The sequence below is a fragment of the Lutra lutra genome, chromosome 4, assembly GCF_902655055.1.
Source record: "Lutra lutra chromosome 4, mLutLut1.2, whole genome shotgun sequence".
Classification (NCBI taxonomy): Eukaryota; Metazoa; Chordata; class Mammalia; order Carnivora; family Mustelidae; genus Lutra; species Lutra lutra.
In genome coordinates this window covers 102,608,534-102,669,481 of record NC_062281.1, presented here as the reverse complement: position 1 = coordinate 102,669,481, position 60,948 = coordinate 102,608,534, and the positions used below count along the sequence as shown (strand labels likewise).

At 43.9% G+C, this 60,948-nt stretch overlaps 2 protein-coding genes and 1 long non-coding RNA gene across 6 annotated transcripts; 1 reads left to right on the top strand and 2 right to left on the bottom strand.

Annotated features, from left to right (window-relative positions):
• Nucleotides 1–722: 722 nt before the first annotated feature.
• SLC16A4 (solute carrier family 16 member 4) lies at nt 723–28,359 on the bottom strand. 4 transcript variants are annotated; one of them, XR_007126653.1, is made up of 10 exons: nt 28,045–28,356; nt 26,744–26,842; nt 19,834–19,966; nt 18,849–18,992; nt 18,520–18,681; nt 16,746–17,231; nt 14,315–14,526; nt 13,233–13,326; nt 1,091–1,276; nt 723–891 (listed from the first exon to the last, which is right to left on the bottom strand). XR_007126653.1 is itself a non-coding variant. In XM_047726156.1 (10 exons), the coding sequence occupies exons 2-10, from the start codon at nt 26,828–26,830 to the stop codon at nt 1,264–1,266; spliced, it is 1,380 nt and encodes a 459-aa protein (XP_047582112.1). In that variant the 5' UTR covers nt 26,831–26,842; nt 28,045–28,359; the 3' UTR covers nt 1,149–1,263. The 4 variants fall into 4 exon arrangements, 1 of the variants encoding a protein (XP_047582112.1); XM_047726156.1 differs by lacking the exon at nt 723–891 and adding an exon at nt 9,499–9,547 and having other exon boundaries at nt 1,149–1,276; nt 28,045–28,359; XR_007126655.1 differs by lacking the exon at nt 18,849–18,992 and having other exon boundaries at nt 28,045–28,357.
• A 7,103-nt stretch (nt 28,360–35,462) lies between these two features.
• On the bottom strand, nt 35,463–41,181 carry LAMTOR5 (late endosomal/lysosomal adaptor, MAPK and MTOR activator 5). Its single transcript, XM_047727872.1, has 4 exons — nt 40,994–41,181; nt 40,083–40,144; nt 37,394–37,511; nt 35,463–36,753 (listed from the first exon to the last, which is right to left on the bottom strand). Exons 1-4 carry the CDS (start codon nt 41,026–41,028, stop codon nt 36,693–36,695), a joined length of 276 nt encoding a protein of 91 aa, XP_047583828.1. The 5' UTR covers nt 41,029–41,181; the 3' UTR covers nt 35,463–36,692.
• Nucleotides 41,182–43,533: 2,352 nt separating this feature from the next.
• LOC125098770 (uncharacterized) lies at nt 43,534–45,841 on the top strand. The gene is made up of 3 exons (XR_007126945.1): nt 43,534–43,580; nt 43,872–43,947; nt 45,733–45,841. It is a non-coding gene; the product is annotated as an uncharacterized LOC125098770 (long non-coding RNA).
• Nucleotides 45,842–60,948: the final 15,107 nt, after the last annotated feature.

Here is a 60,948-nt window from a genome sequence, read left to right as displayed (position 1 = left end):
TGTAGGTCTAAGGACATATCTAGATCATTAAGCTTGAATATTTTAGATTATTAGATATAATTTAGATATATTTAGATTATTAGATATAATGAAAAGTAATATTGTTTGGATGGGCAGGAATACTATTCAAATGATCTTGAAATAAAGGATTTTTTTTTTAAAGATCTCATTTATTTGTCAGAGAGAGAGAATGAGAGTGCACAAGTAGGGGGAGCCGCAGGCAGAGGGAGAAGCAGGCTCCCCACTGAGCAGGGAGCCGGTGCAGTCTCACAACCCTGAGATCATGACTTGAGCTGAAACCAAGAGTCAGGCACTTAACCTACCATACCACCCAGTTGCCCCCCCCTCCTTTTTTGGCAATTCTTACTTTTTATTACATAGCAATATACATTTTTCATAGAAAATTTAGTAAACAAAATAATGAAAACAGAGGTTACTTCTAATACTTCTAATAAGGAAAGATAACTTTCTGGAGGATGTATACCATACTAGTCACTCAAAAAGGCTTTGATACTCATTCAGATTTCAGAGTTCTAGTCAGCCAGTGGCTACGTTTAATACTTCTTTAAGCTAATGAGAATGGTTTTTCATCTCCACATATTTTAGTGGCTGAATTATCAAGGCACCATTGAGAGTTTGGTCAATTTTTTATTAAGTACATTCAGATTTTTACTTAATACCTAAGGTAGTTATTTTGACTGATAAATATTTTAGTCTTTTTGATTAAATACTAACAAAGGCTTAGTTCAAGTGGCTATTATTCTTTTCTCACTATTAATTAGATATTCCTCAGAATGCAAAAGCAAAAAAGAACCTTAAAAATGATCTTGTTTGCCTTCTCATTTTACAAATGAGGAAACTGGCTTCTTTCAAGCTTTTGTTTCCAGTGACTTCTTAGTTTAAAGATTTTTATTTATTTATTTGACAGATAGAGATCACAGGTAGGCAGCGAGACAGGCAGAGAGAGAGGAGGAAGCAGGCTCCTCGCTGAGCAGAGAGCCCGATGCGGGGCTCGATCCCAGGACCCCGGGACCATGGCCCGAGCCGAAGGCAGAGGCTTTAACCCACTGAGCCACCCAGGCGCCCCGACTTCTTAGTTTAGATTGTGTTTTGTTAAGCACTTGCTTGATTGCAGTCCTTTTCCTTTCTGGTCAGGCTCTGTTTTTCCATCTCTCGGCCAGCGGTACAAAGAACAGGGAAACTGAAGAGAGGAGAAAGCATATGCCAGAGAAGTAGAAGGATCCGGTGTATGTCTGGGTGTGATCATATAACCAGCCTGGAAGGAAGGAGTGATCTCTGTTAGTGAAGCAGACATTTCAGGTAGTAATTCTCAGCCATCTACTGTGTTGAGGGAAGGAGCCTTTTGTCTTTGCTAGTATGTATTGTGACCCATTAGGAAGTTAGTCTAGCTGCTTGCCTTATTTTCTATTGATGAAGGTAAATCTGTTCCACCTTGTTAAGGACTTAACTCTGTGGGGGAGAAAGTCATCGTGGACTCAGAACTCATCTGCCGTCTTACAGTGGAAACTGGGGAAAATTAGGGACGTATACCATCTGATTTTATGATATGATATATATATATATATTTTTTTAAATCTTATTTATTTATTTGACAGAGAGACACAACGAGAGAGGGAACACAGGCAGGGGGAGTAGGAGAGGGAGAAGCAAGCTTCCCACCAAGCAGGGAACCCGATGCAGGGCTCGATCCCAGGACCCTAGGATCATGACCTGAGCCAAAGGCAGATGCTTAACGACTGAGCCATGCAGGCCCCCCTATGATGCTTTTTGTTTTGTTTTGTTTTGTTTAAGATTTTGTTTATTTGAGAGAGAGCATAGAGAGAGGAGGAGAAGCAGACTCCCTGCTGAGCAGAGAACCTGACGTGGGTCTCAATCCCAGGACCCCAAGATTATGACCTGGGCCAAAGTTAGACGCTTACCAAACTGAGCCACCCAGGCACCCCTGATTTTACGATCAATCTTATTAGAAGGCCACTGTTCTTACAAAGAAAATAATAGCGAATTACTACTACTTTCCAAAGAAAAAAGTGATAGTAGTATCTTTTTTCCCCTCACTGAAACTACATTCCCAACAGTGTGCTAGTTGTTGGAGGAGAGAGTGGTAATGAGCCAAAACAGACGTTCTCACTGCCCTCACAGACTGTACAGTTTCATGTGAGTTGGGTATTAACTACAAGACTTACGTATGTCATAAGGACTGTGAAGGGAAGGTTCAGGAGGCTTTGAGAGCATGTGAAAAGGAAGTGACTACTTGAGATGCCTGGGTGGCTCAGTTGGTTAAGTGTCCACCTTTGGCTCAGGTCATGATCCTGGGGTCCCAGGATTGATCCCCGTGTTGGGCTCTCTGCTCAGCAGGAAACCTGCTTCTCCCTCTCCCTGCCACTCCCCATGCTTGCATTCTCTCCCTCTCTCTCTCTGACAAATGAATAAATGAAATCTTTAAAAAAAAAAGGGAAGTGACTACTTAGGTGGGTTAAATGATGACTATAAGTCCCCTTGAAATCAAATGTTCTTTTAAAGGAAGAATGAATGGGTACCATTGGCTAATGGCACATACCAGAACTTTTTTTTTTTTTTTTTTTTTTAAGATTTTATTTAGTTATTTGTCAGAGTGAGCACAGGCAGAGGCTGATGGAGAAGCAGGCTCCCGCTGAGCAAGGAGCCCTATGTGGGACTCGATCCCAGGACGCCGGGATCACAACCCGAGCCGAAGGCAGGGGCTCAACCAGCTGAGCCACCCAGGCGTCCCACATACCAGAACTTTTTAAATGAAACACTTTTCTTAAAAAACTGAGTGTATGGTGGCAAAGAATATTTGTGCAAGGAACTGGCTTTTAAACATTGTTGTACAAGTCAGCCCTGTGAAATGGCAAATAACGTCCTAGTATCATTATTATGATAGTTTTGACCTCCAAGTCTTTGTTAAAAAGGTCTTAGAACTTCCAGGTGTTCACTGACCACACTCAGAACCTCTTTTCTAAAGTAGTATATGCATATTATGCTTGTAGATACAAATTGGCTTTTAATCCCAAAATACCCTAAGAAGTTAAAGCTGTTATTTGATTATTTATTCAAAGAAGTTTTGGTGCTGTGTGCCAAACAGTTCTAGGTACTGGGGTGTATCTGTGAATGAAACAGATGGAAATATCTGGCCTCATGGAGTTTATGTTGTATCTTTTCATTTATATTTTGGAACATGATTTCTCACTGAATGTGTAGCAAGTGAGTATGTATACCCTCTTCTCTTTTTGGTCTGATTGTGTATGTCTTTATCTCCTATACTTTTTTTTTCTTTTTTAATTTGGTTCTGATATAAACATTTAACTTTTTGTTTGCTTCATTAGCTTTATGTTTCCTGTTCTTTTTTTTTTTTTTTTTTTTTAAGATTTTATCTATTTGTCAGAGAGAGAGAGAGAGAGGGAGGGAGGGGGCGCAAGCCAGGGGAGTGGGAGAGGGAGAAGCAGGCTTCCTGCAGAGCAGGGAGCCCAACATGGGGTTGGATCCCAGGACCTTGGAATCATGACCTGAACCAAAGGCAGACGCTTAACCACTGAACCACCCAGGTGCCCCTAAGTTTCCTGTTCTTGACGTAATGCATAAATGGAATGCTTTATAGCCTCTTAAATTCAGCTACCTTTAACTTGCTTTTTACCTGTTAACTCCTTGTTGGATCAGTGACCTCTAACTAGTTAAATGTTTCTCAGTGTTAAGCAAAAAAGTGGAGAGAAACTGACTAGGACAAGTTTTTGTATTAATGTTGATTGTGATTAGCCTTGAGATATCAAAGAGATGGGTAAGTTACAGTATCAAATTTCTAGAAAGTAGGAAGTATAGAAAGCACCAGCATCCCTTCCTATATCCCTTCTCATCTTGCTTTACTCCCACCAGTATAGCAGATGTATCGAATTGTAAGGTAAGCATTAGAAGTAATGCTCTGGAAAAGACTAGTAATTCTTAGTTAAGGAAGTAAATTGTCTGCTAAAAAGTCAGGAGGGTGTAGGTAAAAATAGTGGAAAATGGGGGGTGGTAATGGTGGTTGTCTTTATAAATCCTAGAAAACTGGTGATACACTTTTCATAAACACATTTAAAGTCAAAATGTTTCTGAAAGATTAAAATATATTTAATATATTTTCTTACCAGGGCAGGGAATTATTTAGCGTAATTTAGAACTTTCCCTGTATTTCCATACGAAATTTAATGAAATAATTAGTTTTAAATCTGTTTCTCTTGGGGCAGCTAGGTGGCTCAGTTGCTTGGGCATCTGCCTTTGGCTCATGATCTCCACGTCCTGGAATTGAGCCCTGTGTTAGGCTCCCTGCTCATGATCTCTCTCTCTTAAGTAAATAATAATTAAAATAATAATAATAATAATAATAAAATCTGTTCCCTCTTACTCTTACTTGATAACTGAGATAGTAGTAAACTTTAAAGATTCTATTTCTAAGATCCAGTTGCCATTCAGTAGGTTAATCCTATGCTGCTGAGTCTTTAGTTTTATATTTATATTTATAAAATTTGCAAAATATGAAATGTAGAATGTAGGGTTATTTCATATTATTGACTGTTTTGTGAATGTATTAGCTGTTATAAGCTTAGATTTACATGGCTACTAAGTAAGTTAAATTCAGAGCTTCGTTGGTATTGAAATACCTATTTGGTTAGAAAAATCAGCCTTTTCCCACCACCAAAAGTAAAAGAAGACTCTATATTTGGTCTTATTTTATTATATCTCTGTGCTTTTTTGGTAACAGTATGGAAAAGCTGTGTACAAATGCACTTTGAACCCTAAACAGTTCAAGGCTCCTGTGGGTATATATATATATATATATATATATATATATTTTTTTTTTTTTTTTTTTTTTTTTAAATTTTACCTTCTCTAATTTGGTGTGTGTCCAGGTTCTTCTTTTTTTTTTTTTTTTTTTTTTTTAAATTTTATTTATTTATTCGACAGAGAGAGAGAGAGAGATCACAAGTAGGGAGAGAGAGGAGGAAGCAGGCTTACTGCTGAGCAGAGAGCCCGATGCGGGGCTCGATCCCAGGACCCTGAGATCATGACCTGAGCCGAAGGCAGAGGCTTAACCCACTGAGCCACCCAGGTGCCCCGGGTATATATTTTTTTAATTAACATATAATGTATTATTAGCCCCAGGGGTACAGGTCTGTGAATTGTCAGGCTTACACACTTCACAGCACTCACCATAGCACATAACCCTCCCCAATGTCCATAACCCCTCTACCTTCTCCCTACCCCCCTCCCCCCAACAACCCTCAGTTTGTTTTGTGAGATTAAGAGTCTTCTATGGTTTGTCTCCCTCCTGATCCCGTCTTGTTTCATTTTTCCTTCCCTACCCCCCAAGTCCCCCACTCTGCCTCTCAAATTCCTCATATCAGGGAGATCATATGATAATTGTCTTTCTCTGATTGACTTATTTCGCTCAGCCTAATACCCTCTAGTTCTATCCATGTCGTTGCAAATGGCAAGCTTTCATTTCTTTTGATGGCTGCATAGTATTCCATTGTATATATATACACACCACGTCTTCTTTATCCATTCATCTGTTGATGGACATTTAGGTTCTTTCCATAGTTTGGCTCTTGTGGGCATTGCTGCTATAAACATGCGGGTATGTTTTTAAAAGAAAGGATTGTTGGTAGTTAAGAACCTATCATAATCTAACTACTTTAAATGTAAACACCTACGTTGACATTTAAAAGACAGGATTCCATTGTGGTCATAGCAAAAGCATTGTGAATGACAGAGAAAGACAAGATAATATACCAGCCATGATCCAAAGGAGTGTTGCATCCATCTAAGTGTCTACTGCATGGAGCCAGCAGTCTGAGGAGTAGTGCACCAGCAGCTGGTTCAGACTGCCTAAGCTACAGTGCCGTGTAAGCACTTCCTCAGTGTTTACAGACTACCTGCCTTAGACTCATCTGAGATGCGAGTTCATCGTGCAGAGTCCTTGGCTTCCCTTAAGCATAATTCACCATGGGGTGATCCATTCGATTCTTACGCACAAGAAAATTGTAGTCCAAATTATTTTCCTATGCCTCTGGCTCTAACCCTTATTTTAAGCAGGGATGTCTAATAATGTTTCCTTTTGATAAAACAATTAAGGACGTAGGGCTCAGCTTCCATAAACAGTTTTGCAAATGAGTTTTTTTAATCGTCTATCAAACTTGATATTAAAATAGGGTTCTAAATTTTTTTAGACATCAACACTTTTAAACTATTCTGCATCATTTTATGGGCAAAGCTATACATATTTAAAAATAAGGGTAACATCCTGTCTAAAAAGTACCTCTGGGGCACTGGGTGGTGTGGTTGGTTAAGTATTTGTCATCGGCTCAGGTCATGACCCCAGGGTCCTGGGATCAAGCCCCACATCAAGCTCTTTTCTTATTGGGGAGCCTGCTCCTCCCTCTCCATGCACCTGCCGCTCCCCCTGCTTGTGCTCTCTGTCTCTCTCTCTCTGTGTCAAAATAAAGAAAAATCCTTAATAAAAAAAATAGTACCCCTGATATCTCACAACTAGATTGTTGAGCTGAGTTATGAATCCTTTTTTTTAATTAATTAATTTTAAGAGAGAGAGGGCACTGGAGCAGGGGGAGGGCCAGAGTGAGAGAAACTCAAGCAGACACAGTGCTGAGCATGAAGTCTGACACAGGGTTTGATCCCATGACCCTGAGATAATGACCTGATCCAAAATTAAGAGTCGGATGCTTAACAGACTGAGCCACCCAGGTGCCCCATGAATCCTTTTTATTAGGATTGCTACTGTAGGTATATTATTGGTTATCTTGTTAAAACTTGAAATATACCCATAGGGCCCTTAATTCCCAAGTTCCTGGATGCTAGTTCAAATTAGTGGTTGAGAATTCCGTAAGTGACTAGCGGGTGTTGAACCAGAACTTCCAGCTGTTGGGCAGACTTTCAAGGTGTAGAGAGACAATGATCTTGTCGTCACTGGAGCCACCGGCTGGCTATTACTACGACCTGAGCCAAAACCAGAAATCTCAGCTGCTCAACCAACTGAGCCACCCAGACCCCCCAAACCTCACTGCCTCTTAAGACAGGAGCTCTCTAAAATCCCTATGTAAGGAAGATTTATCGGGAGTGCTTTATGTATTTGCTTTATGCAAGGAATTTCATTAAAAGGATTGTGCCTCTGTGTTAGGATTTTGAAGCTTGATTTTTTTGGCTTTGTGAAGAAAAGACTACTCCACCCTGGCCCTCTTTTTAACCATAGTAGAGAACTATTTGTAATTTATTTTTGAGATTTTTGTAGGGATTCATGAATCTTAGGAATACTGAATCAAATTACAATTCTTTGGGGCCTTATTGTTTATGGGAAAAATAATCACAGAGAATTAATGATCTACATTATTTTCTTTTGGTTCTTCAGGGTATAATATATTCCTCAGGATTTAGAGTATAGAGAACTCTGCTCTGCCTTCTTAATTATCTCTATCCCAGCCTCCAAAGTGGATTTATAGCAAATCAAAAGGTTGAGTTGTTTTATTTGTTTTCCAAATAAAATTTCAGGTCATAGAGAAGTTTTCAACTGATTGGCCAAGGTGATAAAACTGTAGAGGGCAGGGTTGATAAAAGGTGGGGTGAGGAGCCAGAGGGAGTTATTTGTTTCACATTACATCTGAAATGAGGCTCCAGTAGAGAGAGAGAGTGACCATTTCATGAGGAGATGACCTTATCTGGATTAATGGGACAGAGACAAGCTTAGATGGATGAATTTCCATTTTAGCCATTGTCTGCTCTTATAAAACACAGATGAAAAATTAGTGTAAAATTACCAGTTTCCCTCCATGGTATTTCTGATGAAGAAGTGTGAGGTTGACAAATAATAGCAAGATTCTCTTTTTCTTTTTAGGAACTATGTAACTTACTCTGGATTAGAACTAGCTTATACTTGTTCAGCTTTAGAAATAGCTCTCCTTGAATTTGTCAAAAAAATAATTTTTGTGAAATACCTACTTGATAGAAGCTTCAATATTTTTTTTTTTAAAGATTTTATTTATTTATTTCACAGACAGAAATCACAAGTAGGCAGAGAGGCAGGTACAGAGAGAGGGTGAGGCAGGCTCCCTGCCGAGCAGAGAACCCGATGCGGGGCTCGATCCCAGGACCCTGGGATCATGACCTGAGCCGAAGGCAGAGGCTTTAACCTACTGAGCCATCCAGGCGCCCCAGAAGCTTCAATATTTTTTAAGGTCATTTTTATTATACCACAGCTCGGTATGCCTTTATTTAAAGGTAAAACTGTGTGTGTGTGTGTGTGTGTGTGTGTGTGTGTGTGTGTGTGTGTGTGTAAAACACGGAATGTTACTCAGCCTTCAAAAAAATGACCCGTTTGCCACGATGTAGATGGAACTAGTGGGTATTAATGCTAAGCGAAATAAGTCAGTCAGAGAAAGACAGTCATCATAGGATTTCACTCATATGTGAGATTTAAGAAACAAAACAGAGGAGCCTAGGAGAAGGGAGGGAAAAATAAAATAAGATGAAATCAGAGAAAGAGACAAACCACAAGAGACTCTTAACCATAGGGGAAAAACTGAAGGTTGCTAGAGGGGAAGTGGGGTTTGGGAAGGGGTAAATGGGTAATGGGCATTAAGGAGGCCACTTGATGTAATGAGCATTGGGTGTTACATACAACTGATGAATCACTGAACTCTACCTCTGAAACTGATAATATACTATATGTTAATTAATTGAATTCAAATTAAAAAAAATAAAGGTAAAACAGAGTCAACCAGTTTTCACAATAACCAGGTTACAGTGACTTAACCAAATTTTCAATTAATGAAGTAGAGAAAAAATGTACATTCTAATAATTCTAAATTTAAAGGTTCTAGACTATTTTCCTCTGTATTAATTTCTGGTAGTGTTTGTGACAGTGCTATGCCATGATCCAAGGTGCTGTGGAAGAATTACAAGTATAACTTTTGTCTTTATGTTCCCCATAGCAGCTAGGAGAGTGCTGTGCTAGTAAGTTGTTTGATAACTATTGAATGAATTCCAAGTTATAATCAAATAATTATTGATGATGGTTTAAGGGAGTTTTCAGATTATATTTGTGATTGGTTTAAATATATTAAAATATATATTAGCATAATAAAAGGATTCATCAGTTGGCAGTGGGTGGGGTGTGTGGAAGAGAGGGGAACTGCATTTAGTTTTATTTTATAGGCAGCTAATATGGGCCCTTCGTGGTTTTATTTTTAAGTGAAACTGAGCCTTTAGCATTTTTGAGTTTACATATCAAATGCCTTGGATACACGATTAGAAAATTTCACATTCCTGTTTATATGTTGGGGAATATGATTATATGCTTTGTTTACTTAAGGCATGACTTTTGTATTTATATTGTTTTTTTGCAAGTTCATTTTTGTTAACAGGGATTAACTAGAAATATAATAAGGTTTTAAAATATCATTAATTTTCTACAACCTTCCAAGGCCTCCACCCGGGCCAATTTGTAGCTCTGGATGCCATCCACCTGCAAAAAATAGTACTTGGGTTTGAATGATCAGTGACATTTGGCTTACACTTAGGTCTGTTGACCACCTTTGGTCAGGAAACCTAGAACAATCCTAAAAAACTCTCCTAATCTAAATCAGATCCTGGTATTAACTAACACTGAATTTGCCATGGTGTGTTAGGAATGGCAGGGACTGTGGGATGGAAGAAGCAGTGTGTGTATGAGGAGTCATTTTTCACTTTTTTCCATTTCAGTCCCTGTCTGTTATTTTCATTCAAGAACTGATACATGTGTTGCTACTGTGTTTTTTATCATATTCAGAGTTAATGAAGGTCTATAAATAATTTTCTTGCCCATATACTCTATTTACATTTTTTAAAAGATAAGTGTTTTTTTATTTTATTTATTTATTTATTTGACAGAGAAAGAGAGATCACAAGTAGGCAGAGAGGCAGGCAGAGAAAGAGGGGGAAGCAGGCTCCCCGCTGAGAAGAGAGCCTGATGCGGGGCTCGATCCCAGGACCCTGAGATCATGACCTGAGCCGAAGGCAGAGGCTTAACCCACTGAGCCACCCAGGTGCCCCGATAAGTGTTTTTTAAAAACTCAGTCATATGATTCCAATGGGTTTCTTATACTTTTTTCTTCTTGCTTCAAATTATTAAAACATGCTGTGTAGGACTAACTTGGCTTTTCTTTTTCATGTTCATACAAGAAGGAGAAAAATACTGTTAATGTAATTGCTAATACAGTTTTAAACTAGTGTTTTAACTGAGGGTTATTGTGAAAAATTTTACTGTTTGCTAGATTCCTAATTTAAAAATGCCTGTAATCTCTTATAGGAATTTCAGCTTTTGCAATTTGGTAATAACAGAACTAGGTAAGTACAAAATGAGCATCTCCTACATTGGGAAAATCTCAGTTTGGTGAGAATGTAATATTTTATAGCCAGTAAGCCTTTTGAATTAGTTAAAGCTGAAGATGATAAAGTGACTGCCCATAACTGCCCAGAGCCAAGTGAATCTGGAAATCAACATCTTTGATGTTTCTTTGGTCCTTGCTGCTGGAGTCAAAAGTTAGGAGTAAGTCTAATGGCCTTTGTAAAATTCTCTTTGTTGTTTTTGTTTCACAGAGGAATGGTTTCCTTGAGTAAGGACTTTACTGAAGTTTCTCCCTTTAACAAGATGCTTAGCATAATGTTGCAGTCTGTGAGAGATCCTGGTATAGAGAAGGAAATGTAACTGAATTTTATATTATTATAATCCTGTTTAAGGTACTGTGAGGAACTCCCAGACTAAAAATCTATATATGAGCTATCAGCAATAGCCTATCACTTCCTTTGATTATTTTGTAGAACTTATAAAGTTTATGATCGCCTAGATAATATCCTCAGAATTAGTGAGTAAAAATTCTTAGCTCTCCTTATCCTCACATATAGGGCTAGGGTATTGTGGACATTGGGTAATAAAAGGCTTGTAGATTTTTTTTGACTCACTGACCATAAGAAATGTTTTACGTCACATATATTTTATATGACATAGGTCTGGGTATGATTTTTTTATATGAAATAAGTGTTTATTTTTTTTATTTATTTTTATTTTTTGAAATAAGTGTTTAAAATAAAGTGATGCACAGTGTTTTTTAATCTGTTCTGTTGTAGTCTGTTTTTCTTTTCCTAATAAGATTTATTTATTTATTTTTGAGAGAGAGAGAGAGAGAGAGAGAGAGAGCGCGTGCATGTGCGTGCCAGTGGGAGGGACAGAGGTAAAGAGAAACTCAAGCAGACTCCATGCTGAGCACTGAGCCTGACACGTGGCTCGATCTCAGGCTTGAGATCACGACCTAAGCTGAAACCAAGAGCGACTGAGCCACCTAGGTACCCCTCGTCTATTCTTTTTCATTAAAAAAAAATTAAAAGGATCATGACCCAACCAATTGATTCAAGACCCACACACACATCTGTAGTTCTTTCCTTTGGAGTAATAGTCCTCACAAAACTTGCCTTGTCTTCTCATGTATGGAACTCTTTCAACATTTTAAGATGTAGATGGTGCCTGGGTGGCTGCATCGGTTTAAACGTCTGCCTTCTGCTCAGGTCGTGATCCCAGGGTCCTGGTCAAGCCCTGCTTAGTGCCCCGCACTCGGGGGAGCCTGTTTCTCCCTCTCGCTCTGCCCTTCCTGCCCATCCTTGTGCATGCTTTCTCTCTCTCTCTCTGAAATAAATAAAAATTTTAAAAAATAAAGAAACATTTTAAGATGTATATAAAACATACAAAACTTGAAATCTCTAAACATGTTACATGTTTTTATCATTTGGATAAGATACTCTGTGCCCTGGTATTTGTTACCTCCTTATATTTGGGGCCTAATAGGCTTGGAACATTTCAAGGCATCCCTGGGATGGCTGTAGAAGAAGGATCAAGATTGAGAAGATGCATCGACAAGCAGTATTTGAGTTCTGTTTTTTCTAGCTCGCTGACCTGGGCCCCAGCTGTAGGGTGCTCTGCTATGCATGTCTAGTGTTTAGTCTCCTATCACCAGCCCCTACCTCACTGTTGTGGGCCTGACTTTAAAATTATAGGCTGCTTTCCAGGTGTGAGGTGTAGGCTGAACTAGACCAAATGGGCAGAGGTAGGCTCATAAACACAAGTAGGAGTTGGCTGTATATTTGTATAAACTTTTCCTTTAGAAGAGGTACACCTAAGTTGAACCTCAGGTAATGGTATGTTTTTTACCATCCAATAATAATTTTTGTTACTAATTTTATACTTTCCCTTTTGCTGGTTGCCTTTTCTAGGTCTTAAATTTAGGTGCAAACCTAAATAGTATTTAGTTTTTAAACAATGATAGTGAGGCAAGATTGTATCTTTTTTCTGTCTCACTTCAGGAAGTAAAAGAAGGTTTTACACTGAATGCCTTTTTGTGGATGATTGGAAATGCCATAGTAATTTGGACATTTAAACACTGAGAACCTGTAGTGTGTGAAATACTGAAGTTTAAGTCTGTTCCCTAGAAATATTTCTGTGTGAGTAGTATTTTCAGAGTCTTAGATTAAATGTTTAGCAAGCACAAAATGTCCTTTAAGTTAAAAGTGCATACAAAACAATGCTTTAGTCTAAAGCTAACTTAAATATCAAAGCTCCCTCAATTTTTCCTGTACTCGTTGGCCTCTCCGCAGAGATCCTGGCCTGTAGGTCAGGTATCCTCCCACTTTCGGTCCAGGTAGGGGATGGAGGACCTCCATCATCCCTCTTGGGAAATCAGAGATGCTGGGACGCCCGGACAAGCTGTGCGAGTAGCACATCTGAACAGCAGAGGGGTCAGAGAGCCTTCATGGTCTGTAATGACTCCTGCTCAGATGACAGATGCTAGTGGTTGGTTGGTTGGTTGGTTTAAGGCATTATCAGTTTTCGAGAATCTTCTAAAACTCTCAATTGTCTCCCCAGGCAAGGAGATACACATACAATCCCTGCTCTAAGACTCTCAAGATATTGTAAGAAGCTGCTTAATTAACCACCTATTATGTGTTGAGTGAATCCTCAGATTCTCCTGGATTGGTGATTGAATGTGAGAGTGAGTGTAGGAACAGTAGAGATGTCTTCAGGTTTCTAACCTGATACTGTTATTGCGTGTTACCATACATAATGGATCAGCATTTTCTTTCATAGCTGTTGAAGTTTGCTCAGAATGTGGCCAAGCTGTTACCTGCTATAGGTGGTCCAGAAAGGACAGCTATCCCAGCAAAGAAACCGGCAAATCCCAAGAACCTGTGTACTCTAGAATTCCCAGACAGATCAACCTGTAGGGATTAGAATCCAGTGTTAGCCATATTGAAGGCAAAACTCTTGTTGAGACCTATGCCTGCAAAGGGATAAATACTATGAACAGTTGACTTCTGAGGTGATTTTGGATGGCCTTTTGCCTTGGTATCTTACAAGAGCTGAGACAAACAGGGAAGAGTTACTGTGCCAGGCAGGCAGTGTTTTCATTGTATTAGTAAGGAGCATAGGGTTTCTTATTTTAAATCTTTAAGGCAATACGGGGTACCTTTCTTCCTTGATCCTCACGGCTCTTCTCTATTGGGAAATGGTATTTACGTTCTGATCTGACAGTGGTATTCTCAAATCCACCTATGGCTAAATACCAGCCATTGGTTTGTAAGAAGTCAGTTTTCCAGGTTGATTTCAGCTTTAGAAAGTTTGATTTTTACGTAGGCTTCGTATAATATCCTACAGCCCTTATATGAATATTGACGTCAAGCCAGAAGAATCCATGAAATATTTGTATAAGTATTTCTGTTCCTTTTGTGCCGAGGACTTGAAGTCAGTTTGGGGTAAAAGTAGAGGAATTGATCAACATCCCTATTAAAGTACATAGGACTGGTCTCAACAAGAGAGAAGCCACACTGGTCAGGAAGTCCCTTTTTTTCTCATGGAATTCCTCAAGATGGTATCTTAGAAGGAGCCAAAAAAATTTCTGGAGCTGAAGGAAACAAGTAAACACAACCCTAACCTTTTGGGAGACAGAAGCAGAGTGGAAACCTGCTGATCCCTTTTTTGCTTTCATTTCTTTTTTGTCTCATGTAGATAGTTCTCACACCATTCCTCCCCTGAAGGTAAGATGAAAAGTGGGCAGGATACAGCACCAGGGTTTCTGAGGCCTTGCATGTGATTTTTTTTTTTTTAATTATAAAATTAATACCAAATATGTAATCTCTTTGGGGAGGTTATTATTAATACTTGCTTTTTCTAAATGGTTTAACAGTGTTAATGAGTATGTCTACTCACCAGTACAGGAAGTAGCACTGCCAGGTAACCACCAGTGAAAATGGCAAAGAAGACGGTATAGGTCATCAGTAATGGAAATGTGGTGGCCAGAGGAGCGAGCAGGTTAGTGATGCCGCAGAGGATGAGGTAAGACTTGTGGTAATGATACCTCTTGATCCAGTTTTGATCAGCAACCCATCCAGAGATTATCTGACTGACTGTCTCAGTGATACCTGGAACAAGATTGAGAAGACCTTATGATATCCGAATTCCATTTCCCCAGCCCCTTTGGAAAGTGTAACTGCCCAAGACCTCTTTTCCTGAGTAATACAACTTCTTCCTGAAGTGAGGACATCTGAGCAAAAAATGGTCTCATTTATGTCTGTCAGTCAATTCAGTCATTTATTTACCTACTCCAAATACATCTAATACAGCTCCAGAAAGACTCCTCCAGAGCTGGGTAGGAGACCCCTCAGGTGTTTTGTTTGTTTGTTTGTTTGTTTGTTTGTTTTTACCCTCATCAGGTTTGGAAAGCTTGTACCACCTAACTGGGAATCCCTGGTTACAGAGGCCTGGGCACTCAGGCGGCCTCCCTCAAAGAGGTTGTGCAGGTGAGGGAGTGAGAGTTCTAAAAGACTGGTAGGCCCTCGAGGCAGTGTGCTGGGGAAGCCAGATGGTGGAAGACTCGACATTATAAATAATAAAGTCTTATGTTGAAAAAAAATAGATGTTGGGACTTTTTCTTATGGTTGTACATGATGTTTTGGTAATTAAAGTGTCCCTGTCAAGGTTACTATGCTTGGAAATAGGAAATCTGTTTTGTTTGTTGTTTTGTTTTGCTTTTTTGGGAAATAAGTAGGAAATCTGGAAATGTGTTATCATTTTGAACATTAGAGCTATGGTGTAAACTTGAATAAAATTTAAGTACCATGTTTCATTTATTTTCACAGTAACAGAATATTCTTATTTTTTATCGATTATAAACTAGTGTAGCAGGTAAATAATAGAACATTTTCACCAAGAGTGGCATGAGCTACAGTTGCTTTGTAGTGTAAATTCTTCCTAAATTGCTTCACAAAAAAGGGAGGGGGGCAGAAAATGCATACTACTATTTCTATTTTTACAGTTACTTCCTAGGATACATATGGAAACTTTTTGTTATGTTCTTTGGTCCCATTGCATAGCCTAATCTGATCTAAATTGATGACTATCAGACATTCTAATAAAAAAAATTAGCTATGTATCTTTTCCTTGTGTACACAGGCTTTAGTTGACCCAAGTGGGGTATCTTTGCAGTTGGAATGGCATATAGTCAGTTTTGTAAGGATTTTGTAAGCAGTCTTTTCAAGAAATTAGGGAGAGAAAAGTTAACATCAAGCTACATAGAATTTCCAGATATTTAGAACAGTCCATGTCATCCCTTTAATTTTTTTAGGCTCCCTATTTTGTCCGTTGAGAGAATCCAGATCTTTTGAATTAAGCAATTTTTGTCTCCTTACATTTTATAAATAATTGTTTTCATTTTTTAACTTAACCTTGTAATTTTTTTTAAGTATCAGCCTGGTCCATTAGTGAATGGCCTTAACAGGCATATTTATCTGTCTTAGTGCGAATGCAAGGGCAAAAATTCTTAGCTACCCATACTATAGAACATTATTGAATGCTTATGATGGGCCAGGCACTATTCTAAACTCTACATGCATTACTCATTCAGTCCTGATAACCCTATTATCCCTATATTACAGATGAAGAATTGAGAAATTGAGGCACAGAAAACATGCGTAACTTGTCCAAGGTCCTATAGCTGGGAAATACAGAGCAAAACCTGAACCCAGGAAGTGTTAAGTTCTAGAACCAATCCTTTGAACCTCTGCCCTGTGCTGTCTGCCTATGATTTCCTGCTTCCTGGAGGTGGCTGTTGCCAGCTTTTTAAAGTCACGTATTTATGCCACAAATACTAAATGTGTACTATGTCAGACAGACACTGACATGAAAATGAACGAGGCTTGCTTAGGGGCCACTCTCTGATAAAGAGTGCCTGTGTGCAAGGTGCGGTGACAGATCTGTGGAGGGACAGGCCTGGTTCTCCCACCAGCCTCAAAAGACTTTCTTTTTTCTGGCCCTCCCATAACTCCTTTTTTTTTTTTTTTTTAAAGATTTTATTTATTTATTTGACAGACAGAGATCACAAGTAGGCAGAGAGGCAGGCAGAGAGAGAGGAAGGGAAACAGGCTCCCTGCTGAGCAGAGAGCCCGATGCGGGACTCGATCCCAGAACCCTGAGATCATGACCCGAGCTGAAGGCAGAGGCTCAACCCACTGAGCCACCCAGGCGCCCCATAACTCCTTTTTAAAGGAATTATTTTCTTTAGTTTTTTATAAAATTGAATAAATTTTTGTAAAATTAAGTTCAGTCTTCCTTTTGAGTTTGAGGTCAAAGTATGCTTTCTTACCAGCTACAGAAACAAGGAAGGAGGCATCCATGATGTCAATCCCCAGTGTTCTGGCTCTGGCCACCAGGTGGAAAGTAGGGATGAAATATGCCAGCTGACTGAAGAGAAAAGACCAGGTAAATATGTAGAAGAAAGGATTTTTTAAAAGGGAGATGTCACCGAGTTTTTGTTTACAGCTGCATGAAGTAGCCTCTTTCTCATAACGGTCCCCATTAGGCTCATTGTTGAACTCTTCGTTCTGTGAGACTATTAAATTTGTCCCATGTTGTCTGGCCTTTTGCGTTGCACTCTCCATGATGGTTGCCTCTTGTGTCTCATCGCAGGATGACATTTCTGTCGTGCCCACTGCCCCTGGATTACTTGCAGACAAGCTGCTGCCTTTATTTTTAATATCAGAATTGTTCTCGCTTTTGATATGGATGGCTCTTAAGAGCATACTTGAAGGCACCAAATTTAATGTCATCCCTCCAAGTAGTATAAGGGCACCTAAATGGGGGAGAGACAGTGAGAAGTTAGGTTAAAAATTACCCATCTCATTTCACAATACTCTGTTCTTAGGCTTAGAAGGGGCCCACCATGAATATATTCAGTCATTGCGCAATAATTTTTGAAAACACTACTTTGTCCCCTAAATTTAACTAAAGTATCGAAATCTGTTTACTTTATTTTTAGCCCTACACACCACTGTATCCTTGTGAGAACAGGGCGTCCTTTGAAATAGAAACCAGAAAGCTGCACCGGGAGATGACCTGGAGGGAGAGAGTGTTATTTGTGCGAGAGAAAAAAAGAATAGTTTTTGGGGAGAGTACAGGGGGTGGGTATTCGAAATGTTAGAAAATTACTGTAGTTTTTAAATAGGGATTTAAAATATCCTGAAGTGGGGATATAGATTTCAGGACAGAAAATACAGAATTCTAGAGTTAGATGATGAGAATCATTCAGAAACTGCCTTAGAAGAGGGGCCAGCCTTTCATCTCATTCCATTTTTAATTTCCTTGAAAGAAGACAGATGTCAGGCTTGGTTTCAGCGTGGTCTGACCAAAGCTATGGGTTGTGTGCGATGTTTCCAGAGATGGAATTGGCTGTAGGTTCTGCTATCCTGTCTTAGGGATTTGCCCCCTGGTTCAGTTTACCATGAGACCACTGGTAGTTTTTCACTTGGGAAAGGAAAGAGGCAGCAGAAAGGCTCTGTAGGTAGAAATAGGCTCATATATATCCCTATATATGTACATGTACATATATTTTTCCAGTGATTTAAGATTATTTAAATCTGAATGTTTTAGGTCAGGCACAAAGAAAATTGTGGAGTGAATGGTTTTCATTTGTTTGTGAAAAATTTATATATAGATGATGGTGTAGAAGAGATTAAGGTCTATTTTAGTGAGTCAGGTGGAGGAGGCATTTTTTAAAGAGAATATTTGAAAAGAGAGCGCTTCAGTGGTACAAGAGGAGAAGGGAATCCGTGTGTCCCCAGGAGTATCACTTTCCCTGCAAGGTGTTTCTCCAGCTGCACAGAGTGGCCTCCATCCCCGCAGACGTGAGTCCTGTGAACTCTTTTGAGTTGCTCGTGTGGTCTGTGGTGAAGCCTGCAAATAGTTCAGCATATCTTCTGCTGTGTGTTCTCCAAGGAAGAGGAGGCACATATTTACTTTACTGTAGAAGTCCTGCTTACTTATTTCTTCCCTGGCTCAAAAAGTCTGCACTTCCCACTCATTTGAGGGAGAGAGCTGAACGTACCTTGTGGAGTTGATAGTTCAGACACAGAGTGACTTACCTGTCCAGTCATACAGATCTATCAGGACTTTTGTAAAAGGCGCTATCAGAAACGTCAGACCCATCCCAGAACGGGCAATAGCTGTGGAAAGAGCTAATCGTTTCTTGAAGTATTTGGTAGTTAGCACGGCAGCTGTTTGGTACAGGAGAGCAGAACCCAAACCTAAAAAGAACAGTAGCTTGGAATCACATGAAGTGGCTTGGTACCAGATGAGCTATTCTCCTGGACCTGAGATAATATAAGTAGGCCTGTTGGGTCCATGGACAAGACAGTAAAAAGGAAGGTTCCTAGTCTCATCTTCTACAGTCTTATTTTTACAGTGGACTCACCAGGTAGAAGTCCCATAGTCACACAAAGAAAGGGGATGTTAGTAGCCAAGCTGCTGATCAGATATCCACCAGAAACAAGGAAAACCCCGAGAATGGAGGCAGTCTTCTCTCCAGTTATTTCACTAATAATGGCAACCAGGGGACCTCGGAAAAAGGAAGAAAGGCAAATAGTAGGTAAATACGCTCTGGCATTTCTTATTTTCTGATGTGCAATTGAAATGAGCAACTGAAGGAAAACAAGAGAACTTGACTGGAATATTGTGTATCCTTCAGAAAGGTGTCTGTATTGGGCTTCATAATACTCCCAGTCCCACACTATTGTATTTTTTGGAAAAAGAGTTGTTTGTTTTAAAGACGATTGCAAATAGGTTTGAAAAATGCATTCTAAAACCACAAAACGAGGGGTGCCTGGCCAGCTCAGTCAGAAGAACATGTGACTCAATCTCCGCGTCATGAGTTCAAGCCCCACATTGGGTGTACAGATTACTTAAATAAGTAAAACCTTAAAAAAACCAAACCCACAAAATGAGATTGCACCTAGTTATCTATGACTAGAACAAGATTCAATCATTAATCTACTCTGTCATGTTTGAGCCCCAAATAGAAGCAAGGGAAGAGGAATTGGTTCGCTGTGTTTTGAATATGCTTAGATGTTGGGCTTAAGAACTTTGTGGTCTGATTTCCCAGAGAGACTGGCTCACTGAACCCGTGTTTAGGCACTGTGAAAAAAAAACAAGGCATAAAAAATTGAATCATGGACTTTAATAGTTGGATTCTTAAGCTTTTTTTGAACCCCATTTCTTCTGATTTTGTCAAGCCAAGAAGAGGCCAAACACTTCGAGTCCATAACTTTTCTCAGCTTTACCTATTCATGAATCTGGGTTTTAGCAATGCTTCAGCCTTAAATGACTGACAGACAAATCTTCTCAGGATTGCCCTTTGTGGTGCTTTTCCTTGGACAGCAAGCTTATTGCCAGCTTTATACCTGCAGAAAAACGAAGTGATGACATGATGGATCCGATCCAGCCAGTTTGTTCTGAGGAGCTTTCAAATTTTTCTTGGAAGACCACAAAGAAAATGGCGAACGTCTTGATCATCCCCATCAGAAACACGTTTACCTAAAGCAAAGCAGACCAAAGAGTCCAAGTCAGGTGGTGAGTGAGCCGTCACAGAGAAGGTTACACCTGCTTGTGCTTCTGACCCCATCCCCCTGGCCCCAGGTCACCAGTATTTACCAGTGTGTTGGTTGGTTCCACATTACACATTTTGTATTTTGTGGGGTGGTCCTACTCTTGGAGTATCTAAGTGCTTGACACAAGAGTATCTTCTTTAATCCTCATTACAAGGCTCTGGCAATCAATGTTTTCTTTGGAAAGTGAGGTTTAGAGAGATTAAAAGTCACTTGAACTTGATATGGGGGTGCCGGAGGTGAGATTTGAACCCAGATAGACTGACTCCAGACCAGACACTGTACTGTTCTGTCAGAATCGTATCTGTTAAAGACAGCTAGTTGCATTTAACTCTTGTGAGAGAAGCACATTGGTCTAAAAGATGAATTGTTCCCATCGGTTCTTAGATGAGCTTTGCTAACTTTGCTCTTAAATTGAGTACCCTTCCTCACTTGGTATATAAATAGGGTGGCCCTATACCGTCCCAGCGGAAACACTGGAGGGCAGAAGGGAGCACTACTAACTGATGCTAGAATAGTGAGCATAAACAGTTGGAGAGTCAGCTTCTGGTTGGTCACGTGCCCCATCCTTCCTTTTGTCCCAACTAACCCTCCTTGCCAGCACTACCCTTCTCCCTCTCAATAGGAGGAATATCCCTTTTGAGGTCAAGTTTTCTTTCAGTGGCATGCTAACATTTGTTGCTTAGAATTCCCATTACCCTGGGGGCAGTACCCCGGGGTCAGCAGGAAGAGCCGGAAGGGAAGCCACCAGGCCAGAGTCTTTGGGCACTCAGCACAGGAGCCGTGGGCACTCACTGTCCCCACGGGCTTCCAGGCTTCCCCTTTCTTTTTTCAGTGGCTTTAGCTTTCCAAGGCCACTTTGTCTGCTTTCAGCCTGGCCACGCATCACTTACGAACCACAGACCCTGGGCTTCCTTTCACTAATTCCACTTTCTCTGTGTGCCTGGTGAGTATTACCCGCTGTCATTGACTCATCCCACTCTGTACCTGGGCCATAGACAGTCGTTCACTTGAACCTTAAGACGCTCTCATATTCATAGTGTCATGGTGACGAGTACTGTTCAGAGATCAGCGCCCCTTGGCCTGAATCCTGGCAGCACTTCCTCTGAGGGGTTGTGACCTTGGGCAAACTACTTCACAGCAGTTAAGCTTTCTCCTTTGTAAAGTGAAGAGAAAGGAGATACTATGCTCACAGAACTGAAGATTGAGAAAATTCAGATAAAGAATAGCACTTAATACTGAAACTCTTAACTGTGGTTTTGTTACCTCCTATAACCGTTTTGCTTTCTCAAGAGCTTCAGACTCATTTGTATAATCACCGTATCTAACTCGGTCAACCCATCCAAAATCAGACTTTTTTTTCCCTTATCCCACACCTGGTTTTCCTTTTCATTTCTCCTTTCATTGGGATCAACCCAGTCTTGCTCACCCGAGTCAGAGATCTGCATCCTCTTGGGCCTCTCTTTCCCTCAGCCCCCACGTGCTACCTAACCAGCAGCTTCCCCCTCCAGCCTCTTCACTTGACTCTTGTTTCAAACTAGTATTTTTTTCTTGTCTGGAGTAAGGGACTAAGAACCAGTGGTGCCCCAAGGTTGCAAAAGTCGCAGTGGCGAGAAGGGGGTCCCTTCATGTATTTTTCCTGTTTTGATTTGATAGTAGCGCAAAATTGTCCTTATTCAAAGTGAACAATGCCACGGAAACCCGGGCTATCCATTCACAAGTGAAGAAGACATTTTATCAGGCCCTTATTCCGGCAATTTATAATCTCCTATTCCTCAGAGTTGCTTCTATCAGGAACTGAGGCTAGAGAGCAGAGCAGACCTCAGGCGGCCCCCACTTGTCTTGCCCAGTTTGGAATGCAGAGTGGCGATTGCAGCCTCTCATGAGCAGGAGACACCACAATGAGGCATTATTCTGTAAAGTACCCTTCCTCTGTCTGTGGACTTGGGTTCTGTGCTGTTGTCTAAATGGTGCTGACCTCTCCTTTCTTAGCCACCTGAAATGGGCTTGTCCCCACTCCCCCATTCCCAGTTCAGGACCTTTTCTCTCTGGTCTGTCCTTGATGTCTGGGTGGAGCAACAGTGAGTAGCTGGGGCTTGCTTGTCTCTGACAAGTCTGTGCTTTCCACTGTGTGTCAAGAAAGCCAAGGACACAGCCTTTGCATCAGCTCTCCCTCCCTCCCTCAACTTGTAACCTTCCAACTTTGTTTCTGTTTTGACTTAGATATCAAAACTCTTTCCCAAGATCTGGATTTTCCTTTGGTTATCCAAGCAGACTAGGTACGTCTATATTCTGCCTATATTCTGACTTTTATCTAAGGTAGGTGGGTTTCAGCCCTGTCCAGAGTCTATCTCAGACATTGTAAATGGGCTCACCCCAAAATACAAGCCCCTAGAAGTTCTCCTGTGGCTGACCCAACCGCCTCATTTTCTTTGTACCTTTAAGAGCACCCCCCCCCCAAAACACACACACTCATACACAGAGCTCCCTCACCAGATCACTCTCATTAGAAAATTGTCTTGGGGGGCGCCTGGGTGGCTCAGTGGGTTAAGCCGCTGCCTTCGGCTCAGGTCATGATCTCAGCGTCCTGGGATCGAGTCCCACATCGGGTTCTCTGCTCGGCGGAGATCCTGCCTACCTCCCTCTCTCTCTCTGCCTGCCTCTCCATCTGCTTGTGATCTCTCTCTGTCAAATAAATAAATAAAATCTTTAAAAAAAAGAAAGAAAGAAAATTGTCTTGGGAAAGAGGGCTGGATCAGCCAGGGGGCCCCTTTTGAATAGAGAGCATCAGGCTTTGTCAGAAATGATTGGGTGATTGTTTAACAACAACTTCCTTCTACTCTGGCTCTCTCTCTCTTATCCCCCCAGCTCTTCCTTCCTGGACTACACAAACTAGAGAACAGTTTGTTAGGTTATCCCTGCTTCCTCACATCCCACCATTGACTGTAGGGATGCTCAGCCAGGCTACCAGAGGCTTCCTTTTTGGTGAACTTACAAACCCCGTCATCCATTCTGTGACATCCCACCTCCGGCAGCATCTTTTCATTATTCTTTGCTCCTGGACATTTCTGCCTTTGCTTCTGGGATGCTGCCTCCCCACTTCTCCCACTGGTTTCCTCCATGGGACACTCTCCGCCCAACCCCTAACATCAGTTTTCCCCAGGATTCTGCTGAGTTGCTCTTCTCCCCCTCCCTGGTGATTTTACCCATCCTGCCTATTGGTTCAAGCCAACCCATGTATGCCGATGACTCACAGATTTCAGTACACAGATCCCGCACTCCACCTGCCTGTGGGCTGCTGACATTACTGGTAACGTCGCAGGTCCCACTGTCCCTGCCCAGGATTAAGCCATCCAAGTACCTTCAGATGTTCTTCCTGTGTCCTCCAACTCAGTGAATGACGCACTATCCTCCAAGTTGCGAAAGCCAACATCCCAGGACTCCTGAGTCCCTTTTGCCCTAATACTCTGTTCCTGTCCAAATCTTACAGGTCCGTTTCCTCCATATTGCACTGACCTGTATTTGCTCCATCCTCACTGCTACTGCTTTCATTAAGGGCCTTTTTTGCTCACGTGGATGATCACAACACCCTTCCAGTGGTCTCGGTGCTTCCAGGCCTATCCCCTGCCAGTTGTCATCCACCCTGCCGGCGGAGCTGTTTTCCCGAAATGCAGATCTGATCCCACCATTCCCCTGCTTGCTTTTTCTCATTAGCTCCTCAGCCTCAAGATAAAAACCAGTGTTTTAAAAATGTCCCTACAAGGGCCTTGCCCATTTCCAATTTCCTCATTGTCACTTGCTTTATTCATACGTGTGTCCAACAGTCAGTTCATCCATTCCTCCATCCAGCGTACCCACCCACCAGCAGGCGTTTACTGAGTGCCTGGGCGTGTCCCAGGCTGTTCACTATGAGGGGCCAGGCTTACAGCGGTGAGCAGGGCACCTGCTGCTATGGGATAGTCGGTCCAGTGAGACAGAAAGCAGAAAAACAAAAAAAAACCTCATGCAAATATATAGTTACAGAGTGTGGGGAGTTAGAATGAGTCCTTTTAAAAAACCTTTTACTCTTTTGGGGCACCTGGGTGGCTCAGTCAGTAAGCGTCTGCCTTTGGCTCAGGTCATGATTCCAGGGTCCTGGGATCGAGTTCCGCATCAGGCTTCCTGCTCACTGGGGAGCCTGCTTGTCCCTTTCCCTCTGCCTGCCACTCCCCCAGCTTGTGTTCTCTCTTTCTGTCAAATAAAATCATTTTTTTTAAATAAACTTTTACTCTTTGTAAAGATTTTATTTTTAACTCATCTCTACACAACATGGAACGTAAACCCATAACCCCAAATTCAAGAATCACATGCTCCACCAGCTGAGCCAGCCAGGATCCCAAGAATGAGCCCTCTTAAAGTACAGCATTCCCAAAGAACATTTTGTTACTGGATTTTTCTCTTTTTCTTTCTTTTTTTTTTTAATTTAAATATTTAAAATAAATAGATTTTATTTATTTATTTGACAGCGATCACAAGTAGGCAGAGAGGCAGACGGCGGGGGGGGGGGGAGCAGGCTCCCTGCTGAGCAGAGAGCCCGATGTGGAACTCGATCCCAGGACCCTAGGATCATGACCCGAGCTGAAGGCAGAGGCCTAACCCACTGAGCCACCCAGGCGCCCCATGCACTTGACTTTTTAATACTAAAGGGCCTCCGGGTACCTGGGTGGCTCAGTGGGTTAAAGCCTCTGCCTCTCTGCCTACTTGTTATCTCTGTCAAATAAATAAATAAAATCTTTAAAAAAAAAAAAAAACTCTACTGAAGGGCCTTTCCGTACCTCTCATTTATTAACTGGTTAAAACATAATTATTAGGCTGGTAATCTGAAAAGAACGTTTTATAATAGGCCACAGGATAGACTGTAGAACTGTTCTGTCCAGTATAGTAACCTGTACATGTGGCTGTTTGAATTTTAATATTAAATGAATTTCAGTATCATTTTGATTGTTGGAGGCTAATTCTCATTTTGTGTAATTTTAATTAAGTTGGATGCTGCATCAAAATATACTGGGGCTCCCTTTTTCCAATAAAGTGTGCATGGTTGTATATGGAAGGATCCTGGGGTTCCAGAGTGTGAGGTCAGGACTAGGGAAAGGGGTGTGGAGCTCACACTTGATAGCCCCCTGCCCCTATAATGTAGGTTCTTAGTTGCACTAGCCACATGCTCCAGGATTTTTCACTCACCTCCTTTCTATTGTAGAAAAATATACTTGTAACTCATGCAGACAGAAAGCCATAGTCCTGTAAGTATCCACGTACCACTGCAGTCACTTACCCAGAGCCCATTGTTAACGCTTGAGGACTCAGTATATTCCTTGTGCTTCTGTCACCAGCATCGCATCCAGAAAAGTAGAACACTGAACACTGTTTAATAATCTGGTTATTAGGCAGTGTTTCTTTCCAGCAACTACATTCATCAAATAACCTCTCCCCAGAGGACCATGTCGGGAAAGTAAGGCTCATTACTGGGGAGAAAGGTGGGAGATTTGGAGACCCTCACCAGCAATGCTAGTTCTGCAAAATCCGTGATCTGGGGACGTGGCCCAGCTCCTGGGAGGGCTCTTGGGCTTAGGCCATCCTTAGCTTCCTTATTAATAACATGTCTGGGAGAGCTTAAGAAAAAGTGAGTACACATTCTTTGGTAATGAAGCTAATGTTTAACTAATCGTCCTCTGGTAAGAGATTTGTATTACATAAATCCTGCCTGAGGACCCGTGCCGCTACTTTCCCCTCTGTCATTAGGGAGGAGGAGGTATGATGTTTTCCCATCGTCCTGTTCATGGAGCTCTTGTATCACATTGTGGGCTGCAGGATTATTAACTAATAGTCACCAAGACCCGCAGTCCTATGTTTGTGAGCCTCTTACTGTAGGGCGGAGCAGGGGAGGAGGACAGGAGAGAAAGGGTACCATCGTGAGTCCATCTCAAAGTGAACTGATTTGGGAACACTGATGTGGAATATGGAGCTGGTGCCACTGTTAGAGGCTTGCTTGGGGCACAGGTGGGATGGGACTCACCAATATTCTAGAATGGCCATGCCGACATTTCAGATCACCATGTCTCACAACAACCTTAAGAGCCTCTGGGAGGATGAGAGAAGTTAATTAGGAAATGGGAGTGCCCAGTCCCATTGCTTACAGAATGGAGAAAAATCAGGTCCCGGTTTCAGAATCCACACACTTCTCTCCCTTTCCAGACATGTCAGAAAGACATGCTGGGTCGAATTATAGCATAAGTTAGGGTTGCAAGGATGGGTTGGGAAGTGGACAGCAGACAGAACAGAGAGACAATGGCCCCATCCCCTGGGGGAGAGGGAGGTTGCTGCCCTGTGTATGCTGGGCTGAGCTGGGAACCCACCCAACAGCACTTTCCAGCACCTCCCACTGCTACTTCTGGGGTGCTTCAATGTATGATTATCTACACATCCTAATTGCCATGCAGCCAGGGTAGAGCTGCAGGTGGTGGCTGGAACATTCTGTAGGTTTGGTGTTGGTAGTGAAGAGGGGACTAGAGGAGAACAAATTGTCTTTCACTCAGGGAGGACGTTTTTCTCCTGAGTTCAGTGTGGGCCACTGACTTGGGAAGCTGTTGGCAGTTCCTGGCTTTGCTCTGAGCCTTTCTCCAGAGGAGCCTTCTTGGGGGCAGTAGAAAAGGGGAAAGTAAATTCTTACCAGGAAGAAATGAAATACAATCATCCATCCCCAACCTCCATCCAGGGCTTCAGTGTATGGTTGGGCCTTCCCTGCCCTCTGCGTCATGATGCTCGGTCTCTGTGACAATACCAAAACAGTTGACTCAGTTGACAAGAAACTGATCTAAACTTCTAAACTTTATTTTTCTCTGTGGTGTAAAACCACTTGTAATTTTTTTGTAGCCCACCCCTTTAAAAATAGATGATTTCCTCATTTCTAAATTGTTGACAGGCTCTGATCTCAACCTCAAAAATGCAAGCAGGGCTTTGTACTGTCTTTGTGGATTTTTCTGGAGGCCTGCTGCCTAACTTCACCTGGCAAGTCTAGAGGCCTTTGACAGTTATCTTGGGGTATGGCCTTAGTTACATATAAGTCTGCCTGACTATTTCTCCCATCCCTGTTTTTCCATAATCACAATCCAGGTAGAACCATGGGAGAGGTAAGAAAAAGCTAATGAAAGGCCATAATTTGAGAGACATCAAAGCCATCGCAGAGATATGAATGGCATCTGAAAGATGACCACTTGGTTTGCTATTTCAGGCAGGAATTACAAAGGAGTTAACTACAAGCCCACCTCTCTGTAGGGTGGCCTGTCTTAGCACTGGCCTCCCTGGCCTAGGTCTACAAGCCGCATCCTAGGGGAAGTCATGCATCACCCTCTGGTCTTCTGGGTGAGCTCTTGACCTTAGAGAAATAAGGAAAGGAGGAAGAGCTTCGGGTTGAGGAATTTCCTTTACAAAGCAATTGCCAAAATGAAAATATTCTAAGGGACTAACTAAATAGATGTGACAACAAAAATGCCATGATCGTTCCTTGAATGAATCCTGGACCAGAAAACAAGTTGTAAAGGACTCCAGGAGGTCACTTGGGGGAAATTCTGGAAGTCCACTTCTGGACTTTCTAGTAGACCATGTGAAATCTTTTAAGGGTGGTGGTGGTCTTGTGGTTCTGCTGGGAGCATGTTCTTGGTCTCAGGAGTGAAGTATCCTAGAACCTGCTATTTTCTCCCAAGTGGTTGAGTAAAAATATATATATATAAAGAGAAGTAGCAGAAAGAAATGTAAATGTTCTGAGGATGGCATGCGGTATTCTTTATTTCCCACCATCAGACTGGCAGGCAGGCTGCTGCTTCCAGGACAGCCAGGCTGCAGCCAGCGTGTGTGGAATGGCCGGCTGTCTGGTGAGCAGGCCGGGGAAGGAGGGCTGGGGGGTGGGCCATGCCGCTCATTCAAAACATTACAGAAAATTAACCCCAGCACACAGTCCCATTTTTTTCTTACCTTTGATGTGGTCTTCAGCAAAGGAATCCTTCAGCAATGAGGCAATCTGGGAAGAAAAGTATAGAATTTTTGACAAAGTGACTCCTTTTTCTAAGGCATTTCATTCGGCTGCACTGTGAACACAAGCAAGCATTCTAAGTCTGTGAGGCCGAGCCAATGTGGTCACTCCTGCCAGTGGACTTTACTTCCTGAGGGGAGGAGGAAACTGTGATCTGACCATCCCAGGCCCTCCCTCCACCCATCCAGACTCAGAAAGTAGAATTTGTCACCATAGGCTCAGAAGCAAGCATCAGAGTAAACCAAGTGTAAAATCCTTTCGGTAACTATGGTTAAGTTAATTTTTTTAAAAAAGATTTTATTTATTTATTTGACAGACAGAGATCACAAGTAGGCAGAGAGGCAGGCAGAGAGAGAGGAGGAAGCAGGCTCCCCACTGAGCAGAGAGCCCAATGTGGGGCTTGATCCCAGGACCCTGGGATCATGACCTGAGCTGAAGGCAGAGGCTTTAACCCACTGAGCCACCCAGGGGCCCCTATGGTTAAGTTAATTAAACAAGGAGGCCCTTACACACAGGTGAGTCTAACGCCAGGGGGGTTTCTGGAAACAACCCAAAATCTGAGCCGGTCAGTACCACAGAGGTACCAAATTAAAATGGTAAAGACAACTCATCCCGGTGAACTAGGCTTTCAACCATAGACTATCAACAAGTTCCTTGCTGGGGTGCCTGACTGGTTCCTGTCGGTAGAGCGTGTGACTCTTGATCTCAGAGTCCCAAGTTCCAGCCCCATGGCAGGCATAGGGCCTGCCTAAAATCAATAAACTATCTTAAAAAACAAAACAAAAATAAGCCACGCAAAACTTCCTTGCTTTGCTTCCACCTTTTCTCTGTAAAAACCTCCCCCTGAATTGATTTTTCCTCAGATAAACTCTTAACATATTTATTTAGTATGCCTCAGTTTTTCTTTTAACAATTCTGGTATCAGAAGAGAGAACCAAGGAAGGAAACCCGACCACCCACCCTGCTACCGCCCCCCTCCCGACTCCACGAGCAAGGGGCACGGGCACCTGCCTAGCGCATGGAGCTTAAGGCTTTCTCGCTGCCTCTGCAGGTCATAGACAAGTCCCTTTCGGTCCTAGCTCCACAGCTTTGGTATTCTGAACTGTCAGACTTCATCGAAGCATTTCTTTTTAGGGACTGGGTCCAGAAACCAACTGCGTTCAACTTAAACACCAGCCTGGGTCTGGGGAAGGACTAGGTCCAGTTTAAACTGGGCTGGGTCCAGTGTGAGGCCTCAGCTGAATAAAAAAATGTGTTGAAGCTGAACAAGCAGATTAGCCTTACCAAAGGTAATTGTGAATGCCAGTGGCCACAGTGGAGAATTTGTAATTTAGGTGAACGTAAATTACATAAATTACATTTATGCAGTTCTCTTGAGAAAAAAGGGTCTTAGCCAAACACTCACTATAAAAGGTGGGGGAAAATAATTTTTCCTCCTCTGCAATTTCTGATGACCAGGAGACCTCCTGGGACACCCCACTCACTCCAGAGCCTACAGACGGGATCCTGGGAAAACGCAGAAGCCAGCAAGGGGTGAGAATTCCTACCAGAGTTAGCTCTCCTGGATCTCTGTCTGTGGTGCCCGTTTGCGAGAGGATGGTGAACTTCATGCTGTCCTTTCCTTTCTGAATTCAGGTTGACAGGAGGAAAACATTTGTGAGAACTAGATCTTTGAATCGTGGCTCGTGAATTTCTGTTTGGGTACCTGCTAGGTATGGAGACAGATAATGCTTTTCCCTTTGTCTCATTCTGTGTCCTGAGAACTCGGCTTGGCTTTTCTGCCTGTTGTTGGGACACACGGGTTATTAGTTCTTGCAAGTGCAAGTTGGAGAGCCTAAAACTATGGCTGCCAGAAATACGGGTTGCACCCCATATGCAGCGTCTCCTGTCAGCCATGCCCAGCCGTCGGGGTTTGTCCTTAGTTTTCCTTTGGGTTCTCTTTGGGAGTAACTCAGGGTGTCGGGAGATAACATCTCTTGTCCCCTCCTTGGGAGCGCCTTTTCTGTCCATGGTTAAGTCATAAAGGGTTTGTTAGTTTGGGTTTTGAGTCATCTGACAGTGATACATCTGGCTTAAAAGAAAAAGAAAAATGTTTACTGTTCTCCCAGCTAAAAACTATTAATAAGATACTTGAAAGGATTTTTAGTGAGCTCTGCGGTCAGAAGTTGGCCAGATTGGAAGCTAATATTCAGAACCTGATAGGAACTTAAAAAAAAAAAGCTTTTCCTCTAAAATGAAACTATGTAACCAAAAGGGAAAGAAAAACATTCCCAAGCCACTGTGAAAGGATTTACTAAATCATAAAGGCACACAGCTCTAAATCTAAAGCTTATGAATCTTTTAATTTCCATTTTAGTTGAAATCACCCTAATGGGGGTGCTTGGGTGGCTCAGTCAATTAAGTGTCTCCCTTTGGCTTGGTCATGATCCCAGGGTCCTGGGACTGAGTCCCCGCATTGCATCCGGCTCCCCGCTGAGCATCTCCTGTGTCCCCTGTGTCTCCCTCTCCCTCTGCTGCTCCTTCTGCTTGTGCCCTCTCTCTCTCTCTCTGTCAAATAAGTAAATAATATCTTTTTAAAAAATCCTCCTAATAATAAATGAAGCAGCAAATTGAAGATCATGTAGGTGGATGGGAGGGTCAGTCAGCCTCTTGAGCATTCAGGTTGCAACCCAGTTCTTTGAGAAATTAAAAACAACTGTACTGTCCTGACAAATCTCGTTTTTCAAGATCAGAAATGTGGCTCTACAAACAGTTCAAATCCATTACACCATCCCCAAACCTCTCCTGCTCATCTCAAAAAGTTTGCTATAAAACATCTGGATTTAGGAAATAAAAGTCCTTTTTGATGGAATTTATATCCTCTCCCTGCGCCTTTGAGATGTAAATGTTCTACTTATGTTCTCTAGGTATCCAGAGTCATTTCTTTGAAATGGGGACTTCAGGGAGGTAATTCTTATCTGAAGGGACAGAAAAACTGCGGTTAGGGGTGGGGATGCTGCTTGGAAACTAGGAGAAAGTTATTCTAAGTTAGGTTAAATGACAGATATTCACAGAATATCTACATCGTTTCCAAATAAGATAAAATACTAGAATATCAGTTATTGAACACAAGTTTAATTACTTTTGGCTTTTTTTTTTAAAGATTTTATTTATTTATTTGACAGAGAGAGATCACAAGCAGGCAGAGAGGCAGGCAGAGAGACAGGAGGAAGCAGGCTCCCTGCTGAGCAGAGAGCCCGATGCGGGACTCGATCCCAGGACTCCGAGATCATGACCCGAGCCGAAGGCAGCGGCTTAACCCACTGAGCCACCCAGGCGCCCTACTTTTGGCTTTTTAAAAAAAGATTTTATTTATTTACTTGACAGAGATCACAAGTAGGCAGAGAGGGAGGAAAGCAGGCTCCCTGCTGACCAGAGAGCCCGATGCGGGGCTCGATCCCAGGATCCTGGAATCGTGACCCGAGCTGAAGGCAGAGGCTTGAACCCACTGAGCCACCCAGGCACCCCATACTTTTGGCTTTTTATACAGAGGAACTAAGGATGTTTGAGTCTATTGGTAAGTATGTTTTGTGCCACACTGAAAAATTTGCTGTGAGGAGAGATACACTACTAGAGATAATGAAATGTATTTATAAATCTGCCAGTCCCCAGAATACTAGTGTAACAGTCCACTATTGCTTACGTCCCTGTTTTCATAAGAAAGTAAGGATTCTATGCAAGCTGGTGCAGCCACTCTGGAAACAGTATGGCGTTTCCTCAAAAAGTTGAAAATAGAGCTCCCCTACAACCCAGGAATCGCACTGCTGGGTATTTACCAGAAAGATACAAATGTAGTGATCTGAAGGGGCAGGTGCACCTGAATGTTCATAGCAGCAATGTCCACAATAGCGAAACCATGGAAAGAACCTAGATGTCCATCAACAGATAAATGGGTAAAGAAGATGTGGTGTATAAGATGTGGTGTATATATACAATGGAATACTATGCAGCCATCAAAAGAAATGAAATCTTTCCATTTGTGATGATGTGGATGGAACTAGAGGGTATTATGCTGAGCGAAATAAGTCAGTCAGAGAAAGACAATTACCATATGATCTCCCTGATACGAGGACTCTGTGAGAAACAAGGCAGAAGATCATAGGGGAAGGGAGAGAAAAATGAAACAAACCAGAGAGGGAGACAAACCATAAGAGACTCTCAGTCTCAGGAAACAAACTGAGGGCTGCTGGAGGGGAGGGGATGTGAGGTATAGGGTAGGTGGGTGATGGACATTGGGGAGGCTATGTGCTGTGGTGAGTGCTGTGAATTGTGAACGACTTATGATTCACAGACCTGTACCCATGAAACAATTTGTTATATGTTAAGAAAAATAAAAAAATAAGGATTCTAAGGGTTAAGAATTCTAATTAATATATGTAATTAAAACTACTTAGAAATAGTAAGGGTGAAAGAAAATTGTGTATGAAAAGTAAGGAAGGAAAGTAGAATGTGTTTTTTATTTTTATTTATGTTTAAATTTTTTTGTAATTACTTGAATAATCTCTATACCCAACATGGGGGCTTGAACTCATACCCCCAAGATCAAGGGTTGCATGCTCCACTGAGCCAGCCAGCTTCCCCGTATAAATTTTAATATACCTTAGTTTATTGTTTAACACTATGCTGGAGGCAGGGGGTAGGTCCCCAGAACTTTGATTCTGGTGCTGTTCCTCTGTGGGCTCTTCAGGATATGCTTATTTTACAACTCTCCCAGAGCTGGGAGATGTGTTTCCTTGCTACAAATGGCATTCTGTAGTAAGTTCTGCCTATCTGTGTGACCTTTTGTGTATTGACTAATTTTACTTAGTAATCTGGAGTTGAAACCTCATTTCAATTCCTTTTTTAAAATTCTCAATTACCTTAATTCCAAACCCCTCCCGTGGAACATATGTACTTGCAGTTTTAATGAAGCCTTTCTTCTTGCATTTTGGAAACAGTTACATTTCCTCAAAAATGATGGGGATAATTTGCTTTCTTATCCCATTTCCTTCCTCTGTCCCACCCTCCACATCAAAAAATAAAATATAATAAAAAAGGCAACAGGAAATCACCTTTCATCTCCCTAGCACCAGCTTTCTAGGTTTTGAACCAGAGTGTGTTTTTCTTGTTTTATCCGGAAAACCTGCACATATTTATGCTTCCTCTCTTATAAAAAAACAAGGGATTTCTCAGGCTCTTAAAACCAAACTCTGTAATACTTTCTGATGAAAGTGCTGACAGGAGCAGAGCTTCGTGGTTAGGGAAGATGCCTTGCGTTTGGGGTGGAAAAGCTTATGCATTTGCGAGGTGCAGACTTTCAGCAGAGGGCAAAAGCCTAAAGAGGGAAGGTGAAGGCTTTTCAGACAGTTATTTGTGGTTACTAACAATGTTTCTAATTGTTAGTGTGTTGTACTTACATACTAACAAGCATTTTCGAGGAAACATCTGTGGGACTAATTTGTGGTGGGGGTGGTCTGGGGAGCACTTGTTGCTCTTTTAAAGCAGGGCACTCTATAGTCCTGATAGCGGGATGAGCTGAGGGTAGGCTTTATATGGATAGAGAGTTCTGATGCTGAGGGTGGGAGGGAGGTCAGGTTCAAAGTGTGTGGGAACAGGCAGTCACTCACGGAGGCTGGGAGGGATGCAGGGTCCTCCAATGAACTGCTCGGAGAACCTGGGGCATACAAGGAGTTTTCAGGTGTGGTGGGAAATGCAGACTTGGTTAGAATCTCAGCTTTGCTGATTTTTTAAGCCTGGGGACTCCAGACGGGTTACCTTGAGTCTGTTTTCAGATCTGTGAGATGTAGCTAAAACTACTTTGCAAGTTTTTTGGCGAGGACTAATAATATAGAGAGATGGTAGAAGAACAGAACCGGTAGGAGATTTCTGTATATGCACACAAGATCCTACTTTGGTGGCATCAGATCACATACAATTCCACTTTAGCTGCAGCTCTGTACAGACCCAAAAATCAGCGGTCTCCAACCCTGAACTCCTTGCAGCACTCTTTTCATCAATAAATATGGGGGCACTCTGCCCCACCTTGAAGGTTGTTATGAAGAATAAAGGAGGAACTATGTTCGTTTATTAGTTTCATTCAATAAAGGAGGAACTATGTTTGTTTATTAGTTTCATTAGTGCCTTGTGTGTGTCAGGCACTATGCTAGACAGTGCGGGCAGAGGGTGGTCTGAGATGTGGCATAAGGGTTGGCCAGGGGCCGGATCTTGCAGCGCATGGGAGACCATGTAAGTTTCAGGTTTTGTTCTACAGGCAATGGGAGGTGTAGCACTGTGTCTGCTACAAAGTGAGCACCTGATACATGTATCTTTCTGAGCATTCCCACCAGCATGTGCGGTTAGAAATTCAAGTTCAGCATATCTAAAATCAAACCCAGCCATCTTTGCTCTGACCCGTCCTTCTGAGTCGACTGCTTCTTTCCAAGGCACCTAGTGCTTCCTATCTCTAGATTAGACAATGCAGTTATCTTCCTTTGTTCTTTTCCTTTCTCCTGATTTTTAAAAATTTATTTATTTATTCGACAGAGATCACAAGTAGGCAGGGAGGCAGGCAGAGAGAGAGGGGGAAGCAGGCTTCCGGCTGAGCCCTATGCGGGGCTCAATCCCAGGACCGAGATCATTACCTGAGCTGAAGGCAGAGGCTTAACCCACTGAGCCACCCAGGTGCCCCATCTGTCAGTTTTTTTTTAATTGTCACTCACGTTTGATCCTGAGCTAAGGACTTTATCTTGCTGAGCCTATTTCTTCCTCTGAAATGGGGGCCAGAGCTTGTAAGAGGATTAAATGAGCTAATTCCATGTAAATTGTTTAGCATGTGTCTAGCGTGTAGCGAATCTAAAGATCGGCTCCTATCACTCAGGGTTATGAACTGGAAATAAATACTAAGAGCAAGTTTTTGTGCTTGAAAAGAGGTGAGTTTGGTCTACCTCATCAGATTCATCTTTAAGCTCAGATTAGAGGCTTATTTATTCCAAACTCCATTCTGTTAACAGGATAAGCCCCAGGATTCTTAAAAAGTAGATATTTAAGTTCCTTCCCTACCTCCCAGCTTTCTCACCTCCTACTGTAGGACCAAACTAAAACATTTAGTATTACATAGATAGTCCTCCTGGTCTATCACTGGTGTTTGCTATTGCCACTCCCTCTGCCTGGGAAGGCCTAGGTCTTTCCATAAATCTCTCTTCTATTAGTTATATATTCTTCTATTTGGCAAGTATTCAGTGCCTACTGTGTCCTGGTACTAAGTACTTGGAATACATCGACTAAGACAATGCCCCTGCCCACAAACCCTATGCAGAGGCAGGCCAGACAGACAAAGACAATGTAACATATGAACAATTTTTAATATATAAAACAAACATGTACTACATGTCAAGTATTGGTGAAGACAACATATGTGCACATCCCTTCTATCAGAGTACGAACTCAAAGGCTGGAACCAGGTCTTAATGCAAAATCTTTGTATCCTCTTATAGTATCTTGTATTTGGAGGTGCTTGATATTTTGGAATAAATAATATTCTGGAGATTTTTTTATACTGTCAAATACTAAATTGCTAAAGAGTAACAGGACTGCATTTAAATTCAACAAAATCAGGTCATCTGTGCCTGCCTGTGCTCCAGTCTGCTGTTGAGAACTATAAAGGTTAAAGAAAAGATAATGTTGTCTTCTACGTTCAGGTGTTAGTTTTTTCTCACCAAACATGCCTATTTTTATAATGGTCTGGTGTTCAAAGTACAAGCTCTGAGTTGGGAGTCTTTTTTTTTTTAAGATTTTATTTACTTATTTGAGAGTGCAAGAGAGAGGGAGAACATGAGTGGGATGGGGGGCAGAGGAGAGAGGGAGCAGCAGACTCCCCAGTGAGCAGAAAGCCTGATGTGGGACTCGATCCCAGGACTCTGGGATCATGGTATGAGCCTAAGGCGGACGCTTAACTGTCTGAGCTGCCCAGGCGTCCCTGAGTTACTCTGCAAATCCCTTAGCCTTAGTTACACAAAGGCAAAATGGGGCAGCTAAGAGTACAAATAGGGTTATCAGTGAGAATTACATGAGTTCCTGGTATCTAATAGGTACTTAATGATAATAGCTATTATGTTGTTATGGGGTGGGTATAGGCTTAATTGGTTTTCAGTATCCATGGACACTTGTGTGAGACTGTCTGTAGTTCAGGAAGCTTCTCAGAGAGAAGAGACTGACTTGGAGCAAAGATTTTAAAAAATATATAATTTGGTAATTCAAAAAAATGAACATTTGCTAAGAATTTAAACAGTCCAGAAAAGAGCCAAGCTTTTCTCTGACCAGATTTATTGAATGTAAGAAAATTCTATGTACAAAGTGACTGGGACCTGCTGCTTCAAAACATGATCCTTTCTTATTAATATTTGGATAAGTCAGTCCATTGAGTGTCCAAAAGAAGCTTACTCTGAAATTAAGAGACAAGTGCCCAATGCACACGAAATAAATGGCCTATTGGGACTGGTGTAGTTGTCTAAGATAATTTACACAGGTGGGATCAAGCCCCAACGACAGGCTGCTGGAGAACCGCCATAAGCCGTCAGGAGGCCATCTTGTGCACCGCCACCGTGATGCCGTCATGCTTCTGGATCATGATGTTCCTGAAAGGCAAAGATATTCCATAAAATGTTACAAGTGGGAGTCTGCTGAAGATTAAAGACACTGTTTGGTTTAGGATACAACTAAAAAAATATTATTTATCATTTCTTTAAGGTACGAAAGCAATATATGAATATAAGAAAACATTTGGGAAATACAGAAAAGTATAAAATACACAAATGAATCTATAATCCTACAGCTCAGAGACAGGCACTACTGTGTTTTGTTAGCTGCGTGTATACCATCGTGCATTGTCTGCTCTTTTTACAAAACTGATCACACTGTGCAGTTCCATACTCTGCTTTCATCACTTACTATTACTCCGAGGATGCTCACCTGGAACCGCTTTAGTATTTCTATTACTACGGAAGTGGTTTCTGTTCCTTGATTGGTCTTTGCCTATGCTATTTATTACTTTCTTTTTCTTGACAGTCAGGACAATTCTTACTCTTCATTTAAATGTCACTGTGGTCTGAAAGCATGTTAAGCTTCGGAGATCAGTCTATTTTGTGGTCCAAAGAGTGAAGAGCCTCCCTCCAAGTTCTTTGAATGCAAATCGCTAATAACACAGGGCAGGCCTCACTCAACCTTCCCAGTGACTTTTCTGATTAAGAAGGAAAGAATCTGCCAACATGTACTCACCCATTATCTGATTCTAGACACACCACAGGGATATCAGTGGGGTCTGAGGTCAGCTTAGCTGCTTGCTGGGCTAGAACGGATATCACCCCGGCGTGCTCATCTGATAGGGTCCCACGGCCTGGAAGATAGGTAATCATGTCCATGAGTACAGAGCTATAGTAGAATCTCCAACTGATTTATTCACAAAAAGAAGGCTCAGTTCATGGTCTTTTAGGTTAGGTACCGACATGAAATGACTTTGTCCTGATATTCAGCTGGTTACATCAACAAGAAAGCCAGACAACAGTTCTTAAATCAATAAAGCGCCAGGAGACTCTCAATTTCCAATCACTCTCATCACCATCTCTGAACACTTTCTCGCACCTATAAGGAAGCTATAATTCAAGTCATTCTGAAAGCCATAAATGCCTTTTACAGGAAGCTTCGTGAAACCAACAAGACACTCAAAGGTGAAGTTGACAAAAAGCAGTAAGGGCAAGAGACTTGTTGAAACGAATAATTTCCTCATGGGAAACCTGATTTTCTTTTAGTGAGCTCAACCTCAAAGGATACAAAAGTCTTTACTCAGGAGTTCAGTTGCAAGATCACCTTGGTTGACAGCACACGTGAATATTCTGTGTGCAGTTATTTCGACTTGAATAAGCTGGCTGTTTTCAAATACAAACTTAACTGGCTTTTTGTTAAAATTTGTTTTCTCCTGTAGATAATCTTGGGTGCCCGATACAAAAGGTAATTACTAAGTTTACACTTCCACATACAAAGGCAGCACAAGCTTGCCTGCCTGGAACTATAGCGGAAAACAGACACACCAGTGTGGCAGAGCCGGCGGATTTCCTATGGTTACAGAAAACACTAACTGGACAGACGGTGCAGTCTTTTGGGTCCTGAAGGTTTCTTGGAGGAACTAATTTCATTTTAGATTTCCACACCTGAATTTCAGGCTTTCCATCAACCAGCGCCTCAAGTAAATCTGCCTTTTTTCTCCCAACCAGATTTGTGTAAAATCTGAGTGACACAGATTACCTCTTCCAGTTACCCTCCCAGCAGAAATTCAGAGCTTTAAAAATGCCTGCAGTAAAGAGGAGTAAGGAGGGAGGAGTCCTTGGTTTACGAGTTGGGACATGAATTAGCTGAACACTTTAGTTACTTACCTTTCAGGATTTATCTCATCTGTAACTCTTACCATTTATTGAGCATCATGTCTGGGTTCTGTGTTGAGTGTTTCACACACATTATATAATCTTACAACACCGTGACTAAGAGGTTTTGGAGCCAGACTGAAATCCTAGCTCAACCCTAGCTCTGTGACCTGGGGCGAGTTACTCAACCTCAATTTCTTCATCTGCCTCACAGGGCTGCTACAAGGATTAAATGACTTAGTTTGGGGAAAGCACTTAGAATGGTGCCTGGCACATAGCAGGTGCTCAGTAAATGCAATTCTTTAATTACTGCCATTATTAAACCACAAGCCAATACAGAGATCCTGGGTTGGCATAGCCTTGGCAGCTCATGTCCTTTCCACCCATGTCAGCCAACTGCCCTAGACCTTTGCTGCCCAATGCCCCCTCACTGGCCAAGGCCTGCCTGCTCAGCACCATCCTGTGCCCCACAGAGGCCCAGATGAGGGCTGTGCTGGTGCAGGCGGCCTCAGTGCTCATGTAGGGTCTGGGCAGTTCTACAGACCGGCTGCCAGGATCCTGATGTGCCTCCTCTGACATGAGAGGGAATCAAAGACCATGTTCTTTATAAAAACAAACAAACCAAAGTCTTTAAACTCAATGAAAAAATCGACCCAGAAAAGCTCTAGGTAAATTCCCATTTGATGAAAAGAACAAATGGCTTAGACCGTGTGGACCAAGTGGAGATTATCGTGGCCATGGAGGGGGACTTTGGGTTTCACATTCTTGATACAGATGTGGAGAAGTTATTGTGCCCACAAGAAATTGTATATTATACTGCAGATAAGAAGGATGTACATGAATAAAATGTCAGACCCCTTTCTCCACTTAGAGAAGACAAGGAAGATACTGGTGAGTGTCTGGAAGTGACATTATCACTGACTTTGACAGAGTATTTCTGTTTAGACTTGTATTTAAACTAAGAGTTTTTACCTTTGAAAAGAAATCTATACAACCAACCAATTAGCCAACCAACAAAAACAAGCCAGCAGAGAAACTGAGGCTCAGAATTTTTGGTCCAAGGTCACACTATTAGCAATGGAAGAGCAGGGGGCTGACCCCATGCATTCAACTCTGAAGCTCTCATTTTTACCGCCTACTCTCTTACTCAGGTGTATTCGGACTACAAAAGAGCACTGTCCATCTTCCTGGGTTACTGTGAAATCAGAGATAAAGCATACAAAACCCTAGCAGTCTGCACCCATTCTCAACCAATGGTACCTGATGTCATTATCTGAGGTCCTTGCTAGACCCAATTTAAAATAATTCAAATACTATTTTAGTAGGAACAATTTCTAGTGCAAGAACTGCAAGGACCGCTTCTACCTTCATAAATACCAACTGAAAAGTTTCAATTTTCTAATCCCGTTTGGAGATAAACTCTACTCTTACCAAAGAACCCAGAAAGTGGCAGGATAACAGGAAGTACAAAAACTAGAGAGTAGCACACTAGGCTCCTAGTCAATCTCAAATGCTATGCAACCCACCAGAGGAGATGGTGACATACTTACAGCCCAGATTAAGTCCTTGTGAATCTGTGCACAGGACTCCAACAATGGATGGATTCTTCATTCTAATTCCAGGAGCACCAGCGGAATGAAGCAGATGATGTCAGGAAATGAATTCAAATAATTATAACACACACCTACAGGTTTTTCTATGTATCAGGCACTGTTGCGCTTTAAACCACTGCTTTTTTATCACGCTGAGAAAAATTAAACTACAATGAACTAATTTAAATTTAATAGTTAAACCAATGTACGTGTGATGGGAGAAAAGATTATGTCAGGTACTGCTGAGCTTCTGAGAGCCGCAGACATGACAATTTATCAGTATTTTGTCGCCGTTGTTCAAAATGACGAAAAAACACCGGTTGCCTCCAGGAGGGGAAGTGGGAGAAACTGAGGGGCGCTGGTGGGAGGGAGCTGTTTCGCGGTGCGCCTTCTTGAACTTTCAATTTTACACCTTACGTGGATATTACTTGTTCGAAAATTTGAGAGGTCTTTCGTTTCCTCAAGCACCAAGTAACTGGTTACACACGCGAGGAGAGAGTTGTGTTTATGTTCACGTTGCAGGGTTCGCTTTGCACACCTGGTACAACCTTCCCCCAAATAAACCCATTTCCTAAAACTACTGAGGAATGACCCTGCCATACAGACAACTGCAACACGACGGGCGGTTTTGGCCTTGGGCTGCGGAGACTAGCTCCCGGAGGGAGGGTGCGGAGCCCCGGCGGGATTGCGGGATTTTAATTCCGGGTCACCCCCTCCACCCCGCGGCCGCGGGACAGGGCTCGCGGCGTCACCCTCTCCCCTACCCCCAGGCCCGCGGCGTCGTCGCGCGGCGTCCCCAACACGCCCGGCCGGCAATCTCAGCGCGCGCCTCGGGTCCCGCTCAAGTCCCCCGCCGCCGCGCTACTCACGTATCCTCCAAGTGCTGCTCCAAGGTGGCCTCCATCCCTCCCGCCCGGCCCGGGATCCCGCAGCTCGACACCTCCTGCTCCGCCCCAGGCACCGGGCGCGTCTCGCTCACGTGACCCGGGCCGGGCGCAGCGGGGGACGGTGCCGCCGAAGGGACAAACTTCGCCGAGCGACCTCCGCGCTGTGTTTGGAAAAGTTGGTTCCGCCTCCGCCGCCCAGATCCGCAACCGGGTGGCGCGAGTAATTCTCGCACGGGAAGAGGTGTGCGGCCGGGCTGTAGGGCCTCGGTTCCGGCTTGGCACTGTGTCTCGGCGATGTCGACCTTTGCATTCCCGTTCAACCGACTCCGAAACCTTCAGGCCAGATCTTGTTTGCGTTTTGCAATAACCGGGCGGGTCAGACAGGGTGAGATCCAGGCGGTGCGGCGGGGGCAGAGAGAGACGCAAGACCCTGGTGCGGGGCTGTACAGGCGTGTAGGGGAGGTGACGTGCGCGCGGGGGCTAGAAGACCACCTGCAACTCGGTGAAAACCCCAAGCTAGGTATTGGGAAGACATTGGTTCTTCCTTTGGCGAGGGCGCAGGAAAAGTCCGGGAAAGAAGTTGTCACTTGTGGGGGGTGGGAGGTTGGGGGCACCAGGTGGTGGGTATTGTAGAGGGCACGGATTGCATGGAGCACTGGGTGTGGTGCAAAAATAATGAATATTGTTATGCTGAAAAAATAAAAAAATTAAAAAAAAAAAAGAAGAAGTTGTCACTTGTAAAGAAGACTGGGTAGGACTACTTAAAAATAACTTTTAAAGAGCATTTGTGAAATAAGGAAAGCCACCCGTAGTCTGTCCAGAGAGGATTTAAAATCCTGTGGAGAGGGGCGCCTGGGTGGCTCAGTGGGTTGTCAGACTTCTTGGGTCTTAATCTTGGGGTCCTGGGATGGAGCCTGATCCTCGTGCTGTGCTCCCCGCTCACTGGGGAGTCTGCTTGTCTCTGTTTCTGTCCCTCTCCCTCTGCCCGTACCTTGCTCATGCTTTCTCCCAAATAAATTAATAAAATCTTAAAAAAAAAAAAATCCCTTGGAGAATTTTCAGTGTTTTTATTCATTTTTTTCTTTTTTAGGCAAAATTGACACATAATGGACATGCAGGTCTGTAGCTGGCCTTTTCCACAAAATTTAGCATAAATGTCTTTTCAGGTCATTAAATATTCATTTGCATCCATTGTCGTAGTTACAAAATATTCCATAATATAGTTGTACCATAAATGATTTAACTAATCCCTTATTAATACTTAGTTGGTTGTCGATTTTAGGGGGGCAGGTATTACAAATGCGGGGTAAATATCTTTGTAGGTAAATATTTGTTCATGATAATTATTTTTTTAAATAATAATTTATGATAAGTTCTTAGAATGGAATTACTGGGTCCAAAGTTAATAATTTATGATAAGTTATTAGAATGGAATTACTGGGTGTCTGGCTGTGATAGTGAAACTTGCACCTTCCTTAAAATTCTAGTCTTGAATGTTGTAATTCAGGAGTTTTGGACTTCTGCCTAGAAAAATTATCCATGTTAACATACTATGGGCCATTTAAATCTTAGAGGAAGCAGCTTAAAACTACCTTTAAAAGATAGCATTAATAACTAAATAAAATCTTAAAAAAAAAAAAAAAGATAGCATTAAAAAAGGCTAAGAAGCCAGTTGGCTTCCCTCCGAAGTTCTGCAGGCAGAGACTTGGCTCTGCGCGAGCGCCCCCTATGCGTTTGTAACCTCCGGGGTAGTGCCATCCCATAGAGCTCTAACTTGAGCCACATTTGTGATTGTGAATGGCCTGGCCACACTAAAAGTGAAACAGGTGAAATTAATTTTAATAGTATATTTTATCCAAATACTATGTCCAAAATATTGTCATTTCAACATGTAATCAAGTTGAAAATACTAATGAGATATATTACATTTTCTTCCCCTGTACAACGTCTTCAAAATCCAGTGTATATTTTTCACAGCACATTTCAGTTCACACTGGCCACGTTTCAAGTGTTCAATAGCCACGTGTGGCTACAGATTACCATATAGGCTAATGCAGCTCCCAGATATCTCTGATTATCTCAAAGCCAGATTGATGATTACAGTGTTTTCAGAAAAGGTGGTGATTGCTTCTCAGGCTATAGGAAAGGCCTCTCAAGGGCAAATGAGCAAGCAGGAAGAGGGTGACCGCTGGCCCACGCGTCCTTGCCACACCTGGGGCAGGAGGGCAGACTATATCACACTATCCCTCGTTCGCTGCCCTGTTGCTGTTGGCCCCTGCAAGGTGGGCAGAAGGAGTGGGTAGCTCTTAGAGGCTGGAGAGGTGCAGGGGGTTGGTGAGAGGGTTGGAGGTGTGTCTGACCCCACACTGTTTTCTACTTTCGCCAGTTGGTGGGGATATTTGACGATTCTTTTTCTCAGTTTTGAGTGCTGGTATCCATTCCTGGGGTGACAGACGAAGTCCCATATTCAAGTACTTGCCTTGTTGCATTGTAATTCTTTATATGTTTGCTTTTCAAAGACAGGAAAAGTATCTCCTCCATTTCTGGATCCTGAGCATTGTGGAGCACAGTAAGGATTCAATATTTATTGAAGAATCTTGATGGATCTTTTGGGAAAGGAACTCTGTGTCGTATTAAGAACCTTTAAGTCATGGGGCACTTGAATGACTCAGTTGGAGGAGTGTGTGACTCTTGATCTTGGGGTTGTGAGTTTGAGCCCCTTGTTGCATGTAGAGATTACTAAAAAAAAAAAAGAGAGAGAGAGAGAGAGAGAGAGAATGAGAGAAAGAAAAGAAAAACCTTTAAGTTCTGAACTTCTGCCATATTTATCCTCTTCTTTCTCCTCTCCTCTGTAAACAAGCTCTTGGAAAATGGAAGTCCCAGGAGGGTCCAGCAGAGAATGGCCATGCCAGCATGTCCTGACTGGGAAGTTGGAGGTGAGAAGTACAGTTGGGGAACCAGACCTTCTAGGTCCTCTCGTTGCTGTTGGCCCCAAAGACCCTAGCCCCTCTTCCTTGACCTCTCAGGAGTAGAGTCTTCCTGGTGGGGGCATTGAAGAAGCACAGCTCGGGTACACAGTCTGGTTATCCCTTGTGTGCACAGGGTCTGGTACCCAGGGCCAGCCCTGTTGGTCACCCGGTGAAGCGTTGAATGTCCCAGGTCTGCGGTAGAATGAGCCTGAAACTTGGCTGAGGAATGGCTCCGAGCCTGCCACTAGGGGGCACCACCGCCATGGAAAACCCCGCTCAGGCTGGAGGAAAGGGACCCACAGATCTACTGAGCGGGCACACTTGGTTAGGATGGCATTAGGAGTCACACAGAGATGGAATTGAATCCTGGCTTGACCACCGCCTACCTGTGTGACCTCTGAGCTTCAGGGGCTCCTCTGTGGTCTGACAGTACCCTTACCTGCCCCATAAGGTTATGGGGATGATTATGTGAGATGCTTTATGTCAGAGGGGCTGGTGCATTGTGGGAATCAGTAAGTCCGCTCTGCTAAGTCTGAGAAAGAAACCCTGTTTGTTTCCTCACACCGTTTCCAGTCTAGGTGAGGACACCCATGAGAAAATTGGAAACAGTTCAATGAAGGTCGGAGCCAAACGCTGAGGCGTACCTCTGGCGGCCTAGTTCCCGGGGGAGGGAGGTCGCAGGGCTGGATTTACACAGCTGCTCTACAGAGCCCTGTTAAATGCCCTAATGGAATATGGTTTATCTCACTTTTGTATGGTATAAAAATTATAAAACACAGTGAGAGGAAAAATCACCTGAAATTCTAGTGCTAATCCTAATGACACGAGTGTGAATGAACTAAATAGAATGGGACAGGATTTGGGTAAGGTGGAGCTGGGGAAAAACATGTCCCTTTGGGTTACCAGAGTGTTGCCGCCAAAGTTTCTCACTCCATGGGAGCCACTGCGTAAGACACTGGGTCCCTGCCTTCCGACAGTGGACACCACCGGAGAGCAGAGAGCGGAGTCCCAGATCCAAAGCCTAACTGACTGACACTATGAAGAGCGGTAATGCCATTTAAAGTTCATGTACATGAGTGACAACTGTGTTCTGGGCAATTCGCAGGCCTTATTAGTCCTCATAGCCTTTTTTGGTTTTTGGTTTTGGTTTAGTTTTTTTTTTTTTTTGGCAGAATATTTATGTTCTGTATTTTTAAAAGTTTTTTTTTTTTTAAAATTCCAGTATAGTTCACATACAGTATAATATCAGTTTCAGGGGTACAATACAGTGATTCCACACTTCTGTACGGCACCCCGTGCTCATCTCAGATGTGCCCTCCTCAGTCCCCATCACCTGTTTCACCCACCCACCTCCCCTTTGGGAACCATCAGTTTGTTCTCTAAGTTAGGTCTGTTTCTTGGTTTCTCTCCCTCTCTCATTTTTTTCCCCTTTGATTGTTATGTTTCTTAAATTACACATATGAAAGAAATCATATGGTACTTGTCTTTCTCTGACTTATCTTGTTTAGCATAATACTCTTTGGGTCCGTCCACACCCTTGCAAATGGCAAGATTTCTTTCTTTTCTTGGCTGAGCGATATTCCATCATACAGTCTATGAAGTAGCTCCCATCACTGTCTCCATTTTACAGTTAAAAACCCCCTGAGGCTCAGAAGGTCAGTGCTTGGTCAGGATCACCCTAGTTGTAGGGAGTAGAACCTTACCGTGGACTTCCCTATTATGTGGCCTCAACTTCTCTCACTTCCTCAGCAGCACAATCCTGGAGAGGTGAGAGGGCTTTGGAGGCCCATCCAGATCTCCTGCTCTCTGGAGAAGAAATCTGAGGCTCAGAGAGGGCAAGTGGCTAATTTAGAACTTGAACCTTCCACCAGGGCTCTAACTATATTGTGGTGCTGGAGGCTGTTTTAGACCTTTCCTTGAACCAACTTCAGAGACATTCATTGTTACAGGTTGAATTGTGTCTCCCTAAAATTCATGTATTAAAGTCCTCACTCTGAATGTGACCTTATTGGAAATAATCCTTCAAATCAGGTCATTACAGGGGGCCCTAATCCCATATGACAGGTGTCCTTAGAAGGAGGGGATTTGGACACAAAGACATTCCCAGAGGAAACAGGGATACAGGGCAATACAGGGAGAAGACCACCATCTGCAAGCCAAAGAGAGCGGCCTGGAACAGATCCCTTTTTCACAGCCATCAAAAGGAACCAACCCCACTGACGCTTTGACCTTGGACAGCTGGCCACTAGAACTGTGAGACAATGACTTTCTGTTGTTTAAGCCAATCCATTTGTGGTACTTTGGGACAACAGCCCTGGGAAACCACTGTACCCGTTTGTAAGTCAAAGTCAATGTCTGTAATATCAGATATTTGGCGGGAAAAACTGGTTGAGAAGATCACCTCACCAGAGGCAAAAGGATAGAGAAGATAATCTTTCCAGCTTGCTCCCAACCTTAGTACTTGACTATTTTCCTTATATTGGACACTGGCCAACAATGGTGGCATGACCTATTTGTCTGTGACCTTCTTGAGTCTGTTTTATATCCCTGAGCTTGGCCTATCGAAGAGCTCAATAAGTGTGTGTAGAGAGAATGAGCACGAGAACAGGCTCCTGGCCTTTTTGACCCAAGCATCTCCAAACAACAAGTTGGGTGGGGTGGAGCGGGGAGGGGAGGGTATGGACTGTCAGTGGACAGAAGTTGAAATTGGGCACTGTCTCCCAAAGTGTCCAGCCGAGTCCCAATCCTGGAAGACACAAGCAAAATATATTTTAGATGACTCAGGGTGGCCTAGAGAAGTTCCAGCTTAGGATGCTATCTTCCCAATGCTTTATTAATTTTGCTGTTGAGGATAAATGAGATGCAGACTTCCATATCCAAGCCTTCATTAGATGCCCAGTTAATGCAGCCATGACAAATGGGAATGAAGCCTTTATGAATAAAAAAAAGATCAACGCAGTATAAAAAAAATCATCCATCAGAGAAAAGAAAATGTAGAGGAACTGATGAAATATCGTATCCTTAATCTGACCATCTGTACCACACATCAAATCAGGCTTAATGTCAAGATTTATCGGCCTTGGAATTGTGTAAATGAAATAAGAACTTGAAAATGAAAGGAAAAGAAATTACCTGTATTAAAATGTATTTGCAGTGCAGACCTGTGCTCTGAGGCTTTTAGTCCAATGCTGGCATCTAGCTTCTTCTGCTACATATCACTGTTTACCTGACGTGCATCCCCTTCACCCCAGGTGGGTTTCAGAGAACTTGCCTGTGGGCGAACATGACATCCCATGGTCAGTAATCTTGTGAAAAAACCCCACCATTGTGGACAAATCCCTTCTCGGATAGTGTCTTTGTGTCTTTACCTCGTCATCTGCGAACCTGGTGAGATGACGCTGGCCCTTACTTCAGAGAAGAGACTGTTGTGAAGAGGAGATGACCCACCTAGTCCTGCCTGCTTGCCCAGCAGAGCAGTGGGAGAGGCTTTCTCCTGGACCGCTGCCACCGGCTGTGGCATCCATATGTGGCTTCTAGCGCTTAGCTACTGTCACAGCATTTCATTACCCTGAGAAGACCGTGCACAAATCTTCTCATGCCCTCATGTCCCCACTCTTCCCCACAATCCCTGAAGATAAGAAGAGCACCTGCTTCAGCGTGGCGACAGTGTGAGGATGCTGGCGGAAGAGGAACGTGGATCCGGGAGCACAGTTCCAGGCACCAGTGCGAGCACTGAACAAAGGGAAGCCGTCATTGTTGCTGGGACTTCAAGGAATGATAGCTGGGGCGCAATGGGACTTGACTGTCACTCAGGGTTCATAGTTACCAGCAGTAGGAGCTGACTTATGGGGTAGGAAAGGAAGTTTTATTTTTATTTGTTTATTTTTTAAAAAATCCATTTATTTATTAGAGAGAGAGAGAGAGAGACTGCACATGGGGGTGAGGGGAGAAGCAGGTGGAAAGGGTGAGGAAAAGAATTTATTTTAATTTTTTTGGGAAGATCTTATTTATTTATTGGAGACAGAGTGCAGAGTGAAAGAGAGGGAGCTTATGAGCGGGGGCAGGGGGGGCAGAGGGAGAGGGAGAAGCAGGCTCCTGGATGAGCAGAGGAGCCTGATGCGGGCTCGATCCCAGGACCCCAAGATCATGGCCCTGCAGGCAGATGCTTAACTGACTGAGCTACCAAGGAGGCCCAGGGGGAAGAGTCTTGAGCAGACTCTGCACTGAGCTCAGAACCCAATTTGGGGCTTGATCTCTCAACAATGACCTGAGTCGAAACCTAGAGTTGGCCATTAAACTGACTGAGCCACCCAGGCACCCCAGGAAAGGACATTTTAAAATGGCATTGGGAAACTGGTGGGACTGGGAGGGCTGGGAAGTTCACTCTCAGCGTCCAGCGACCAAGCTCCGACCCCCTCTGGAGAATAATGTCCCCGACAGCCCTGCTCCTGGCCTGTCGCAGCACCCGTGCCACCTCTGTTTCAGGAAACTAACCCTACAACCATGACTCCCCACCTCCCAGCCCCCCTCTGCTGCCGCCAGCAGAGTACAGTTTTCCTGGAGCCTCTGAGTATCCTGTAGGTGAGTGTAAGCAATCAGGCGAAGATAACCTGCCTGGCTTAGAGCAAAGGAGGCTGAGGAAGAAATGTTCCTCTTTCTTCCGCATCTGATATGAAAGTGCCCTGAACATAGTAACGGCACCCACAGGGGCTGGGCAGCAAGACAGGGTTTCAAGTGTGTCCTTCTTGCTTTGCAGCAGGGGGAACTCACAGGAAAGCCCCCACCCCCTTCTGCAGCTGGGCAACCTTCCACTCCCTGGCAAAGGGGAAGGGAGCACTCTTTGCTCTTTCTTCTGCATGAGCCCTGTCTATATAGAATTTGAGAGCATTGGTCATTTTGCTTCGTGCTCCCAGAAATAAGGGCTGCCCGAGCCATCTCAGAGGCTGCGTGACCACCAGCTTCACGTTGGGGCCTCACTTTCAGTCTACGGTTCCATTTCCTTATGGATTTCACAGTCCTGGTTCACTGAATTTTATGTGGGGAGCACTAATACAGAGCTTCCCTAAGAAAGGAGCTTGCATTCTATACAGCAAATAAGGCAGATGGTGAAAAAAAGCCTTATGTTTTATTTTGAATAATAGAAACATTTCAGACCAATGATCACCCCCCATGACAACCTGCATGTAGGTCCTACCTGGAGCCTGGGGCCAACACTACAATTTCCAGGCACCAGGTTCTCAGGGGAGGACTCTGCAGTGGTGGGTCTGGGGTGGGGGCATTTATCCCTACCCAAGCCTGTCAGGGACAGAGTTGCTTCTGGGACAGAGAAGATGATAGAGAGGTGGCAGGAAGACCAAGAGAGAAACACCGAACCCTTATAGCCAAGGCCTTTTCAGAACTTGAGTGTGTGGTCCTCACTCTCCATGGTCCCTAGAAAAGCATCTGGGCCACAGCAGGTGTTCAGTGAATGCCTGTTCTGTTAGAGAAGGAATCCCCTCTGGAGATCCCAGCAAACTGACCCTCTCCACCCCTTTGTCTGTACATTATCCCAGTTTCCAAAGAACAGTAGAAACGGTGGTGATCTCAGGTGTTAATAACAGTGAAGATGGTGGATGGTCTTCCTAGCTTACTGGCTGTTGCGGATTTCCTCTTTCTAGGCCTCCATAATTGGCCATCTGTAAACTTGGTCAGTTTCTCATTCAAAGGCATTGCCTTTACTCTCGCACCTGAAGATGAAAAGCTGAAATCTACAAAGCACGTCTGTTCACGCATGTTTCCTCACGTTGATCCCACAGTCATACTGGGATGGGGGATCTGTATCCCCATTCTGTGGATGAAGAAGAGGAGAGGTCAATAACTTCTCAAGGACATAGAACTTGAAAGTGTCCATGGCTTTGGGGACTCCAAGGCTAGGGCCACCCAGTTGCCAGGATGTAGGTCCCAGATCGGTCAGTTGCAAATTATTTTCTCCCTAAGTTTGGACAACACAGGTCCCTGAGCCAGTCCCATAAAGTGGCCAACGGTTGCCTTCCCCCGCCTCCCCTCCCACTGGGGGGAGAGCTTGTCTGCCTGCCTTTAGACAGCACACAGTAAATCAATTGCCGCATTAATTCTGGACCATCAGTATTTTCCCCCAGGAGAAACTCAGGAGTGAGGAGACTAATGTCTCATTGATCTTTTCAATTGCTAAAGGGGAAGCAAGATGGATATAATCCCATCTGTCAAGGCTGAGAAGGGCCGATCTGAAAGCAGTGTGGATTACTTTAAGGGAATAACAGTTTATCACTCTCTGGACAAGTGAATATGAAATTAGGACTAACCTCCTTTACTAGTTGGTGGAAACATCGATCAGCAAGGGGACTGTCTAGGGAAACGAGCGGCAAGTTCTCAGCTCTTTTTCCTTGTCCTTTCCTTAAGACTTTCTTTTTCTTATATCCACACAACCACACACACTGGAGAAAATCCACCTTGACCCCAAGAAATAGTTAATATTTGCTGGACACTGATTATTGCCTGGTGCTCTACCAAGTGCTTTATTCTCACTCTCCAGCGGCTTTATGAGATGTTATCATCAGCACCATCTTACAGATTTGGAAACTGAGGCTTAGACAGGTGGAGTGACTTGCCCAACGTTACTTAGCTATCGAAGGGGAATCAGGAGCAGCATGGCTGCCGCTGTGCCCCCCTCAGTCCCCACTCAGTGCTTGCAGGTTACTGAACCTGAAAGGAGTCCAGACAACCTTGAACTGCTTCCAGACTGCTGTGCTTCTGTCCACTCCATTCATGCCTTCTTCGGTCAGCCCCTTAGGTAGCCCTGATGACCCCAAGGGGGAGATGGCCTTTGCTGGTTGTAGTGGCCGAGCCAAGTCGAGGGGCTGGGACCATCCTGAGGCCTCAGTCTGGGCATCCGGGCAGCTGAGGCTTGGGGTATAGGTGGTGGGGTGGGCAAGCTGGGGCCAAGGGGCTCAGCAGCAGACGGGGCTCAGGCTCTGCTGAGGCTCCTCATGGTTCCTGCTGTGCATGGGTTTCCATGGAGGAGGGGAGAGGTGAGGTCAGTGACAGTCTCCTGGCTCGTCAGAAGCTGAGACATCTGGAGGGTCCAGCCAGTGCAGGCTGCCGTGACCACTGAGAGCCCAGGAAAACACCATGACCAGGGGTTAGGAGGTTTGCATTAGGAAGGCCTGGGGACCACAGCAATGTGATCTCAGAAACCCAAGAAGAAACATGCATACCTGACATCTTCAGAAAACACAGATCTCAGAGTTAAATTTGGGCCCTTCACTTCAACCAGGGGCAGAAGCCCCTTCCAGAGCAAAGAGTCCCGAGAGGGGTTTTGCCAGCAGCCTTCCCTCGGGATGCGTGCTGCCAAAGCAAAGGTCATTTGAGGGCTGCAGGGCTCATGCTCTGTGGCCAGAAGTAAGTTTTCTAATTAATACCACTTTGGCCCCAACAGAGATGGCTGCTCTGTCTCGGGCTTGTTTGCTGTTTATCCCCGTGATTGATGCTGGTAGCATTTAGAGTCCGTCAGGGAGATATTTCACGGATGCGCCATGTAGGAGGACTGAGACAGCCAGGAAATGTAATTCCCCGGGTAAGGAGGCATGGAAGATGAATCTGAAGTGTTGAAAGAAAGGCCCAGGACTTTTCTAGCTTCTCAGGGGGTAGTGGAAAGGGAAGAGAGGTGGAGGCAGGGGCTTGGGAAGGGCTGTCCTATCCCAGAGCTGGAATAGAGACCCCTTGGGAAGGGCTGTGAGGAGAAACAACACAGGAGAAAGGCAAGGGGCTTTTTTTCTGGACTTGCTTGTGTGAAAGTATCACATCTGCATTGGCCCTTAGATTTTGCTGGCTAAGACACACAAGAAAGGAAGTCAACAGGAAGGAAGGCACTCTCTGCCTCTCCTGGGGTCTTTGATATCCTCCACAGATATCCATTTCCATTGGCCAGAAGTCCTCCTGTTAATCAGAAGGCTAATCTCAGAAGTGAAAAGGTTTTTGAATCCCCCAACCAGAGGTGATCTTCACCCAGACATGTGTAGCCCTTTGTATGTTACCATCTAATTCTAATGTTCAAACATTTAAGAACATGGTTCTCATAAAACACGGAATGGGCATATCTCAACATGAGAAACTCGTGAATGAGGGAGCCTGGAAGGTGGGAAAGCTGGTTCGGGGAGCATTTTGAAGAGGTGTGTATTTATAAGCACTTAAAAAGAAATGTTTGAGGGGGGCCTGGGTAGCTCAGTGGGTTAAGCCTCTGCCTTCGGCTCGGGTCATGATCTCAGGGTCCTGGGATCGAGTCCCGCATCGGGCTCTCTGCTCAGTGAGGAGCCTGCTTCCTCCTCTCTCTCCTCTCTCTGCCTGCCTCTCTGCCTACTTGTGATCTCTCTGTCAAATAAATAAATAAAATCTTTAAAAAAAAGGAAATGGTTGAGTAAAGTTCGTGGGCTAAAAACAAAACTTACATATGTGGCCAAATGATATATATATATATATTTTTTTTTTTTCTTTGCCAAATGATTTTTGACAAGAGGGCCAAAACCATTCCACAGCCTTTTCTACAAATGGAATTGAGGAAACTGAATATCCACATGCAAAAGAATGAAGTTGGATTCTCACCTGACACAGTATACAAAAATGAACTCAAATGGGTCGAAGACCTGAACATGAAAGCTAAAACTGAAGACTCTTAGAAGAAAACATGAAGGAAAGGCTTCATGACATTTCGTTTGGCTATGATTTTTTGGATATGACACCAAAAGCACAGGAAACAAAAGAAAAAAAACCAGATAAATTGCATTTTATAAAAGTTGAAAACTTCTGGGGCACCTGGGTGGTTAAATAGCTTGGGCGTCTAACTCTTGATTTTGGCTCAGGTCATGATCTCAGGGTCCTGGGCTCGAGCCCTGAGTTGGGCTCCATGATCAGCGGGGAGTCTGCTTGAGGATTCTCTCTCTCCTTCTCCCTCTGACCCTCCCCTGGCTTGTACTCTCTAAAATAAATGTATCCATCTAAAAAAAAAACCAAACAAATGAAAACACTTTTTTGCTTTAAAGGACACTATCAACCGAGTGAAAGACAGTCCGTGGGATGGGAGAAAACATTTGCAAATTGTATCTATAAAGAGTTAATGTCCAGAATAAATAAAGAACTCCTACAAGTCAACAACAAACCAAATAACCTGATTTTTTATAAAAATGGGCTAAGAACTTGAATAGACATTTCTCCAAAGAGCATGTACCAATGGCCAACAAGCATATGAAAAAGTGCTCAACATCACTAATCATTAGGGAAATGCAGATTAAAACCACAGTGAGAGGGACGCCTGGGTGGCTCAGTTGGTTAAGCAGCTGCCTTCGGCTCAGGTATGATCCCAGCGTCCTGGGATCGAGTCCCACATCGGGCTCCTTCCTCAGTGGGGAGCCTGCTTCTCCCTCTGCCTCTGCCTGCCACTCTGTCTGCCTGTGCTCGCTCTCACTCTCGCGCTCTCTCTGACAAATAAATAAAATCTTAAAAAAAAAAAAAACCACAGTGAGATACTACCTCACACCCATTAGGACCCAAAAACCCCCCCAAAACAAAACCAAGAAATGACAAGTCTGGGCAAAGATCTGGAGAAATCGGAATCCATGTGCACTGTTGTAGGGATTGTCAAATGGTACAGCCAATCGTGGAAAACAATACGGTAGCTTCTCAAAGATTAAACATAGAATTATTACATGATCCAGCAATTCCACTTCTGGGTATATGTTCACAATAACTGGAAGCAGGATCTTGAAGAGGTATTTGCTCACACGTATTCATAGCATTAGTCATGCTAAGCGAAAATGTGGAAGCAACCCCAGCATCCAGAGACAGGTGGGTGGATAAGCAAGTTGTGGGTTGTACATGCAATGGAATATTACCCAGCTTTAAAAAAGAAAGACATTCCAATACAGCTACAACATGGAGGAAATTTGAAGACAAATCCATATGATTCCACTTATAGGAAGGCCTAGAGTAGTCAAATTCAGGGAGACAGAAAGTGGGATGCGGTTGCCAGGTTCCGGGGAAGAAAGGAATGGAGAGGTATTGTTTAATGGGCACTGAGTTTTGCAGGATGATGGGTTCTGGAGACAGACGGTAGCGAAGGTTGTACTACAACATGAATGTATTTCATAGAGCTGCTGGTGAAGCTGGTGAAGATGGTAACATATTATGTTAGGTGTAGTTTACCACAGTTAAAAAAATAAAACAAGCCAGCTGATGTTCTATAAGGCAATTATAATAGCAATGTTTAAAATAGAAAATTATCTTTTCCATTTGCTAGAAATTATTTATATATCTATTTTGAAGTTTATTTATTTATTTTTAAAAGATTTTTATTTGTTTATTTGAGAGAGAGGGAGATTGAGAGAAGGAATGGGAGGGGAGGCAGAGGGAGAAGCAGGCTTCCCCCTGAGCAGGGAGCCCGATGTGGGACTCGATCCCAGGACCCTGGGATCATGACCTGAGCCGAAGGCAGATGCTCAATGACTGAGCCACCCATGTGCCCCTATTTATTTGTTTTTTTAGTAATTTCTACACCCAACATGGGGCTTGAACTTATAACCCCAGGATCAAGCCTTTTTTGCTCTCCTGACTCAGTCAGCCAGGCTCCCTGAAATTATTTACATCTTTGCTGGACACGATCTACAAGTTAATATGTAACCTGACAGAGTCTGAGCCCTTAATGGTAAATAGCCAAGTCAAACAGAAAACCATTCCCTCGGTAATTAAGTAATCCTTGGGTGGGCTGGTGTAACCATGACCAAATGATGTTCGGAGGGCATAGTGTCCTCTCGTGGTCTTATTAATAGATAGGCTTTATTATTTTTTTTAACATCACAGTCATTTATATCCTTGTCTTTCTCACCAGTCCGTTGAGGGTAGGGGCTCTGTCTTCCTCCTTGTTGCCTCCTCACTTAGCTCTGGTTTGTTGAGCAGAACTGTGGAAAGCAATGTGGTAGTACGAGTTGGGAGCAGCGGATCTGAGTTTTCATTGTGCTGTGACTGTGACTGGTCCTGTGATTTTCCCTGGGGCCGTGATTTTCTCACCCACCATATGACTGCACGGAGTGCTGGGCATTGTGCTAGGCACTGGGGATGCTGTCTCCCCTCTAGCTTTCCTCCCAGCCCTAAGACGGTTGGATTCTAGTTTGGTCTGTCATCCACCCAAGAAAGGAGTTACCGATGCAAACGTGCAAACGAAATATATAACCAATACGTGCAAGATGTATCCGGGTACCAGTGACTCACAGAGGGACTTTCTTCTTGTTTCTCTTGGAAGAACCACCCATGATGCATGTGAGGTCTCTGGCCCAGAATCCGCACTGGAAGCTGACGAGGATGTGCTGTTTCATAGTTTTGCTAGAGAGAGAGCAGCTGCTGTTCGCTGGTGGCAGGAATGCCTCCTCCCCGAAGCCGGGGCCCCTGGGTGAGCAGGCCCCAGAGGGAAAGTACCCAGTCTCCAAGTCTGCCTTTGAGAAAGGAGCAAATTACTGTCTTATTATGTATTCATGAAACTCTTAATGCTGTTTTCTTTTCTTTTCTTTTTTTTTTTTTTAGGTTTTATTTATTCATTTAACAGAGAGGGAGAATACAAGCAGGGGAGAGCAATAGGCAGAGTAGGAGGGAGAAGCAGGCTCTCTGCTGAGCCAGGATCCGGATGTGGGACTCGATGCCAGGACTCTGGGATCACGACCTGAGCCGAGGGCAGCCACTTCATGAACTGAGCCACCCAGGCGTCCCCTTAATGCTGTTTTCAATTAATCTCTTGAGAAATTCTGGCAGTTCCTCTTCTTGTTTTTCTTAGGACAGGAGGAACATGCCAGGTGATTCATTAAGAAGGTGAAATTATGTGCCAGGTTGGGAGCTCTGGGGACCCCTTGCTGAAACTGACTTGAGGGCTTTGGCATAAGATTTACGTGGCAGAAGGGAGCCAGGATCGCTCCTTTTGGCAAACGCTGCTGGGTCATGCTGCTGGGTGTTGCTGCTATCATTCCCGTGGTGGGCAATGTCCCCACAGGCCTTTGGAGCCATGCTCAGCCCTGTCCTGGGATCCCCATGTCCCATATGACCCTGCCGTGGTGGTTCAGCCAATTTCTTGGCTGTGGGTCTCACCAACTTGCAGGCACATTCACCCATCTGCCCCTCCCAGCCAGCTTGCCCCCCTGCTTGCGCACACACACACACACAGACACACACACACGCTGTTTCAGAAAGAACATTCTGTCTGGAGACTGTGTCCTGGACTCTTCAGTGTCAGCTCACATGGCCATAGTCATGGAATACTGAAGGTTTCTGCTGTTCTGCACCCCTGTGTCTGGGCTGGAGGAGCTGCTGGGCACTTGATGGCAGGTGGGGAGCACCTCCCAGCAGACCTCTTCTAGGGTTTGCCCAGGCTGCCTTCAGTCTGCCGTCTCTAGATCTCAGTCTCAGTAGAGGAGACCCAAAATCCCTTCCTAGCACCATGACCATCTTCCACTGGCTGCTAAGCCCCCTTGCTCTGCGAATAACGACCGAGCACCATGGAAACAACAGCTGTGCCTTCTTCAAGCATGTACTGGACAGGCGAGTTAGGGAGAGGAAACAGTGGCCCAGGGAAGAGAAATAATTTCTCCGAGGGCATCGGCTAGACAGGGGCTGAATAAGGATCTGAGCAAAGTTCCAAATTATCCCAATACTCCTCTTCTTTATATTTCCGCTTTTCCACCCTTTGTAATTATTTTAAAGAAACGTTTATTTCATTTTCTATTACAAAAGGAACATATGCTCTAACTGAGAACTTAGAAAGCATGGAAATGTATTAAGATAGAAGAACCACCAAGACCCACAAATGAATAAAACCGAGCTCAATGTTGTTAGCAATTCTTCTTTGCTGGGATGAAATGCTCACATTTTAATTCCTTTCTTTCCAACCTTCTTTTTCTTTGTGTCTATGTGCATGCACACACAGCACCCCCTCCCAACATGCACAAAATGGAATGACATCGAACATTCTTTTTTGTTTCCAGCTTTTTTTGCTCTGCGCTATAACATTAACATTTCCCATGATCTTTGCTCATTAACTTCTATCCAAGGCACAATCCACCCAACTTTTTTTTCTGTGTCCAGTCACACTTCTCCTTTCTGGGCTGAATCCTAGGGGGACTCTGAACCTTTTTCCAGAGTGAGCTGGTTTGTACCCAGGGGACTTGCTTTGCAAATGATCCATACCTGCTTTGTGAACCTACCAAACAGGGTGAGCCTGTTAACTTATTCAAAGTTCACCTGAAAAAGAAAGAGAGAAAAAGAGAGATAGAGAGAAAGAGTGAGAGAGATGCCATTCATCTGTGCTATAGTGCCCTTCCAAAGGACATTCTCTTAGGCAGTGTGGTCCCTTCCTCCTCTGCAGTTGACTTGGAATCAGAGGGCTGTATGGGGAAGATGAGGCACAACCCTATTAGGATGACTGACCCTTTGTAGCCACTCTAGTCCCTGTTTCCGAAAGGGGATTACTGACCGCTGGAAAACAATTCTCAAAGTGAACTTGCACACCCTTAGCAGGAACCACTGACCTTGAGACCTGAACCACTGACCTTAAGACTTTGAGGCCTGAAAGTACTAGGTCTTCTTTTGCTCGGAGCTGAAAAGAACCATTTTGAGAGGCTAAACATTAACCGAGGAAAAGTGAAGAGCGTCTCATCATTTGGGGGAGATCTGAGCCCGTAGAAATCATCTTGGCCCCTGTGCAGTCATCACATAGCCTCTGCCCAGGATGGCCAGGGTGGTGGCCTCCCTAGAAAGGACTTGCATCCCAGAAGGTAGAGTTTCTAGGGTTTAGCCCAGGTCTCTTTACCAAAAGGGTAAGAAAAAAGTAATAAAGCAGTTTACTCCTTGAACCCCTAGAAAAGGGGAATGCACTGAGGATTTATAACCCTATTCCCAGCACCAACAACCCGTAGCTCTCAAGGAAAGGACTCTGGTTCCAACGGGATGTCTTGAGCCAGAGGCTGAAGGCATTGCTGGAATTCATTTCTGTCATCAGAGGCAAAAGCATAACCGGGAGTCGAAACCCCCTTGACCCAGAGCCTGGGTTTGTTTTCTCGTTGGTATTTTCTAGTATAAAATGATTCTTTCTGCATAGGGCCTCCTGGTTAGAAAATATATGACACTAGTGTCAGTATTTTCCCAATCTGTACCCATGGCAGACATCACCAGTCAATGCTGGTACCCTCTCCCATGGAGCCCCGAGGTGGCTTCAGGCTCAGGCTTGGTACGATTCTCTGGGCAGCCATTCCCACCAACCAGCACTGGCCTCCACCTTTCCTGAACGAGTTTCTCATCATAGGCAGGAGTCATAGGCCAAGCTCCCATTGGATAGAATACTTAGAAGGGCCTCCAGTTTGTCTGGTTTCCCTGCAAGAGCAAGGGCAGGAGGTGGCTGGGAGGGGTGGATGTGAATAGAGGAAATGGAGCCAAAGATGGCCCAGGAGTCTTTTCTGGGCCTTGGCATTTTCTGACAGAAGACGAGGTGAGTCTCTGCTTCCATGGCCACAAGCAGCCCCACTCCTGCCTGTTCCTCATCCATTCTTGGGACGCTTTCCACCTCTAGGCAGGGCAGTTGGAAGTGGCGGCTGAGGAGCCCTTCTTCCTAAAGGCAGGCGAGGGGCAGAGCCCTGTCCCTGTGCCATGTAGTGGTCTCATCGTACGCAGTGACCCCGGGCTGGCTCTGCTTCCCGAGACCCTCCTCCCGTGAGGACCCCAGCTGTGCCTCTCCACACCCTGCTATTCCTGCTCCTCAAGAAAAGGCTCGTTCAGTTGCTAAATCTTACGTGGGGGAGAAAAAAAAAGGGAAGTTGTAAATGTACCTTCGCTGACGAAGGTTCCCCCGTCTGCCACCAAGAGAACTGTTTTTAATTTAATTGTCTTTATTTGTTTTAATGAAATGTTTCAGATGCATAAAAGAGCCTGGGTTAAGGAATGGTATTAAAACAATCACCCACATACTCTCTCTGAAGCTTCAGAAATTGAAGGATTATTTTTTAATGAGAAGAGAGTGCTGTAGGCCCTCCACTGGGCCAGAGGCTCCTGAGGGCTCTCCAGGAGGATGTGGCTGACTTACTTTAGTGGGGAATTGGCCAGCTCAGATCGATGACCCCATATGAGTCTTAGGCTGTCTGTTCCCAGAGAGCTTCTGTTGATGGCCCTGTTCAGTCATTACGCCACCCTCCTGTCAGTGAGGCCCTGAGTGTGGGTCCTGACCATCCGGAGTCCCCCCCACCCCCTGGCATTTACAAAGCTCATCCTGTTTAGGGATTCTGGAACTTTTTGGCTTTGCTCTTCTTTTCCAGGCACTGGCCAACAACCATTTGCCTCCTCATGGCGACTCACAGACCACAGTCCCTCCCCCCGACCCAGTTAATCCTTTGGGTTTGTAGTAGCCAAACACGGAGGGAGCCACAGGATTCTTCTATGAACTTGCTAGGTGGACCAATTCCTAGCCAGAGAAGAGAAGAGGAACTGGTCTCATGTTTCCTGGAGATGAAGGTGGCTGGGTGGGTTTTCAGAGGTCAGCAGGAGCAGGGACCTCACCCTCACCAAGGACCTGGGCCCTGCTCCACAGCTTGGTGGCCTGGGACCTTGCTCCAATTTGCATGTACGAAAGCTGTACTCAAAGATGCTTTTCACAGAATAATCATAATTATTATTCTAATCATGCTAATGATAAGCATAATTACGACTCTAATGTCCATCCCGAGGCCGCACACTAACTATCCCTCAGTGGCAGATCACTGCAAAGCACACCCGACTATGCTTTTCTCCTGCTCTAAACCCTTCAGGTGTCCCCATGGCCTTGGATTTGGCTAATAGTAGAAACTTGGGCTCTCAGGTCCTCTACGAGCTCCTGCCTGCTTACTGACCCTCTCACTCCTTTTTGCATTTAATGTTTCCTCTAAAGCCAGAGCTGGCTTCTTCTCTGCCCCCCCGCCAAATCGGGCTCTGCCCTTTCTCAGGATGCTTTTCAAATCCCCCAGTCTCTGAGCCTCCCGAACCCCTCAGCCACTAGCATGGGACTGTGTTCACGGAGGCCACGTGGACAGCTCCCTATGGAGGAACTGGGAACTGTCCCACTTGTTCTGTGGCTGACCCCCAGCACAGAGACTGAGCCTCTCGTCTTCGGCACAATGCTCGTCACATGATAACCTCTAGTAAATATCCATCAAGTGGACACAAGGCCCCCCCTCCCAGCTGACGTATGGCAGAGCACCAGTTGAATGGAAGAGCTGATTTCTAAAGCTTATGACCTTTCCACTACCCTGTATCCTTGGAAAGGGCCCCCAAAACCACTGAATTCCACCCCCTATTTTATGGAAGGGGGCAGCTGAGGCCCAGGGAAGAGAAGTAACTTATTCCAGATCACACAGAGAGATGGGGAGAGATCTGGGAGGGAAACGTGAGCCCTATAGGGGCTGGGAGACTAACACAAATGTATGATGTAAGTCGGTAGCAAGTTAGCCCTAGTGCTCATATGTTCTGTCCAAAGAGACAGCCACCATTCGGCACCAGTCAGCTGTGGCCATGTGAGGCGTAGGCCAGTGAAGCCAGACTGTCTGACTTTCCAAAGAAGCCAGGAACAGGATTTCGCAGTAAAATCTCTTGAGTTTTAAATGTTGGCTAAGAATCCAAATTACATTGACGATCTCCAGGCCATTGAGACTGGCCTTGGGATTTAAACTCGGTCTAGTTACTGACCTTGGGCACATAATGTTATCCCTTAGGCCTCAGTTTCCTCTTCTTTAAAATGGGCCTCATGGGGGTGCCTGCCTAGTTCAGTCAGTGGAGCATGCAACTCTTGAACTCAGGGTCACGAGTTTGGGCCCCATGTTGGGTGTAGAGATTACGGGGGAAGAAAACACTCTATAAAAAAAAGCAGGGGCCGGCCTCATGGCTCCTGCCCACTTACTGGGC

Excerpts from the sequence above, each read along its gene's own strand:
- SLC16A4 (XM_047726156.1), bottom strand. The coding sequence starts at position 26,830 with ATGACGCAGAGGGCAGGGAAGGCCCAACCATACACTGAAGCCCTGGAT. Across the intron at positions 19,967-26,743 it reads TTGTATTTCATTTCTTCCTG|GTAAACGTGTTTCTGATGGG; the intron begins GTAAGAATTTAC and ends GCTTTGCTTTAG. Across the intron at positions 9,548-13,232 it reads TTCTGGACCACCTATAGCAG|GTGGATGGCATCCAGAGCTA; the intron begins GTAACAGCTTGG and ends TATTTTTTGCAG.
- LAMTOR5 (XM_047727872.1), bottom strand. The coding sequence starts at position 41,028 with ATGGAGGCCACCTTGGAGCAGCACTTGGAGGATAC. Across the intron at positions 40,145-40,993 it reads GAGCAGCACTTGGAGGATAC|AATGAAGAATCCATCCATTG; the intron begins GTGAGTAGCGCG and ends TCCTGGAATTAG. Across the intron at positions 37,512-40,082 it reads ACAAGGACTTAATCTGGGCT|GCCGTGGGACCCTATCAGAT; the intron begins GTAAGTATGTCA and ends CCTATCTTCCAG.